The following is a 61578-nucleotide window of genomic DNA, read 5'->3' as shown; positions in this document are numbered from 1 at the left end:
TTCAAATTAAGAGCTGAACAAAGGGTATTTAACATTACAAAACACTTTAACAATGCAATTTAAATATCAAAACAGGCGTAAAGCAAGTGTCAGTCACTGCAGTGCAAAAAAAGTATAACATGCCCGATGCTCTTTCTTCCACATACGTGTTAGCAGCTTTTAAAATATAGCTTGTCAGTGAAGGAAGCAGATGGGATCTGAGATCTATATTATCACGTTAGCACAATTAAGATCCCTCAAAGCAGCACTTATTCCTAATTGATTACCAAAGCTGGGCGTTTGAACTGAATAAAGTGCATATTTCCCGTTAATCATGGAACATCTAGAGGGGCTGCAAGAATATATAGACTTCTGGTAATCCGAAACACAATGGTGAACAGCCTTCATTTGGTGTCATCGCAAGTCCATTGAGGTTCCCAGGACCAGCCGCTCTGTGTTTCGCTGTCCACTAATTGTCTTAAGAGGGATGATAGAGTCTTTTTAACTGAGGATCAACCACCTCGCAGGTCTCTGTAGCCTTTTAGATGGTGGAGATAGTTTGGATCTGCATCCACCAATCCAACTGAGAGGATCTTGGCCAGCAAATGCACGTCCTCTTCACTCAAATCCTTCTGTTACAGAGATGAACATCAGATATTTTACACAACTCAATTGTTATAAATAATAACAACATTTAATTCTGGATAATTACTTACCATCTTGTCATTCAGCTGTGATTTCTTTGCTTTATTTCCCTGTCAAAGATAAGAACAGTTTCAGGAAATCACACTTTTTCTGTTTCCTTCTTCATTCCCCTGCACTTCCTTGGGCAGATGGAGTGAAGACTTTGTTTTTGTCTTTCTGTATCTGATGTATACCCCATTCTTTATCAGAATTACATATTAACACTGAAAATCACCTCAAATGATTACTCACCTCTTGAAGTCCTTTTGAAAAGCACACTATGATTAAGAGAAGTCCACCAACGACCTGAGCATAAAAAACAACACAGTCAATAACAGTTCTAGGCAGAAACTTTGAATAGTTGACAATGATGTTTACTCTCAACTAAAAGACTGAATGAAGACATTTTACTTACCCCCAGCAAGTGCAGCATGTTTACTCCTCTTGGCTCTGTCCTGCTTGTGCACTGATTTGTAACCTAATGTGAACCACTGAGAGGTTCCTCCTGCTCTGAGACATCAGACCAGAGTGCGTAAGTCACGAGGAAAACAATGGAAAAACACCCATGAAGAACCTGCACTGCAGGATATACCGCATTTGTAAGAGCTCTTAACAGCTGAGTTAATCACTGGACAAATTCAATGTTGCGCAAATGGCTGCGTAAATGGGCGGTTGTTTTCTATATATTAGTCAGTCTAGACTGTATCTCTTTAGTGTTACCTGCAAATAAGAATGACACATTGCACCTGACCCATGGGTAGTGACGAAAGCACTGAGAGTTACTTGGAAAAATCAAAACAAACCACCACATTGTTCATTTTAATTCCATTTACACCCAAGACTGAATTGACGTTGTACGGAAAAACAAGGTTGTCGTACACCATTAGCCTATCTTATTTTAAGACTATGTTTTTGTTATAGCTACATGCAGCATAATGTAAAAATCTGTTTTATTTTTTAAAAATTTGACACCATTTTTTAAATGGAACATGTAAAGAAGAGACAGTAATAATGTAGAATGTTTTAGTACAGTTTTTGGTTACGGTAGCCTTTTAGAGGGAATGTGATGTGGTACTTCTTACTTCAAATTAACCTATTTTAACTAATATTTTTGTCTGCCACTCTCTGTTCATAGATTTTCAAAATTAACATGAAAATGCAAACAAAAATTTGACTGTTACAGATATGGTTATAAATTGTATAAGTAAAAATTGTTGTAGCTGTATATAATAATAATAGATGATAGTATAAAATTTCCTTATAGCATCAATAGTGCGATACTTATTATTGGTGGGCTTGTGTTGACTTGTTTTGGATTTATTTCCCAATGTGACCCTCCATTTACTGTACCAGGCACATGTGTGTGTGTGTGTGTGTGTGTGTGTGTGTGTGTGTGTGTGTGTGTGTGTGTGTGTGTGTGTGTGTGTGTGTGTGTGTGTGTGTGTGTGTGTGTGTGTGTGTGCGTGTGCGTGTGTGCGTGTGTAGTATCTGCACACAGTGGCTATCTGCAGAAAGACGCATGCGCGCGTGCGCTCCATCTAGAACATTTAGGACGCTTCGCGACATTTCTACACTTCACGTAAAGCGTAAAGTAAAGCAGAGAAACATCCGGTTCAGATGACGTGCCTTCACAATAAAAGCCATCACGTTTGTATTTACTACGCGTTACATTCCTAGTACATTTTTAAAAGGTGATATTTAGATAACTCCAACATGAACTTCAGTCATGGATGTATTATATTAACGACTTCAGTCTATAAAGAGAGTGGGACGTATAATTGCTCTGTCCTGGGAGCGCTGCGGTTCAGAGGAGTTTAATGCGAAGGGACAAACCGGAAGTCACGTGTAGAACAGGTACCTTTACGGATCTTCTCAGCACCGCCGTGCAGCAGTTGTTGACAGCACTGGAGTACAGGGACTGGATATGAATTGTGAGATGATAGCTGGCTTTTGGCACTAAATCCTGAAAATGCGCTGGTATGTGTGCTGTTAGCGGTCGGAGCAGCTAGTGAGAAAAACACTGGGAGCAGTGACGCTGTCAAATCTGGCGGGTTTGGTAAGATTTGTTATCTGGCTTTCCGTTATAACAGTATATGACTTAGTCATGGCTGTAACTTTTAACAGCTTACGCACAGCGTCGAGGAACACAGTCATCTAAATCTGCGTTACTTAGCTACGTTGTCACCTCACTAAATTAACTCTGAGCTAACATTGTCAAGACCTGACTAACGCTAGCCTGCTAACAGCAGCAGTGTTGGAGAAAAGCTATGCTGCATAAATAACACCACGTGCCACGCTTCTACCGAAAACCGTGTCCGCAAATCGTTCACTGACATATCTAGTTCAAACACTTGAATGTTAAAAAATGGCAAAATAAACTTGGTCAAATTGCATCAGTCATGTATGCTCTCATTCGTTTGAAATAATGGCGAAACAGCGTCAATACTCATCTGGCCAGTTTTATCCTCGCCCCCCCAGCGAGAGCAAGAGGAGTACTTCCGCTTTGGGTTTTTAAAAACAAATTCTTAGAAATATCAGAAGAAACACGATAAGTTCTTATTCTCTTCTTATTATGACTACCCCTTATTTTAGCTCCTATCGTGGGGTGAAAATGTGTATCGAAATGATGTGCGTCGCATGCGTTTAAAACGCGTTGAAATTTGTTTTAATTTGAAACTCCTGTGGCCCAAAGCGGAAGTAGTGCCGGGTGATTGCAGTGAACGTTACTGTTGTATCACCGCTATTCTTACTGTAGCTTACAAGGCTAATGTGTTGACATGTTACCTTGCCAGCTAGGAGCTTGTCGGACTGGTACTAGTATATATCATTACACCCTTAAGACGTTATTCAAGCTATCCATGATCGCGCATGTGTTGTGTTGTATCCCGGCGATGGCATAACGTTGACTTGGCTACCTTGCTAGGTGATCGCAGCTGAAGTGAACCCTGCAAGTTAAAACTGTGGATGTGTGAATGAACTCCGTCAGGATCCATTATCGAGGTGTCTCTCTCTGGTCTCCTCAGAGTTCACGGGGATCCTGCTGGCGTGTGTAGCCAAAGGGGAGTGCCACAATGCTGTGCTGGGGAAATGCTTCCTACGGACAGCTGGGCATGGGTGGGATTGATGAGGAGATTGTGGTTGAGCCACGAAAATGTGAATTCTTTCACGGGAAGCAAGTGTGTGATGTGGGGTGTGGCCGGAGACACACATCCTTCCTGCTGGAGGACGGGACAGTGTACACCTGTGGCTGCAATGACCTGGGGCAGCTGGGACATGAGAAGTCCAGAAAGAAACCAGGTTGGTCATCATTATAATCCTTTTGCAAATTTCTGTTATAATAACAAATAGTAAAAAAAAAAAAAAAAAATCATTCATTTCTCAAATGCTGTTTTTTGTCCTCTATTAGAACAGGTTGTGGCCCTGGATGCACAAAACATAGTGGCGGTGTCATGCGGAGAGTCCCACACCCTGGCCCTGAATGACAAAGGGCAGATCTTTTCATGGGGTCTTGGCTCAGATGGGCAGCTGGGCCTAAATAATTTTGAAGAATGTGTTCGTGTGCCTAGGTAAAATCAGGCATTAATGTCACATTTTCTGATATGTGTAACACATAGCCTAACTTGCTCATTTGGGGGGGGGAAACACAATTCAGAACATATTACCATCATTGTTTTCAAAATGACAAAGTGAGTTTCATGATTCTGTTTTGTTGCGAAGAAATGAATTTAAATAACGTTTATTTCTCTCCGCGTGTAAAATGCCAGAAACATCAAGAGTTTGTCAGATGTACAAATAACTCAGGTAGCCTGTGGATATTGGCACTCCCATGCACTTTCAAGAGGTGAGTTTGTTTCTACATGCGTAATGCATATTTATTTATTCATCTTGTGTTTGCCACGTGTTAAGACATTTACAGTTGTGTCTGTTTGTTTGCACAGGGGGTCACGTCTTCTCCTGGGGACAGAATCGCTATGGACAACTTGGGCTTGGAATAAATGGACAGAGCATTTCCACACCCCAAATCATACAGTCTCTGCAGGGCATTCCTTTTGCTCAGATATCAGCAGGCGGCGCTCACAGCTTTGCCCTCACTCTCTCAGGAGCGTTGTTTGGTTGGGGTCGCAACAAGTTTGGTCAGCTGGGTCTCAACGACTCCAATGGTAGGTGGTTGAAGCCTTCAGGAACTTGTACGCATGCAAGCCGTAAAGTCTGACTTAATGTCAACATGTATTTCACAGATCGACATTTCCCAGCCCTTCTGAAGTCCCTTAGATCACAGAGAGTGATTTACATCTCCTGTGGAGAAGATCACACAGCAGTACTGACCAAGTTAAGTTACTGAATTTTTGGACATTAAACAAGCATGCCGTTTGTGTGACCTGGATTTCAATCTGGGGTTACTTTGTGTCAAAGTGATGTTGTGTATTGTGGTAAACTGATTACAATCTGCATTTCTGTAAGTTTGACTATCAGCTCCAATAGTTCTTGTTACACATTATTGAGCATGTCAATTGCTGTGATACAAGGACCAAAGAATGGCTTAACCTAGATGTGCAATGGAGTCTTCAGGGCTGGCCAAATCCGACCTTTCATAGTCTTCTCAAAGGTTTTAAACAGTGTACAGTATGATTTGGAGGTGACGATAAAAATTAATAAATGGATGAAAATGAATGATTTCTCCCAAATAAACATACATACTTTCTTATTCCATGGTTGGAATTACCTTATAACTCAACAATTGAGCTAGAAAATAACACTACTATCATAATAAACCATGCATAATGGTTGGTTTAAGAGTGAGTTTTATTCAAACAAAACCTCAATGAGTCATTTATCATCACTAGAATTTGGCTTTCTTTCTCTGTCATCCTTCATACTGTATCTGCTAACATTTGACCTTGCAACACTCTTGACCTTCGAAGGGTCAGAATAACCGATGCTGCTGATCTTACAGGAAGGAGGCGTGTTTACATTTGGAGCAGGAGGATATGGGCAGCTTGGACATAACTCTACAAACCATGAAATCAACCCAAGGAAAGTGTTTGAGCTCATGGGAAATGTGGTCACACAGATTGCATGTGGAAGGTAAACCGGCATTTATTCACCCTGCCATCAATGTGCATTATGTTATTTAAAAGAAAACTGTATAAAACTGTCATAATTCAACTGAACCTTTTTGTTAATGTTATTGTGAAATCTTAAGGCAGCACACATTGGCTTTCACACCCTCCTGTGGGAAGATGGACTCCTTTGGGCTGGGTGGAAACGGGCAACTTGGTACACGCTCTACTTGCAACAGGAAAAGCCCCGCCCCCGTTAAAGGTCCCTGGGTAGCCTCCAATGCTCCAGCGGAAACAGGTGAGGCATTGATAAATAAAGCTGCTTACAGGGATTTCTCTGGAATAGAGAGACAAGAAGTGACAACACCCACAGGACATCACCTATATACATTTATTCATTGCTTTCATTCTACCATGTTGCAGACCCCGGGCAGAGCTGTTGTGTCAAGAGGATTTATGCTGGAGGAGATCAGAGTTTTGCTCACCATTTTAATGCCAATGTAAGTTTTCATTGTTAAAGGACTTCTCACTTTATAACCACGATTACTGAGTTTTCAAATGAACACACACAAATCAGGCAGACTGCTTCACATGATCAATAATCATTGGCCTTATTTTTTATAATCCTGTCTCTATTTTTGTAGAACCTTCAGACCATGGATGACGTGAGGATACGACACAGAAAAATCAGCACCTTGAATGAGGATATAATACAGAAGTGGTTGAATCATTCACCGGGAAGACTCCCCCTGGAAATCTCCAAGTAAAGTTTTCTCCTCGCAAGAACCATGGCAGACCACTGACACCTTACTGATGTTACTGCTAGTTTTAGTTCATCATAGGCTTTTTTTTTTTTTTTTTTTTTGGAAAGGTTGGCGTGAATCAGATGGTTCTTTTATGGAGATTTGCTTTTGAAAATTTGTCCCACTAATTACTTCACTTTTATGATTCCCTCAGTGAGATTGAACTCGTGTTCTCCTCAGCAAGCTGCCTCAATGGATCTTTTCTCTCAATGAGGTAATCACATTTTACTTTATATTACAATATTCTCATTTCATGCACACCTGCAGTAGTAGTATTTATATTATTTATACTTATATTTATGTCATTGTCACCTGCGTTGCAACATACACATACAACACCATAGTCACTTTACCTATCAATACTTTTATATCAGGCCACCTTATATCCTTATATCCTCAGTACTTGTTTTTGCACATTGCCTGGTTGAAGGTTGATTTGTTTTATTGTTTATTGTGTCTATATCTCCTGTCTGTTGAATTGTGTTGTTTGTGTTTTTTTTTTTTTTTTAGTCCTCTCTACTTTCTTCTTAATTTGGCTGATGTAACAACTAAATTTCCCCATTGTGGGATGAATAAAGTACATCTAATCTAATCTAATCTAATTATATGACCTCTATTTTCAACTGCGGACTGGTCCAAAAGTCCTATGTCATCGCGAGTAATAACATAGTAGTAGCATTGTTTTCATTACTATCTTATCCAAGGCATTTTCTTCACTGATTTCATCCTGTGTCTCAACTTACCGGTATTTATTGATTTGTTAAAGTAAGGGAGGTCAGGATGGTTTCTAGCTGAAGTTACTGATGTTGTTTTGAATAATAATGGGTTTTAATACTCCGATCCCCTCTTGTATGTATGCAGGGTTGTTGTATTTGGTGGCCTATATACAGTATTTGCAGCGCTCCATGTGTGGTCTCATGAGCTGTCTGTTTCTTGTACACAGTCATCCCGATCACTACAGTACCAGCAGCAAATGTTCAGGGGTGGATATGAACATGGCTCGCATCCTGTTTCACAGATTGATTGAGCACAATCACCCTGAGATAGCTCAGCAGGTCAGTAGTGAATAAAAATCCATATACATATATCCATATACATATGTTTAACATTGACTTTTCCCCCCACTTGTTCATTTCAGCACTTGAATACAATTACAAGAATATTATTTCCCTAACACTTTTTTCATGCTGCTTAGACAAATGTAGCACCCTAATGGACTGGTCACTGTGTTTGAGATTCCGAAAAGTATCAATGAATATTCCACGGCACACTTTATGCCACATCGGGCAGGATGCCAACCATCTTGAATTTCTGGCACTGTCTCAATGGCCTTCCCCCCAAAACCACACAGTACAATGATACTGATGATAATGATACATTTTCCTTTCATAGCATTGCATTAGCATTGTCACATCTGCACTTAAAATTAATTGGCAAGTTACCATATGTAATACATTGGTATCTTGATAATTAATTATTATTATTATTAATAACACTACTATGACTGTCTGCACAATCTAAATGCATATTTCAGTCTTCTTTTCTTGACTTTAACTGTAATTACTGCGCTGTGCTTTCACTCAGGGGCTTAACAGCATTTTCTAATCTTGTCAGTCTGCTGTTTCATGTTGGGGATGTTGTGCACAGTAGAGTTTTTTTTCTCTGAAAACATCTGCCTGCTCCCTTCTGGAAATGATGCTAATGAAATGCTTGACTGTGAACTAACAGTAAAGTTGTGTGGGTCATAAAACCAAAGCATTGCCTTGAAATATGCGTCACAGAAAAAATAGAAACAAATGGTAATTTGTTGTGGGTTTGTCACTATAAGTTATACCTTTCACATTTCACATTGTACGTTTTTTTCATGTGAATACAGAAAAAGTGATTGATCAAGTTTTGATTTCAACATGTTTGACAGTAAACTTATCCTCAAATTCTTTAATATAGTTATCTGAGGGGGCGGTGTTTGGCTCAGTTGGTAGAGCAGCCGCCCCATGTGTTGAGGCTATAGTCCCCAAAATATATATATATAGTAAACTGAGGTTATTACCTGAAAGATCCAGTAAATTACAATAACCTGTAAATTGTTGAGTGTTGTATAATGATTGCAATGCAGTCCAGTCTACTGCAAATTACTTCTAGGAGCCACTTTATGAGCTCATTTTGTCTGACATCATGACATCTTGTCTTGAGTTCAGCTCCAGCTCCATCGTGTGCCACCATTAACACCTTACACCACCTTACACCACCTTATTATGTTACTGTTGCAATCTACTCAGCACAGAGTGTATGAAACAAGCACCAGATCCAGATTTAAATCAGTTATTTAGGAGTTGTGAAGTTAATAATAACAAATCTGTATATGTTCCTCTGTCTCCCTCAGATCGCTGCCAGTCTGGAAAAGAACCTCATTCCCAGACTGAGCAGCTCCCCTCCAGACATTGAAGCTCTGAGACTCTACCTCACTCTCCCAGAATGCCCTCTCTTCAGTGACCGAAACAATTACGTGACCATTGTTATCCCATTTGCCAAATCACTCCTCAGCCTGAAAGATGCTGCACTCAAGGTGCTAGGTAGGAGGAAGGAGATATTTTTAGGCTTAATGCCACACATGATGCAACAGCCTGTCAATTTTATGTTTTCATCTCTTTTTTTTCATCTTGTGTTTACCTCAGGAAACTGGTGGTCCACGTTTGAGCCCCCAGTCTTTCAGTGGCTGGTCGAGGTGTATAAGGAGGTGGTTGTGTACCTGCTTCAGATGCACAAGGTGGGCATCCCTTCAGTGGAGCAGAGGATTTTCACCTGTTTCCTGGACACGTCCCTCCGGTTCCTGGAGATCCTGCACACGGTGAGAAACCTGGAAAAACATCCATGAATTTATTTTCCAGCAGCTTTCTGTGTCAGATTTGTACAGTGAATCACACAGTACCCCGACAAACAGTTGTTGACATCCACCTTGTTGATGCTTCAGGTGAATGAGAGAGCAGGACACATCATTCAGTATGATAAGTTCTACATCCATGAGTTAGACGACTTGATAGACATCAGAAATGACTACGTCACATGGATCCAGAGGCAGATGTACCCACCAGTGAGTCTGCTGTCAATGACAACTCCATGATTCACTTAATTAGATTCGCCCAATGTCGAGGCATCAGTATGATCCGTTTGTTTATGCCTCTGTATCCTCAGGGTCATGATGGCGTGGTGACTCTGTGCAGGTATCCCTTTGTGTTTGATGCACAAGCAAAGACCACTCTGCTTCAAACTGATGCTGTGATACAGATGCAGGTAATGTAGATTGAACCAGTCACTTTAAGGGATAGTTCAACATTTTGGCAAATTGGCCCATTGCCATAATCCCTATAGTTTTAGCAGTAGGTTTATGTGTCGGTGCAAGCTATTTTTTTTATTTACTCATCAAATACACAATCCAACAGCTCCAAAACGCTCTGGTGGACAAGTTGTGACCTGCACATTCACCACACTATGAGATAATAATAACTTTACGAGAAGAAGTTGTTTTAGAGGTAAATTCATCCAAAACCTCTGATGCGCGTTGCCTTCAGGGGCAGTTTTTCAGCAAGCAGTCTCTGTATTTACCTCTAAAACAACTCTGTCTCGTAACGTTCCGTTATTATCTCATAGTGTGGTGAATGTGCAGGTCACAACTTGTCCACCAGAGCGTTTTGGAGTTGTTGGATTGTGTATTTGATGAGTTTGATGAGGGAAACCAAGAAATCCCATTAGCCTCCGTAGCGTAGCTCTGAGCAGCTCACGGCTCTGCTCCGCCGTTCTAAAAATAGCTCGCACCGACAATTAAAGGTAACAAACCTAATGCTAAGACTATAAGGATTATTTTTTTGTTTTGCTTTCTCTACTCCTTTCGACTGGTCTCACTCTGTGTAGTAAGACCTGAATCAAACGCAGTCGAATCATTGCACCTTTGAAAACCTTTCACATTCTCAACGTTCATCATTTCTTCATCATGTTGATAGATGGCGGTGGATCAGGCGCAGATGCAAAACTTCAGCTCCATGTTCCTACCAGCAGTGGAATCTGTCAACCCGTGCCTCATCCTCATCGTCCGGAGGGAAAATATCGTTGGTGACACTATGGAAGTCCTCAGGAAGTCCAAGAATGTTGACTACAAGAAGCCACTTAAGGTTAAAGGCGCTGTTCTAATCAAAATTGGTACATGAGATGTTGTGCAAAAGTAACATTTACTCTCTGACTGCAGTTCCAGTTGCCACCTGAAAAAATGTAGTGATTACATACAACTCTAATTGACTCTGGTTGATTAATTTTTTGTGTTGTGTTAAAACATAGTCCTGTTAACAAATGTTTGTAACTTCTGTGACAGGTGATCTTTGTGGGAGAAGAGGCGGTGGATGCGGGAGGAGTGAGAAAGGAGTTCTTCCTCCTGATCATGAAAGAGCTGTTGGATCCCAAATACGGCATGTTTCGTTACCACGAGGAATCCAGGCTCATCTGGTTTTCAAACAAGGTACTTACTGTATAATTCACCTTTTGTGTGCTCACACTGCCAGAACATCAACAAGCATTATGTTTGAGTGGAGTTAGAGGCTACATCCTCACTGCTATGTTGTGATTTTACAACAGCGTTTCCAAACAAAAGCTTTCTCTGTCCAGATGACAGTTTTAAATCCATATCAGAGTCTGTTCTCTGCTGCTGATTAGATGCAAAAAATACAGACAGCAAAGAGAAGTGCAGAATTTAGTTGAACAGCAGCTGCAGCAACGACACCAAGGTCAAAAATGCTTGTATTTCATTATCCATGTTGTATTCACCACTGGTAGTTGAAGCTGAAGCCCAGGACAGGCCAAAACATAACAAATAAGATGCATTTTAAAACAAAAACATAATAGTGTGGATGAAGCCTAAGGTACCCTCAATAATGGAACACTAATATGAATTGACTCATGCAAATACCTCATCTTAGATTGAGGTACACTTGGTAATGTTAGAATTTAATTGTCCATTGAAACCATTCACACTCAGTGGCCGTGTGTTTCAGACATTTGAAGACATTGAGTTGTTCAACCTCATTGGCGTCATCTGTGGTCTGGCCATCTACAATCTCACCATAGTGGAGCTCAACTTCCCCGTGGCTCTGTACAAGAAGCTCCTGAAGAGGAAGCCAACACTGGACGACCTGAAAGAGCTCATGCCAGATGTGGGAAGGTCAGATCAAGGAACTGTCATCATCTGAGTTCCCATTAAACATGATCGTGAAAGTAATTTGGGCATCTTAAAGTTGAACCTTTCAGTGTTGCAACCACTGTACATTACCACAGAGAGTTGACACAAGTCAAGTGTTCCGCATTGTCTAGAATGAAGGTTATTCATACATTTGTTTCTCTTGTTAAAAAAAACAAAAAAACAGGAGTCTGCAGCAGCTACTGGACTACACAGAAGACGACCTTGAGGAAACTTTCTGTTTGAATTTCACAGTAAGATAATTGTCCAACAGTGGTCCACAGTCTCTGTGCTGCATAAAGCTTCAACTAAATTATGGTATCTGCAAATCACATTAAACGCTGTCTGTTTTTTCAGATCACAGAGGAAAACTATGGCGCCACAGAGGTTTTGGAACTAGTACCAAATGGTGACGACATCAATGTAAATACATCAAACAGGTAAGACTTTCTCTCCTCAGCCGACAACGTGTGTTGTTAAATGAATAGTTTAGCATTTTTGGTAAAAGAAATGTTTTTTTTTCAACAGTTATGAAGCTGGTAAGTTCAGCTTTAAAATAAAACATTCAATGTTGGTTCATTTGTTCAACTACTAACGATAAAATGTTTCTTGAAGACTCGGGCGTCGTTCTGCTCATGTGCTGCACACTTTTCATCCTGAAAACACCAATAGTACGTAGAATCTGTCATTCCGATGTATTACTTTATTTTAATGTTGGTTGCTTTTTTTTCTCTCAAGGCAGGAGTTCGTCAGTGCCTATGTCGACTATGTTTTCAACACATCAGTGGCCCCTCTGTTTGAGTGCTTCTATGCAGGCTTTCACAAGGTGTGCGGAGGAAAAGTCTTAGAGCTGTTCCAGCCAAACGAACTACAAGCCATGGTCATTGGCAACACCAACTATGACTGGACGGAGCTTGAAAAGGTCTTGTTTCAAATATTGATGAAGGAAAACACCTCACCTCAGCAACTCAGTTTTGTCAGAGTCAGTCTAAGAGAGAGTCAGTGTTAGTTGTCAGTGTACATTTAAAGGAGCAGTGTGTATTTAGTGAACTATATTAGCAGAAATGGAATGTAATACCATTAGAGAGCTCCTTTAGATTTGGAAATAGAGGGGTGTTTAGTTGGTTGCAATCTGCTATCCAAACACTAGATGCCACTAAATCCAAAACTCAACAGTATTTCAAATGGTAAAATTATTTTTGTCTCTGCTCTTTAGAGCACTGAATACAAAGGGGAGTACTGGGCAGACCATCCCACCATTCGGCTCTTCTGGGGCGTGTTCCACAGTCTTCCTTTGGAGAAGAAAAAACAGTTCCTCTGTAAGTGCTGCTGACCATAAGCAAAATGGGAGAAGCTTGTTCTTTTGACAGTGTGAATTTACGGACATCTTGTGTTGAGCTCTAAAAGTGAAACAGTGTCTCTTGTCTCTCCAGTGTTCCTCACAGGAAGTGACCGCATCCCCATCTTGGGTATGAAATGCCTGAAACTGGTGATCCAGCCCACCTGCGGAGGGGAGCATTATTTACCTGTCGCACACACCTGCTTCAACCTGCTGGATCTGCCCAAATACACAAGTCTGGAAACGCTCCGTGAGAAGCTCCTACAGGCTATAGATCACAATCAAGGCTTTAACCTGGCCTGAAAGTACACAGAAATGCCTAGAACTCCGCGTTGAGACTGTTGATGGCACCCACATTCCTGAAAATTTTGTTTTTGCAGACTTGGAACACTTGGTTGGAAGGAGGAGAACATTTGACACTAGGAATTATTAAGGGTTGGATGCCTAGACTTTGACATTAATCTTAAAATCTTGGTTTTCCAGTATTTTTTCATGCCATCACAGTATTTGATGCCCTACTACAAGTTGATTCACATTTGATATTGCTCTTGTAGATATGCTTTTATTCATGTTTGGATATGACAAGTATGATGGAGCAAACTACTGGTATTTACAGGGAATGGACACAGCAACATAAACACCTGTGAAGTATGATTAAATGGAGCAAAACTACCTTTCTGAAGCTTACAATGTAATATATTAGTGAAACTTTCCTGTTATGTTTATACTTTTGGATGTTTTTTCAGAAGCTCCTAAGAATATTATAAAATCCAAGCACTGTGGCCTCGAAAAGAGCAGATTTTAATCAATAGCTCACTGCTCTTAAAGGGTGTCAAGAAAAATACAACATTTTAAGCTCCACTGTGGTAGTAGTTGCTCACACTGTTTTACGGGAGTTGATAATGTTGTATCCACCCCCTGTGTATTAAATATTTGAACTCAGACATATAAACTAACTCTCTTTATGTTGAATTCTGTTGTGACATTTGATTGAGAGCAGTACAAAGCTTTGGGTTTTCTTGGCTTTGAGCCTTAAAACAATCCACAAATAAAAACAAAGTTAAGCTACTGAAATGAATGTGAGTTACTTTGGGGATGAAACACCATCCTGTTGTTTTAAGTCATTTTAATGTACTATCTAATATTTGATCGTTTAAAATAACCATTTCAACTGTGTTTTTAGCTGCAGTGTAATACCACAACTTTAAGGATGATTTGTCCTTTCTAGCTTATAGGCCAAGTCAGGATCTACAGAACTCACTCTGTTTGTTTCAATACTTTTTCTTGTCCTTTGTCCAAACATGATGGATATCGGTGTGCTCCTAAATTAAAAACCTGACAACAGTTTTATCCAGACGGTTCAGTTCAGGCTTACATTTTAATGACAAACTGTATAGGCTGATATCAATGATATACACACATTGCATTATATGGCCACAAGAGAGGCAAATACAGACGTCTGTCGTCCCATTTGTACAGAACTCAAATTCAGTTTTAATGTGGTAAATCGTGGTGGATCAACTTATAGTGGGTACCACATGAGGGGCAGCGCTGGGGTTTTCCTTCATGAATCCAGAACCACACAATAGCAGTGTTGTCTTCTTCACCTGCAGATGATTGCATTATGAGTAACCTGATTTAAAAAATGTACACATTCATAAAAAAAGAGACTTGTGTTAAATCTACATTACTTACACAGACAGCCCACCAGCCTCTTGTCCAAAGTGCATGGCACAAGCTGAGGGTCCTCTCTGGTGCCACTGAGGAATTTGGGCTGTTTTATACTGTAGGGATCCTGTAACATGGATTTAAAGAAAACAAGTTAATGTAAGATTTAGACACACAGCACATGTTTGTGAATATCTGTCTTGTACCTTCCCCTCCTTGAAGGACACCATGACTCGTCTCTCCAGTCCAGTGGCCTGTTCCTCATCTGTTGGTATTCCTGAAAAAATCACAGGATAAAAGTTTTCAACAAGACAAATATTAGAAAGCACATTCTGGGTAATCTGGCACGGTGCTGTCAGTGTACTTGAATGTCAATGAAACTGTATGTCTGCAGTGGACGCCTCCTCCAACAGCCTGCCCGTGTGCCCTATCACAGGACTGGCATCAAACTCACAGATGCGTGCCAAAGGAGGTGGGCCTGGCCTATGTGTGGCCTGTCCACGAGTTAAAGTCCAAATGACCTTCATTATTTGATACAAACACTCTAGAGGCATTTAGGTAAAACACATTTGCACGTCGGGGGTAAATATCAATCTCACAGCACAGTAAGTGACCACAAACAAGACATTATTTTTCGCTGCGGAAGGATATTACGCGTAATACGCATTATCATATTGTTACATTATATCTAGTATGTATTTAACACTATTAACTAAAACACATTTTGGTAACAAATCATAAAACATGACACGGCGTTTTAGAGACCAAACTGCGCATTAAACTAAAAATAATACTGATACAGTCCAGTCCCCTCAACGCAACACCGACACTTGTGACCACTGCCTGTTGCGCTTCTACAGAAGTCTACGGTGTAAGTTTACAGTGTAAACTCTTAATTTATTCAGTAATAAACACGACTCCTCTCCTACCTTTCTCTGAGGACATGGCGCGGTATGTGGGTCTGAGCGCCACATTGTTTCTCAGTCGCAAAGTTGTTGAACCAGCTCGGAGAAGCAGACGTCCCGCCATGACTCTGGTCTCACTTTCACGTACCTGGTCTGACCCGAGAACAGTGGACTGAAACGACCCCGACGAGTTGTATGAGTGACAGGCCGGCGGACCAATAGCAGCGGGAGGGTGGCTGTGCTGACCAATAAACACTGAACAAAACAGGGCACGAGGAGCAGGTGGGAAGAGTTGATAACGTGAGAGTTCAAAATCATATCCCCCTTGAAAATCAGTTTGGATGATTTCAAACAAATTTCTCAACAGTTTAGTTAGATTAGGCTATTTAACGAAATATAATTTCAGTATAGAGTAAAACACACACACAAAAACAAACAAAACGAAAGCAAGGAAGACAGCTGACCTGATAGAACTGGATATTATCACAGGTGCATTGCTGTAAACAGTGTTGATCTGGACGACTGAAGGTCATTTGAAATAAATATTTAGATTATTTTAACAATTTTATTTTCACAATAGATCCGATTTTTAAAACTAATCACATGCAGTGTAGCAGCTGTTGCTATAAATTCACCGTAGTGGTCTAAATTCTGAACCACTGACTGTGTGACTGCTGGTCACTGCTCTGCTTTGGCCAGGTGGAGGCGGTGTGACACATCTGGTTTTCTAAGGAGACAAGACAACAAGGAAACAATGACGGAGCTGTCAGATAATATATATAATATTTTTCGACGTGTGTGTTGTCTCAGTAGTTTGTTGATGAGTACCGAGACTTGAAAAAGACTGTGTCCCGCTGTATTACTCAGGCTGCACTACAGCGTCTATTCACGGGCGCGATCCCACTACTGAGCGGCACGGGGGCTTTGACCTGCTCCGTTTCCGACCTGGACCGGTGCACCCCTCCTTAGACGACCTGGTGGTCCCGGGCTCCCCCAGGAGCACCATATCGATACCGAACTTAGTGCGGACACCCGATCGGCATAGTCCGCTGCAGCTCAGAGCTCCTGAGCTCAAACGATCCGCCAGCCTCAGCCTCCCAGTGACTTGGATTACAGGCGCGCGCCACCGCACCCGGCGATTTCAGATGGGTCCTTATGAGCCTTTAACGTCTACAAAGGTGACGTAATCAAAAGGTAAATAGAGTATCTTTTGCGCCATCTGATGGCGAAGGGAAGCATTCACGGGAAGAGAATGTAGCTGCAGATATGTTCATGTTTACCTCCTGTCTCTGGTCTAATGAAAAGCTGATGTTCTGTTCTCCCATTTACGTTTGAGACACTTTTTGATTTTCCATTTTTGAATAGATATTGCAAAAAAAAAAAAACTATACACTGAAAATAAGTTATTTTTCATATGCTGTTTAATTTGTTTGTAGCCTATACTAAGTTATTATTGAAGAATATAATTTATTATTTGTTTATTTTTTCCACAATCAGGTCATAGACATGAGGTGCATTTTTACCATAGTCCCGTCTCAACCATAGCTACCCCATACGTGTACAGTTGAGACGGTACCATGGTACAGTTGAGACACCATTGAAACCATTGATGATGACTGAACATCAATTGTAAATGCAATAAACTTAAAAAAAAAAAAAGACAATTTGACAAGATATTTCAATATAAATGTAGGCTATTCATCTTCATAAAAAAACAATGGAATATTATTGTATTATTAATGTAAATATTATTATATAACATAACATTATAATATTAATATAACACTGTTCAGGTATCACAAATATTCGTTTTTTTTTTTCATTTTCTTTGTGTTTTTGGTCTTATTATGACTTATACATGTTATCGTAGCCTACACTGCACAATTTAACAGTGATGTGATAATAGAACTCTATCAGGGAACAGTTGAGACATTGTGTCTCAACTGTACCTCGCTGACCACTTTGTGTATTTCTCTATATAGCATGAAATATGGGAGTTTTTAGGGCACAAAATAACGTTTGCAATGATGTAAGTTATGTTTGATGGTCACAAAAGGATAATAAGCTATTCGTTGTGGAAGGGACATGGTAAAGTGAAATTCTTACCCTAGTAAAAAGACTTTTGCTGATATCTTTGGACTGGAGATGCTAAAACTCTTCAAATTTCCCACAACCAAAGAGGATGCTAATATGCATTTGCTGAATAAAAATGGTGGCTCAGCCTTGCAGCGCGGGCAAGATATTAAGGGTGTTTCAACTGTACACATGTCTCAACTATACTCGCTCCACCCTACCTGCTGCACTACATGAGGCTATATTGTTGTCAGAGTCAGAACAGCTGCTCTCTTCCTGTGAATTCTTTTTGCCATCAGATGTCGCTAAACCTTTTGATTACGTCACCTTTGTAGACGTTAAAGGCTCATAAGGACCCATCTGAAATCGCCGGGTGCGGTGGCGCGCGCCTGTAATCCAAGTCACTGGGAGGCTGAGGCTGGCGGATCGTTTGAGCTCAGGAGTTCTGAGCTGCAGCGGACTATGCCGATCGGGTGTCCGCACTAAGTTCGGTATCGATATGGTGCTCCTGGGGGAGCCCGGGACCACCAGGTCGTCTAAGGAGGGGTGCACCGGTCCAGGTCGGAAACGGAGCAGGTCAAAGCCCCCGTGCCGCTCAGTAGTGGGATCGCGCCCGTGAATAGACGCTGTAGTGCAGCCTGAGTAATACAGCGGGACACAGTCTTTTTCAAGCCTCTGTACTCATCAACAAACTACTGAGACAACACACACGTCGAAAAATATTATATATATTATCTGACAGCTCCGTCATTGTTTCCTTGTTGTCTTGTCTCCTTAGAAAACCAGATGTGTCACACCGCCTCCACCTGGCCAAAGGAGAGCAGTGACCAGCATTGGAGCAGCCTCTCATGGGGTATCTTGGTAAATAGAGTAGCCTATCTTTGGCATGAATCAATTTTTTTTATGAAGTAAAGATCGGATGTCTGAGCGTAAATCATTTTCTGTCAGACCTTTTCTGGTTCACCTTATGGCCTATAAGGTCCCTGGAGCCTAGTTTAGCTCAATCATAGAACAAAACTTAAAGGCCCCATGGCATGAAAAATGTGATTTTGGTTATTTCTTCGTGCTTGGGGAGGTCTCTGGGCCACGTATATACTGCCTCATGCATCAAACTGGTCATAAACGGAGAAACACACACCGCCCATTTGTAGGAACATTCTCTTTGAGACGAGCAGATAGCACTTCCTCCTTTCTGTGATGTCACACACAAGGTAACTCCGCCCACCGTGACCAGTTGTTTTTTTTCAATTTGTATGAATGCGCCTTAGGTTTCAGTTACTTGCCTGTGATTGGCCCGACCACATGCCACTTAAAAACAGTGAGCCAATCAGAGGAGAGGTTCTCATTCTCTCTTCTGATTGGCCAAATGACCTGTGTCTGCTAGAGCTCCAGAAAGAGGCAACAGAAAGGGGCAGTAGAAACGATATTAAGCAGATCACAAGTACTCAAAACCAATGATACATCTTGTTAGGGATATCAGCAGGTAAATAAACCCAGAGAAAAGTGCACAGCATGGGGCCTTTAAGGGCAAGTGTCATTGTTCTTCTTCACAACCTGTGAGGAAAAAACTGCATCTAACATCTGATCCATACTTGACACTGTTACATCCTCCTCCCACATTCATGCACCCAATCTCAACATGGAGTTTGGTTGAACGTCCTGTTTGTCCTGTTATGTTGTATCAAAGTAGCAACTGCACAAGTAGAGGAGGTAGTAGGGATGGTAAACTTGTTTCTCTCCAGAACTGCCATAAATACAAAGTTTAAGGGCAAAGTAGATTGTTTTAGGCTTTGACATACAGTAACTTTGTTAGGATTACACTGCAGCATTACAGAGGTAATTAATATTCCAACATTTAATTATTTTGCCCATTGGTGTTGCTGGCTATAAGTCATCAGGCATTGATGTGATGAAAAAAGAAAAACGATTATAGTATTTGTTGATATCACAAATTGTGTATGTTACAGCCTGCACTGACATGCCGACTGTCCAGGTGATGGACTGGCTGGAAAAAGAGAAAGGTGGAGAATACATGCAATACCTTGTGCACAAGGTAACTATCATCTTTGTGAGTAACAGCTACATAGCAATCCAAGTGAGAAAATTTTTAATTTAGTTTAAATTGTTTTGGGGATTTTTTCTCACAAATTAGAATCTCCAGAGGGAGAAGCAAAGCCTAGAGAGCCTGAAGAATGAGATTGAAGCTGAACATTGTGAGCTCTAGCAAGCATGTTCCATATTGTGTATTACTGTCTGTTGTGTTTTGGTGAAAAACACATTAAAAGCACCAAATATAAAGCAAATATTCTCATAAACATAGTGGAGAATGTAAGTAATTAATGGTCTTTAATTGAAAGTTCAACCAACTCATACTACAGTAGCCTTGTCTTTTGCTTATAGTGATATTTTCAAAGCTGGCAGACAATGGATCATACTGAACTGTACAAATTCAGTAAGGAACATTGTGTTTATACCCCAGTGTATTACATGACGATTACATTAGGGAGTCCATAAAGTACACAGTTGAAGGATGATGGTCTGAAAGTCATTTTGTGGAGAACACCATCTTCCTTTGAGTCAGTGAGGAGCCCCAGATCTGCAGAGGAAAGCCAGAGAAAACTGTAATTATTATGGGAGAGTCATACTGAAATTCAGCTCAGGTGGATTCATAATGAGTCATTCTACTTGATATTTTTTTCTCTTGGCAAAGAAATACAAACCTCATACACAGAGAAAAAGGGAGTTACGAATTTCTGTGATGCGCCGAAACAAGAATACATAGACTCAAATCTATTTACCGGTACACTACCTACAAATGCAATTGTGAAGCTAAATGAGATACAAGTAGAATACAGTACCATGTGATCCTGTAACCTTGTGGTGTGGTATCTCTGAGCCGCTCCCTGTCCTCAGGGCATGGATGGCCTGACCAGAGGTCTGTTTGACCCTCAGTAGATCTGCAAACACACGGTGTTGCAGAGTAACAGTGGGTGTAAGTTTAATGTAAAATAATGATAAATGTGTGTATATATAGCCAAAACCTACTGTCCAGAGCGGTGGCCATGTTTTGTGTGTTCTGCTGAAGGCTGCTGTGCCACTGATTGAGGACAACACAACCAACACCAGCCAAACTCAACAGCAGAGCAGTCTCCAGGGGTTTCTCCTGGGTAAGCTGCGCTGTGCTGGAGAAGAGAATTGTATCGTTGTTAGAAAAAGGAGGTGAAGCCCTGTCTCTGTAAACTACTATCAATCAAAGAGCCAAAATGCTTCCAGTGACAAAAACATCAGCTGTCACTACTGTAACGTTAATCCAGCAAAGCCTGTTAGAAGTGAGTGAGAGGAAAGGTACAGTAAGTAGAAATTTGATAAAGAGGTTTTGTTACCTCTTGTGCATGTCAAGGACTGACTGGCGGAGAAAGCTGGTATTGGTCTGGGCCTGCTCAAAGACCAGAGCTATGCGGCACTCTGGAAAGAGGAGACACCATTATTAAGATCTGGAAACAGAGGAAATAAAACGTATAATATATTAAACAAACAAACGAAATAAGTGTACACCTGCTGGCAACTGGACACACACACATTTAATTTCTCAGTGAGGTAGCTTTATTTTGCCCAGCTGTGTTGCAGAAAAACTATTTTGCTGTTCACAATGTGAAATAAGATTGCTATAGCTCAGAGCATGATGGGAAAACAATCAAATACTGACAGACCTCTTGTTTGGTTGCGACAGTCACGCTAGATGCTGAAATGGTATGGACTAACTTTAACCTTAGAATAAAACTCTTTTTTCATTTTTGAGCACTGTAAATCTTTGTGGATGAAATCTGTTTTTCAAGTGTTGAAACTTTAAAAAAAAAATCAAAATCAAAATACTGGTAAACTGAATTTTGTATGATGTGTATCAGAGTATGAGGTGAACCTACAGTATGACATGCAAGTATTTACTGACCAAACATGACATATTTGCCAGGAGCCTTTTATGAGCAGATTATACTTTACATAGATGCAGATGGTGCAGCATGCTCTGTATGACACCTTTTTTTAACCTGCCATCCTGCCATATCTCAACGGCCACTTAGGTAGAAACAGTCCAGTATAGTGAAGTAACAGCTGAAATTCAGACCATGGTGTCAGTCACATAGAGTTAGCAGCAATAATGCCAGGCTGCTGTTGGGTGGCACATAGGTCTGGCCTGGGGGCGATGTGTGAAGCCACCCTGATGCTATGTCAGGCACAAAAGTTCACCCACTCTCAGACTACCTTTGTTTGCTGGTGAAGGAGAGGACAGGTTGAGGACGAATACCTTCAAAGGTATTTCACAAAAGAGAAAAACCTTTGAAGGTGTAAAGAGCTGAAAGCGATTTGGGGCAGGTTATTATTTATTTAAACAGTCATGAAGAGGGGAAAAGGCCTCCTCTTATAATTGAGAAGTGGGAGGCAAGCTTTGACTACTCCTTTACCTTGAGTGTGAAAAAATGTTCAGGAGTTCTGTCAAGACTTCTCCAAGAAAAAAAAAATCAAAGGATTGGTTTAGGTTTTGTCACAGAAGTTACTTCAGTGAAAATATCCCTAGTAACTCTTGTGTTACTTTCATTTCTGCATTAAAAACAGAGGGAGACTCCCTTTACATTCAGAGTAACTAAGATAAGAATCCTTTCTAGCTTTTTAAAACATTACACTACATTTATCCTACAAGCAGTACTATCTGTTCTCACTGAAATGTGTAAATAACCCCCGTTACATTTATTTTATGAGTCAGAAAGCAAAGAACACAGTGTGATTTCATTAACTTTATGAAGTCAGATGCTTAAGACATTAAATGTTTTGAGGGACTAGTTCTCTATTTTATGGATAGTAACATCGGCATCAATTGTTTTTATTTTTAAGAGCACCTACATTCAGTGATAATGGTAAAGGGTTCTGAGCATCACACATTGTACAATTAAGAAAATGAACACAGCCTTTTTTTTCTTTTACAGACAACCCCAGCTGACATTTTATCTTCTGCCAGCTGATAACCACAGACTGTTTTCATTAATAGTAGATGCAGATAGATTAGCAGTAGATTAGACTTTCTTTGTGAGGTTTTCATTGGGGTTTTACAATAAGTACAGTTGTTTGTGTTGCTAGTGTCATCTCTGAACAAAACTTTCTACCTAAGTGTCATCTCTGAACATCTCATATTTTAGAAACAAATTCATATACAAAACAAATTCATATAAAAGTGCTCTCAGCTCCTTTTAAGAACCATGCAGGGAAAATGCAGTACATTGGTGTACAGTACCTGATAGACTGAGGGAAACAAGTTTGGCAGGTTGGATGTTTGCCAGGAAGCGCTCCATCCCCAGGTAAATAAAGGCACTACATCTGTTAAGCAGCTGCTCTATCTCAGGCAGACTTGACAGATAGAAAAGTGATGGCAGAGCAGAAGAGTTGAGAGGTTAAGTGTATGGGAATGGAATAAATTCAATGGATGTTCAAAATCCAGCAAAAGACATGCTGCATTGCATCAACTTACTCTACTTTAATGTTCTTACCTGGGTGTTTGTTTGCTGCCCATGAAACCCTCCCACAGATTTGTGAAATGTTTACTGTGGGTTTCTAAAATCTCATTCATCCTCGTGCTCAGACTGGTACCTTCTGTGTAACACACAGACAACACCGTACACATATCAATAATACAACTACGTGAAGGATATTTTGAAATCCCGAATGCAAAGAAGATCCTGTACAGAACCAGCTGCTGGCTGAAATACAGTACATTTGCCCCTGCAGAACCAGGCTGAGTCTCTGAGGGACTTCCTGTGGTAACACTCTGGTCCAGTGCACACCACCCATTCGGCCACAGAAGTAAAAGCAGCTTGAACTATACTGTATTGTAACTCATCATAAGTAATAGCCATTTGTATCAGCCACAGAGCAGCACATCTCCATCCCTCCATACATTTACTCACCAAAGATGCCTTCATTGTAAGGGTCAACAATATCTTTAGAGGTGTGTTAAGATCTACAAGAAACTCTATGCTAGGACCCAAATTAGATATAGTACTTGACACAAGTTATTTTAGAAAGACAACCTCAAAAAAAGATACATTTGAAGTTCCGTGTGTCAACTGGGATGGTGTCTAAAGTTGAGGCACGGTTGGCAGGTATCTGGAGAAATAAAGCATATTAAGTTGTTACAGTTCAAACCAAGCATCGTCTCAAACATAAACTATACTGTATACAGTCGAATAATAAATAAATACATTGTCTCTAAGACATATAAATAGCAGATGCAACAGAGATATGAGAGTGGATTTTAAGACAGAGCAAAAGAAACTGAAGCAGAGGAAAGGGTTAGTGGAATAGACAGTGATGTATGAAAGCTAGAAATAGGATTGTTATGAAAACACATTAGGTAATTTACTGAAACAACACAGTTAAAAGAAAGGCGTGAGGAACTGAAATAACTGCCGCTGCTGTCATCAGGTAAGTCATTTTGCTGTCTGTATCTAGCAGGCCCAGATTCATTTACTGAACTCACCACTTTGATGGCTTGGCTTTGATCTGCCTTCCCCTTAGTTCCTTTACCGCTTTTGGTCTCCTTTTTGTTGTCATTTTCAGCTGCCACAAACAGGAAACAGAGTTATTTTGTTTACAGCTGTTGGGGGGGTTGATTTCACGGCATTTGGACTGAGAACAAAAAAAAAAAATGTCAAAAACACAACAAAAAACACATATCTGCAAAATTATAGGTAACTGAGAGATCTAAAAGTTTCCCCATGGCCATAACATCTATTATCTCATGGAAATGAAAGCACTGACCATTAATTAAAAGAAAAATAAGCAAGTCAACAGTGATCTTCTTGTCTTATAGTAAGTACATAGCTTTGGAATAGTGATTTTCTTTTAGGTTGTACAGTTTATTTAGTTTATACGTTTTTGGATGCTGATGCTTGGATAAATCCTCTTATACACTTTTGTTCTCTTGAGTCTGTTGTTTTATTTCTCTGGCTGACAACAAATATGACCTTTGGCCACAACATACTTATGTTACCCCTGGACAATGAAAGCTGCAGTGTGTTATATATTAGACTCTCCACAGATGTCCACATAAGCCACTGCCTGCTACCAGGATGTGAATTGAACTTTCTGTCCTGAACAAATACCATTCCTATGGATGACTTCCTGCAGTCGTAATCCTGGCATCAAGATACTTTTGCAACCACAGGTTATTATTTAGCAAAATTAGATGGGGAATTATATGACACAAACATCCAGTTTATACACAAAAACCAGGCTGAGAAAGTTGCGTTCGATTTAAATTTCCTTGAGATGATAAATGATAAACGTTATCCACTGCTCAATGGATTGTTTTCTTGACAGCTTTGTTGAAAACAAATGCACATGGCTGGGAGGAGGGTTAGCAAGACAGTGGAAAAGCGACCATACTTGCATAGTTCCCCTTTAAGTTGCATGTTAATGGAGATGATTGTGGATTTCAGATATCTGTTTATATGTGTCATTATCACCTTTATCCAGTCCTTCTCTGTTCAGTCGACTGTGGAGAAGCTGGAGGGAAAAGTCTCGTGACACAGAGCTTAGACCTTCCTCCTGCAGAAGTGACAAAGACTCCAGTGGCAACTCCATTAATTTCTTGTCTGCCAGCAACACTAGGTACTCTCCTGGTTCTGGTAATTGATTGGTAGTAGCTGCTTAGACACACATACATAAAAGTACAATGATTTTCACATACTGTGTATTTGAAGACAACGTAAGATGTTCATGTACGAATGTACAATAACCTTTAAAGGAGACATATTATGTCCCTTTTCCACAAATTAAAATAGTTCCCAGGTGTCTTAAAGACATGTCTATGACATACTTCGGTCAAATTACCCCAAGGATCAAACGTCACATCACTTTTTTTCATCCACTCAAAACAGCCCTGTTCAGAACGGCTGGTTTCAGTATCTGTCCCTTTAAATGCAAATGAGCCACTGCTTGTGTGTGTAAGTCAAGATGTTTCACTTTAAATCATATGAATAGCAACAACATGTGCTTGAGGGGGATGAACAGTGGGTTGCGTGAATAGAAATCAATGGGTTGTCAGAAAGAAATAACAGCAGACAGTGATCCACTTGTTTGTAGAGATAACCAGAAGTCACGAAGAGTGTCACAGACAAGTAAGGGCCAACCCAACATACACTTACTGGAGCTCCCTTTTTCATCTTTATCTTTGGTTTTGCTCATCTCAAGAAATGGCACTGATGCAGCTTGGAGCCTGAAGCAGATGAGGAAAGGAAAGGATCAGTAGGGCGATACTTGATGTCTGACAACAACATAAGTGCCATGAAAATGTCCCTTTCAGTGGCAGATTTCTTAAACTTAAACCTCTTTACATCAAAATAGTGAAGATTAAAGTTTTCTTTGGGTGAGGGAAATGAATGAAATGAGATGTGCAGTGGATAATATGTGGAATCTAATGATATATACAATACTTTACCTTAAGCATGAGAAGTCAAACTGTGTGAGCAGTGGATTCAAATAGTGTTCCATATCTTGTACAATTTTGCTGAAGTGAAGTGTTAACTTTTCATCACCAGCTGTTTTCTGTGTAGGGGAACAGAAAAAACAACAACCCAAAAAACAAAACAGGAAGTTTAAGTAGCTGTTTGGTATTTATTGTGCCAGGTCATTCATTACATTCATAAACAGAAAAACAGCGGTCCCCCTGTGTCCTGAGTAAGTAAAAAGAAAAACATGAGATGATAATTGCAATGGAGTGAGGTAATTTATCAGACTCACAGTGGGTAATGTTAACAGAATGAAAGAAGGGCAGAGATGTCAATTGGACATACACAAGGAAAAACCTGATCAGAGGCCTCCATCCTGCCCTCAGCACCATGACAACAGGCGTCCTTGAGGAGGGCTTGTCTTGTCTGCTGCCCAAAGGCCCGGGTCTGCTCCCTCAGTGCCAGAAGAGCCTGCGGGCAAACTGAAACCTTGGCCACCCTCGAGCAGGTCAGGGTACCTGCATCAACGGAACAGACACACAATCAGACATACATATTCACAGACATATACAGGCCTTTTAATTGGTCCCTATGAGCTCCCTCCGCCTCCTCTTCCTTTTGTTAAATCTCCCTGTCTCTTCCACCACCACCTATTTTTTCAGCTTTATGAATTTGTATTCATTATCTGTAAATGAGTGCAGATAGGAGCCAACTGCCTTCAACTGTTACGTGAGAAGGTAATACATGTTTCTTAAACTCAGTGATGATTTATGACAGCTGGTGGTTCCTGTCAGACCAGCGGCAGAATGGTCAAAGTAAGATGCATTAATCTGAGCTGTGTTACATGGGGATACTTCATTCATTGTGCTCCGTTTACATGCTGACAACAATGCCTCATGCAGGCTGTTTGTGTGATTAAGACCATATTCACAAGAGTTGTGAACCAAATTAGATGCAGGATAAAAATACATAAATGCAGTAAATGTTATGTTTGGAATTGTCCACACCTTCAATAGCGATAGGGAGCCTGAATGATCATTGTGTTGTAAACATGCTCCAAGTACCAAACCTGAAACTTGTGTCTTTCCTTTCTGATTTTCTGTAGTTTTGGTTTCATAGAAGGCCCCAAAAAGCTCTGACCTAAAAATGACACACACCAACACAAGGACCTTTAGACTTGTATACTGCAAAAAGGGATAAGAAAGTGAAAGACATAAGGACAATATAGACATTACCCATCTTGAGAGTGCTGAAGCAGCAGGATTTTCAGATTGGATGGGAGCTCTGCAAGGATGTTCAAGTGGTTGGGATTGATAGTCAGCTGACTGAAGGCCTGGAAACCAAAAAGGTATTTCAAGATGACAACATTTCAGGAGAAAGTAAAATAATGGTCCTCGATGTTTGATTACAGAATGAAAAAAACTTGTTGAAATGATTTTGAAAAGGAAATTGTAATATATTAAACCATAACATGATTAAGTAACTCCATATTGTCAGATAAAATGTTAATAATCCATTCTTTAGAATATAGAGGATCTTTTCAATTAAATTGCTTCTTGAGATTCAGTTGTTTGTGTTGACATACTGAGACAAAAGTTCGACTGAAGGCTATAATCTTATGATCAGATACATCAGATACAGTTACTTCACCTAGATCAAAATCTGTAACATTAAAAGAGGTCTATATCAAATAAATGAAATATCAGATTGCTCTCATCCTCATAACAAAATATTACAAGTTACTCACCAGCATCAGTCTTGGAATAGAATGGACATAGTCTATGCAACCAACATGTCCTTGATACCATGACTCACACACACACACACACACACACACACACACACACACACACACACTGGTGATACCATACCTTGGAGAGGTTGCCGAGGGAATCCTTTGCTCCCTTCAGCATGCTGCTGGGCCTCTCTTCCCGAGAGAGGAGCAGGTTCCTGTGGAGGCTGAGCAGAGCCAAGAGCTGGGACACACCGGTGTCAGCACAGGCAGAACTTAGGACTTTATTTATCATCACTGCAGTGCAGCAGCTCTGTAAAGACCACAGGAGATGGATGAAGAAGCCAGCAAGAACATAATAACAGGAACTACAATTGGTGGATGATATCTTGAAGAACACATTTCTTCAAGCTTTACCAAGTGTTCTGCATACTGTAGATAAGCGGTAACATAGCTCATTATTTCATACTATGGCCAATATATTGAACTTTCTATATAGTGCATTAGCATAACAATAATGAGACCTATAGTAAGCAATGTTCTACATGGCACATTTAAGACTATGCATTTTGTTTAGTTAGAGATATGAACATGTGATCTTGATGCATCATACCTGATACAGGGCCAGATATTGACCTGCCGCTGCAGGTTCAGACTGGCCATGACATTCCAGCATGTTGACAGAAGCATCAGCCAGGATGGAAAATGGCAGATTATGTTGGAGACACAGGGTAATGGCTTCAGTAAGAGCTCTACTGGCCTGTGCCAACAGCTGCTGGGCTTTACACCTGCTCCACTGCACAATCATGAAACAGGACGAACACGAACACACACACACATACATTATGAAAGTGAATGCACAGAAGTCAACATGAACACAGACTCACATGCACACTTTACTGGGTGTTCAGGTGGGGCACTTAACACAAGAAGTAACTTTATAGTCAGGTCACAAGAAGCGGCATATTATCTTTAGAACACAATTTTATGCATAATAAGGACTGCGCGTCTCTTCAGCTGAAGTGATGTGAGGAATCTCTTTACAGCCTGAAATGTACTGTCCTGATTGCGACAGACTCATGTCATGGAAGTTAAAGAGATGGAATAATGTTTTTGCTATAATTAGCATTTGCATTACTAAATGCTGTAGTTTAAGTGGTTTAAAAGGCATATTCTATTTCATGTTTATCATATGGCTAGACAGCTCTAAGCTATTTAAAAGATGGCCATTTTATCTGGTTTCATCTTCTGATTTCTCCATTGACAAAAGCAGAAGAGTTTAACTGACTGAAGGTGTCTGTGAAAGCATTTGCCACATTTTTTTTGGCACCTGGGCACTAATCATAGATTTTGTTTACAGTTACAGTAATCTCAAAGCAGACACCCTGGTCAAAATTCAATCTTGTATCATCACCACAGAATCACACCATTGCCACCGTTTTATTCTGCACCGTGTTCGATGTGGACAGAGATGTCTTTGCTCTGACATTCAGTATGATAACAGTGCCTAGCACCATGCGACTTACCTCTGGGGGCTTTTGATTTATGAGCAGAACTTCAGTATAAAGACCTCAGATTAGAATCAGGAGGTCAGCCTTACCTTGTTTCTGCTTGATTCTCTGTCTCTCTCATTCTCTGAATTCCCCTCCTCCACAAGAATGGTTTTAGGGTCAGTCCAGGCCTCCTTCTACACAAAGAATTTTCCAGATTACAGAACACTGATTGTGATTGTGATTACAATGAAACACCCCAATAATCACAAAGTATGAAGATTTAAGTCTTAAATTATGCAAGCGACATCCATCTCTCACTATAAAAGCTAATCAGCTTTTCACTCTGTTCAGGAACATCATCCAGTTGATTTGCCTTTGTAGTGTATACATGTGCATTAGGGTGCATCAAATTTGAATGGGAAATTTTAATTTCAAAATATCAATTTGGCTGGCAATGCATTTTGTTCCAATTAACATAAAAATGACTTTTGCAAAGTTTTGAGGAAATCCATTGAGATTTAGGGGTGCCACCTAACACACAAAGTTTTGTGAAATTTTCGAAAAATGTGCAATTATTTGAAAATCTAATTGCCAAAAAATTGACAAGGAAATGTTGATTACATTGAACTCTTATACAGTAACATGTTCTATAGGGCTATCAAAGTAAAATTAGTTTGTCTGGCCTTTGGGCAACTTGGGCATTTCCCAGAATTCAACTTTCAAAATTCTCCATTCATTTTTCCTATAGACAAAATGAATGGCAGTCAATAGGACATGTTTACGTGGTCTTACCCTGAGTTTTGTGCAGCAGCGATGGATGTCGGACACACATACAGTATAAAGTTTTATTGACTTTACTGTTAAACACAAGGGGCAATACTGACACACTTAAAGGGATAGTTCAACATTTTGGCAAATTGTCCCATTGCCATAATCCCTACAGTCATAGCAGTAGGTTCGTTATCTTTATTTGTCGATGCAAGCTATTTTTAGAATGGCCAAGTCGAACCGTGAGCTGCTCAGAGCTACGCTACGGAGGCTAATGGGATTTCTTGGTTTCCCTCATCAAACTCATCAAATACACAATCCAACAACTCCACAACGCTCTGGTGGACAAGATGTGACCTGCACATTCACCACGCTATGAGATAATAACGGAACGTTACCAGACAGAGTTGTTTTCAAGGGAAATAGACTGCTTGCCGGAAAACTGCTCCTGCCGGGAATGCGCATCAGCTGCTTTGCATGAATTTACCTCTAAAACAACTCTGTCTCGTAATGTTCTGTTATTATCTCATAGCGTGGTGAATGTGCAGGTCACAACTTGTCCACCAGAGCGTTGTGGAGTTGTTGGATTGTGTATTTGATGAGTTTGATGAGGGGAAACCAAGAAATCCCATTAGCCTCCATAGCGTAGCTCTGAGCAGCTGGTGGCTCTGCTCCGCCGTTCTAAAAATAGCTTGCACGGACATATAAAGGTAACAAACCTACTGCTAAGACTAGGCTATAGGGATTATGGCAATGTGCCAATTTGCCAAAATGTTGAACTGTCCTTTTAAAAGAACAAACCCTCTCTAGTGGCTAACTCACTGACAACTCACAGGGCCTAATGATAAGAGCTGACATTAAAGCAGAAGTAAGTGATATATTTGTGTTAATATAAGTCTTAAATAGTTATATCTTCCGACAGCAATCACTTACATAGAGTGTTTGGTCTGAAACACGGGTCTGTCAGTCACTCTGCTCTGCTCTGAGTCGAGGAGAAAACATTTATCGTATCCTACAGTTTTTATCCAATGAGGAGAGAGAACGGCATGCAGGGCTGTGTGTGCAGCCAAGGGACGCCGTGAATGTGGCGACGTAGGGACGAGGACTGTTATGGTGTGTTCATGGAAACTCGTATTTTTCCGACCGTGAAGTCGTACCAGTTCGATCTGGTACGAGTTCACCGGTCGGAAGTTACGAGTGGCCGTTATAGTGACTTTCACCGGTAAAACAGGTCGGAAAAACACGAGTGGGTTGCCTGGAACGCTACAAAGTCGTAAGTTGTGACTTGAAGCTGTAATTTACGATTCCAAAAGCCTGCCTGGAACGCAGCATTAGCGAAAACGACCGGATCGCTTACTTCTGCTTTAACTAAACTTCAATCTTAAAGGAACTTGGTGCAGGATTTGTGGAGAAATACACATGCGTTTTACGTTTTTTAATGCTAATGGGTGATGAAGCGTTCAAAACCAGAAAGAATGAGCCCGTATCTCGCTGTTGCCTTGAACAGGCTGTGTGCTGCATAATGCGCTGCAATTCGGGGCTTTCATAAGTCTCAAATTTTAGCTGTAGGCTAGTCTAACTTCATCATTCGGCTACAATGATAACTTACCATTACATCACTAGCCTAACAGATGTGCTCGCAAATATACCTATATTTAAAATGTTAATTTAACAACTACAATGCTACTCTCAATAGACATGAGACATCAATACTCTATATATGACATTGTCTACTCTAGAATACTGTTGATGTTAAGCTTAATAGCTTAGCTAACATAGCTAGACTGTGGTTAGCAAACTGTTGCTATCTAACGTTAGCCAGATGTAATGGGCACCAAATACCCATATAAAATATAAATACAAATATACAAAGACACAACTACAGATATGGTAGTAATATGTAATAAGAGTATACCCAACACAAAAACATAAAGATCAACTCAATTTTCTTGAGCTGGAGTCTTTTTTTTACCTCAGAGCTCTATGGCGATCATTGAGCACGGATTACCCCTTTATCCAACAAAAACAGATGTGCGGTGGCACCCCTAAATCATCATGTATTGGAAAAATATTTTGCATGTGTTGTTTCTACATATATTGGAACACTTTTAGCACCCAGCCATATCAAAATTCAAAAATTGTGTTTTTTGATGCACCCTAATGTGCATGTGTATGCATGATATGCAAGTGTTGGGAGAGCTTTCATGACATTTGTGTTGCCTACATGCTTGTGTTTGTCCCAGAGAGCACACAGATAAATGGGGTCCTCCTGCACAGCCAGCAATCTCAGGTACTTTCCCATTAGATTCAGGCAGCAAGCTCGAGTTTCCATGTTTTCCGAGGAGTGAGAGTTGACTGCTGTCAGCTGGCCCAGAGCCATTTGCCCCAAAGTACTGCCCACACTCAACCATTCCTGGACAACACACAAGGAAGTTAGGTCAAATGAGAATTAGATCACAAGCAATGCATTTATTTGAAAACACAAGACTCTTTAAATTTGTTTGGACACATTGATTAATGTTCAGAAACTTGCTGAAAATGAATTCATTTGGGAGCAAATAGTACCTCAGGTTTAATCTATTTCACCAGGATTTTTTTTTTTTTTTTTTTACAAAAGTAAGAGGAGAGAAGAATCTTCAAGAATCACAAATTTCTAGTAAACTTGAGTTGGAAATCACATATCAACTATACAAAAAAGAAATTGTCAAAAATTATTGCTCTGCTACATAAGACAAAAGAGTTGTTAGATGAGAAAGGATTGTATATTTTATACTGTTCCATGATTGTTCCACATCTGACTTACTGTATTGAAATATGGGGAAATGCCTGCAAATCATTTATACATTCAGTTTTCATTTTACAAAAAAGAGCCATAAGGATAATTAGTAGGAAGCATTATAGAGAACACACAAATCCAATATTCCTTCAGTTACATTTGATGAAATTTCAGGATCTGGTTGACTATAGTATACTCCAAATAATGTTTAAAGCTCACAAAAAAATATTACCAACTAAAATCCAGAAAAAAGATTTGTAAACAATATACATGATATATACTGTATACATTAGGGTGACCATATTTTGATTTCCATTTAAAGTACGATCGTCCTCAGATGCCAGGTTTACACCATATAACAAAATACACCTTTCATAAATAACACGCGACACCAGGATGCACCAGGATCTACACAAATCCTACGCAAGTTTGTTAAGTGAGGGCCAGGTGAGACCAGCACAAAGGCAGAAAATGGCCCTCTTTCTCAACATTTCAGCCTGCCTCAGCCTGGGGGGCGTCTATCGTCATGGCAACCGCCTCAAATTGCTGTGGCAACCTCTGAGCCTCAGGCCAGAGCCACTGAGACCTGACTCCTCTGATATCGCTGCAGTTTATCAACTTCTGACCCTACATTTATATGAAGTCTCTGTGAAACACACACAAATGTGCACAAACAGGTTGACGGCTACTCAATGCCAGTGCTCGGAGAAAAATGATCATGTCTGTCGGATTAGCTCTGTCTTGACCTTGAGATCGTCGGTTTGATTCCCATATTGATAAAGATCACACCCCTGGCAGCGGCCCCTGTGCTAATCTCAAAATTTCTGCAAGGAAATTTTCTAGCTTTACCTGTTTGTATTTTTCTGTGGTTAGTGAGGGAAAATGTATCGTCCATATATGGTGAAGTAGCCAAGTAATCAAAGAGGCCACCCATGCGTGATGCTTACATAGTTACATGTTACCAATCAGTACATGGCCTCCAGGTGATCTCAAAGATGATGTAACATTTAGGAGAGGTTGCGTGTGCACTGTGTAACCTGTTCTATAGAGTTGGGCTCAGGTGTGCAGTGTGTAAACTCCTCCAGTGCTATTTCAGCAGAGGTCTTCCTCTCCTGGGACAGAGCGTGGCGTTTCTTCTCATCACAGTGTTCCTCCAGCATGGCCAGACAATATTCTGCTAGAGCCAGTCGCAGGCGCAGCAGCCTCCGCATGGCTGCCAGTGACACTCCATGACTCTGGCATAGACAGAAAGAGAAAATGCCATGGAACATCTAAATTGTAATTGAAAACAATTAATCCGTGACAGGTTAAATTGAATGAGTGGGTTGTACTGTATTGATGAGTTCACAGACAAATATCCAGATGTGACTGCAAGATATGAGAAATGGGAAACAGGGTCCATGATCTGAATGAGACTGAAGACCACTAATCTGATCATGATAGAACTGAAAATGGAGCTCAGTTAGATGTGAATACATGAGAGTGGCCTCGGTGGTTTACGCTGCTGTCTCTCTTGTTTACAATGCAGGCTGGATGTCAGAACTTACTAGTACAGCAGCACCATCTGCTGAAAGCATGCAGCTACAATCCAGCCTCCAATGGCAGAGTCAAACATCCAACTAAGATTTATTTAATCAAATAGAAAGAACAAGTATCTGCAGCAGGTGTGAGAGTTGCTCAATCAATCTTTATAAAATTGTTTCTTTGTAACTGAAGGCCACACTCCGTGTTATGCCAGTTTGTCTCTGGCTCTGAAGCCCTCAGATAACCTCATCTGTAGAAGAAATATGATTTTGACACCCATCTGCTGTTGACCAGTAGTTGAAGCTTTATCTGTTTGTGTCAGAACATTGTTAAACTGTGTTGTGAGATACACACATCAACACACACATATGTGCACACAAATGCATGTATATTTAGCTAACATGCAACAGCCAAGAACTCACAGGTTTTAATAACCTCATGCAACAGCTAAATTGAGATTTAGCCAATTAAACTCCTTAGGAAATGAAATTGCTGATGATACAAACAGAGCGACCACTCACTCTGGCATGAACAGCATTTCATGGGAAAACTTCTTTCTTCTCTCAACAGTGAAAAACCTGCTCAGATTCTAAATGTGATCAAAAGTTTTGCCATCTGCACAGGTCATTGTTGGGCCAATAATTTTAGCCAGAACTCAGCATCTGAGCTGGAGTAGCCAAACAAATGGACTTTCACTAGTACTTTCACAGTAAGTATTTCACAACGTAAAACTGTGTAAAACTTTCCGTGTCTGTGCACTCAGAGATTTCCTTCCTACTTTCTTCATGCACTTACCTCTTCCTTTGGTGGGAGCAGGCTCTGAGCATTCAGCACCATATATTCCTGGACTGTGACAGCTTGGTGCATTTGGGAAAGACCATTAAGCAGGAAGCGCTGTTTCTCCTCTATATCAGTTGAATGGTTGGCTAAAATTCTATATAGGAATCATGTGGTGTACAGATTCATCAAAACAGAGAACACAGATTGTGTGAGTGAGACAGGAAATTATCCTTTATAAAAATGTATTCAAATCGTATACTGTATGATTTGTAGAATATTCCAGTCAGGTCTTGAGTAACTCCTGACAGACTTACCTCATACCATGTGCATACTCTGCATGTGCTTCTACTGCCTGTTCTCTATAGCTGAGATTAATGAAACTACTGGCACACTCTCTGATTGTATCACAGGCTGCCATTAGCCTCTGGGCAGCCTCAGTGCAGAGTGTCTCTCCAGGTTCTCCATCACCAATGGCCCGAATATATTCCATGGCACCTCTGGAATGTAACACATCACATTTAAACATGATTATGTAAATGTGTGGGTATGTTAGGGAAATGCCCACACACAATTTCATTCAGTGTGTTTGGCTTAAGTGCTTAGATTGCATCCTGCAGTTTGAAGAATATGTTCCATTTACAAGCAAAGTGCTCTTTAATAATTCATACAGTTAGATTTCATTGGAGTAAATGATCAGTCTTTAGTCTTCATCACGCCCTGCAAATAGAGGTATACCTCTACAGTTTTCACTACAATAAACATAAGGAAAGACACGTGAAGAAACCTTGACCTTAAATCACTATAGTCTAATAAGACCAAGTGAAAGTTTGTGCCAAATGGGACACATTTGAAGAAGTTCCATAAAGGCATTATTGTCAATCTTGTCCATAAAACGTGGGCAGATGGATGGAAAACCAAAACATCCCTTTTGCATGGAGGTCGGTGACAGCCAGAGCTGAAGGTCAGTCAACAATAAACTAAGTTTTTTAATTTTACAAAAATCCAGAAGTTAGGCAACTTTGTGCCCAACAGCTGAATGTGTAAATACATTTAAAACTGTTTATGGTGCAGCTAGAAAATGTTAAAAATCTTAAAGAAAAACAAAAAAGCATCAACCAGGGAAAATTAGACATTCATCAGTCTTGATTTCATGGTGTTACCTCATCTCTAATGAGGTGATCAAGAATGTGATCTCTGGGACTCTGTTTATCCGCTGCTCCAGAACCAGCTTCAGAGCCTCACAGCCTTGCTTTATTATCTGATCAACCTGTGAAAGAAAATGAACACAGCGTAAAATGTATTCACTGAGTAAACAAACTGAGTGTATTTGTACTTTATATGATTGTTAAATAATAGTGAATCTATACCTTGGTTTGTGTACCATCAAGTTTCTGGCCTACTACAGCTCTAACCTTGGTGAGGGTGAGCTGATACCAGAACTCCTCATCTCCACCCAGGGCTTGGGCTTTGTCCAGCAGAATCAGAGCTTGGGCATGGTTCTGCTCTTCACAAGCCAAAGTGGCCATAAGGAGCAAACTTCTTGCCACTGACTTCTGATCTGCCACCTCCTGGACAGAGAGAATGTAGAGAGGATATGAGTTGAACCGAATGAAACTGAATGACTAAATAACTAAATATTTCAATGGCCAGGACAGACCATCAGCAAAATGTCACTGCATAACAGATTGTAGGATAACACTGTCTTTCAAATAACTTGAAAATATTTGTCACCATATCAGATATAATGGTGGTTCTGTGTGGTATGGCATGACAGTAAAACCAAAATCAAATCAGTGTTGCTCGCATTGATATGATTTAAAAACATGGTGACATTTGTCAGCAATGTTTTTCTTGTCTTTTAGGTTACCCTCACCACTAAGTGAGCCTTGGCCAGGAGCTCTCTGGCAGGTTGATAAAGCCCAACGCTGAGGCAAACCTCAGTCTTATCCAGCCAAATGTCCTGAGTACGTGCATCCATACTCTGTCGTCCCAATCCAATGTTTTCATCCACCTTGGCTTTCTGAAAAATGACAAAGACAGTATGGGACAATTCACTTTCTTTCTGCAACAGAAAAGAAATGCCAAGATCTTAGACCGATCTCAGCTTGAAGTTTATGAGATGAGCCTAGTAGTTAGATTAATCTACCATCAATCAGTGTTACATTAAAAGTATAGAGGTAATTAGAGCATACAGTATGGTACATTTCCTTTGCCGGTATTGACTATAGTTAGTTACTTATGGTCACTTGACAATCATTGTCTATGAAGTAATAAAATAGAGTTAATTAGAAGTTGTAGATCTTGTAAATGCCTTTGATTCAAAAAAAAAAAAATCATTTTCTGATTTTGTGAGCAGCTGGCCAACCTGGGTTTTGTGAACACCTCTGCTCTCCTGTGAAAAACCAATCACTTTATGGCACCTAAAAGCAAGAGTATGATTTGGTTATTAAAGAAAAAATGTACAGCCATTAAATCTGTATTGCAATGTCGACATACTCCATCTGTTCCTCTTCTTGAATTCTGCACAAGTTGTTGAGCTTCTCCCGATATGGTGAAAGTGTCTCTAAACCCAGTTGACAACAGGTCCTCACAATTCTAGTTTGGCCAGAAAAGAACAACAGAAAAAGTAACTACGGTAAAAAACAAAAATTGATTGATTCGGAATTAATTGAATTTCTGAATGTGAATGGCGTTGAGTTGATGCTCAATCTCTCCCTTTCCTGGATTTTAACTGTTTTAGCTGGTTTTAGTCAATTCACTCTGGTACACAATTTAAACATAGTGGATTGGAGCACACAGAACAAAAAAATACACTACGCCTATTTCAGCACTGTTCATATCCCTATAAATAATGAAGGAGTACCCACCCGATTTAGCACTGCACCTGATTAACATTTTCAGACTCACAACAGTTGAGCAGAAAGTTTGAGTATGTTATACTTCTAATGGCAAAGTCGCCTCAATTCTTGAGAGTTCTCCTACCTAAGTCTGTAGAGATCAGTGAGGCTCTGCCTTGCCAAAAGGTCATGGGCAATAACTTCAGCTAGATGCATTATGGGCAGGGTGAGGTGATCCAGTGACAGCGAGTGAAGCTCTTTTTCCAGCAGGTCAAGATAAAACAGGCTTTGAGTCTAAAACCAAACAACAACAAAAAATAATAACAAATTATTAGTTATTAAATGAGGTGATACAATGGTGTCTGAGTCTACGGCCAACTGCATTAGAGTTATATACTATACTCCTACTGCTGCAACATATACAGTACAAGATATTGAAAAAAAAAGAGCATTTTTGTTCAAATACAAAACAGAAAACTGAGTGATTGGACAAAGACAGTCCAATCAGAAGATAGACACAAGATGGGTAATGGGGTATAGGTTTGCATAGATACACAGATTATCACATACTATATATTTTCTAATTATACTGATAACCAGTCTTTGATCTGACGACCAGTGGATACAATTCATGCTATGTTGAAAGCAATGAAATCAGAGATAATACCAGAAATAGTAGATAGTCATTAAACTGGGAACTGTGACAAAGAGACTTGCCTGCTTGGTGATGCTGTGTTTATTGATACAGTGGGGGTTACTGTTGGTACTGAATATCTGCCTGGCCTGGTCAGGACAGATGTAACGAGCCCAGTCTTTTGGTGATGAAGGAAGTCCCTGATCCAGGACAACAGACCCAAGTCTTTCTTCTGCAGCGGTTTTCTGGCAAGAACGAGGTATAGAAACGCTATTATTCTTGTTATTACTGCTATATAATGCAGAAAAGCTTTTAAATAATATGTGAACTTACATCTTTCATTTTTACATCTTTATTGCCTTTTCCCTTGTCTTTGCCTTTCTTTGATCCAGCTGAGGGAGGAGGCTGGAGCTGCTGAGTTTTTGCCATTTCACTGGAAATCTCACAAGCAACTGCCATGGCAACCTGCAGCAAAATACGATGCACAAATGCATATTCAATTTTCAACTCGAATATGATCTGTGTTGAGAAAACAGCCTCATTAACACTGCCAAAGTTGAGTGACGTACAAGATTGCAGTAAAGATGCAGTACCTGCCAAATTTGAAGTACAAAGGTGTAGGCTCTGAGCAGGTTCAGCTGGTGCTCAGGTGAAGTCCTGTCTGCCATGACAGCGAGCAGAGTGTGTGCCCGGACTAAGTAGTCGAGGCATCGCACCTCCCTCAGACCAGACAGATTTTGGATGAATGACAATCCCTGGACTCCAACCAAAGACTCACATTCCAATGAACGGAAATCCCTCTTTTTGGACTCATATTCTAAATTCAAGATAGAGAGACACGCTTTACTGTGACCAGACAGACTGATAGACAGGGAGATAGAGGCACAAACAGCATCTCTGTAATTAGTTTCAACCTTTTGTTTGACTTATATTCAGTTAGTCTCTAATCTTCACATGCTTGTGGCAGGAGACTTAAGAGTCTCAGTGGGTGTCCACATGGGGCTGAAATCTGTGTCTTTGTCTGCTATTCCTCTGAACAATATTTGCTTGGTTTATTCTTTTTTTTCTTTCTTTACAAAACAAAAGCACAAACACTGTTCCATTGTTGATGCAACGCTGTGATGTGACCCTTTTCTAGATCAGGCAGAGGAGACATTTTTCCCCTTTGACTAATCAAGTTTAAAAAATCAGGAATTCCCTAAAATAAAAGTGTACAGGCAAATGTGCAACAGCACAACACAACAGCTGAGCCTTTACGGCCTCTGAGATATCCGTTTCATGCTCACATGGGTACCTCGATGCAGATATCTGACATTTTTCGTTTGAGTCTAGAATGCAACATGGGATAATTTAGAATAGTAACAGGTCATTTAAAGGCTCACCTGCTCCCTCTACCTGTTCAGGTTCCAGCTGTAGAATGGCGTCTATGGCCCACTGAACGTGGTGCTGGGCTCTGGCTTTGGGGAAGTTGTGACAATACAGCCACTCTCCAAATTCCAGCATAAGGTTGACCTTCTGCCATTTAGTCTTTGTGCTCTGCATCACAAACACAAAAGACAACCTCAGTATCCTATTCTAACATTTTGATTGTGCTTTGTTCAAAAACAAATTTCCATTATTCATGTTGGACAGGCAAGTTTTTTTAAATTTTTTTTTTAATATAATGGTAAGGCCCTTGGAGCTAGAGCTGACGCTGCATGGTGCTCTAAAACAATATGTGCAGTCTGCACCATCCAGACTACAGCTAAGACTTGGAAAGAAGATGAAATAACATTCTGGCCCCACTAGATGGTGCTTGAGCCTCATGTTCAATCGTCTTTGTTTCAAACCAAAGGTCTATAACTGAAATAGTAGATTTAATGAGCAGAATCACTCATATGACAGATTTCAAAAATGATCGATCTAAATTAATCTGTGGATGGATCCTCTTTTTGGTAATGATATAAAACGGTAGCAGAACAGAGGTATTACCGACAGAGATGTGATGGATTTCTGGTAGCAGGTCAGCTGCTGGGTTATATTGCCAGCATACAGTGCCACCTGATGCCACATAAATGAACAGCACTGTTCTCCTTCATCTTGAAACTTCTGCATGTCCATTAATATGCTTTCCCCCAGTCGTGCTTTCACTAGAATGCGATGCTTCAGCAAAGGTCTGGTTAAAACACAGAAGGTATTAGGATTTCCCTTTGTCTTTCTGTTTTCTATCTTTCTAGTATTTTTTTATTTCTTCCATTTTTACTTACAATCTCTGTTTGCTGCGAGGCATGTCTCTAGTAGCTGTGTCCAGTAGTTGGAGAGCACTTTTCCAATCTGTTCTATCAATGTGGATGTGGAGCAACAAGCTGTAAATGGCTGCTCTCAGGTTTAGGTCCTCTTCATCTATTATAGAGACAACAAATTATTTTCAGGAGATTCATCTGTGAACTTGTGAAAGCAAGCTGTTATCAATGTACAGCAGATGTTACAAATGTAATGTTCCAAAAAAGTAGAACTCCGAATGGAAATGTTGCAATTCATTGTCTATCCTGAACTTATTTTTGTGTTATCCTATATTTACAGCAGAGATACAGAGAATGATCAGAGCTGTAGCAGGGAGTAAAACCAAATATGAAGTCACCTGCGAGAGGGTAAAGTTCTTTCTGGTCCTTTTTCAACTCACCTGTTGCTTCATGTTTAGAACTCCCATGTGGCAGCGGTGACGTCAAGGTCAGCAAACCTCTCACTTTGCCCTGTTTCTGAAGTAGAAGACAGATTAGATTAATATGCTGGAAGAAGAGTGATAGAAGAGCATTGTTGATGGTTGTTGTGGGTCATTGGTGGCACTTTAAGATCACCGATGTACAGTATAAGATAAAATGTTGTTTGACCTTGTCCTGTGTACAACCCAGCCCCTGTATCTGTAAAGATCCCTCCACACAGTTGCATTACTGGCTGAAATTATGTTGGTCATCTCTGACATTCACTCTTTGAATCCCATACAGAAGAAAATAACACAAATATGTTAAAACAAGAGAGAATAAGACTTGTTGTGGTCACAGCAGTGGTGAAGAAGTGTCAAATTGGAAAGAATATCACAAGCGGAACTGTTTTCTCACATTTGAGCACACCTGTCCTTCCCCTCAAGAATTATTTTCAGCAATTCCATCATCAATTAAACATGACAGAGCATATTTAAGGCTGTTGCAGCATCTTTGTTTTTACTTTGATAGCAACTAAATAAACGTCATTTGAAAAATTAGGACAAACAAGGCATCATAGAAGGTCAATTCTGCTTGTCATTCAACTGTCACTTGCTGTTGTTGCTCATACTTGTTTGGCTTTGTGTGAAGCTATTTAAATGTTTGATGATATATCTAGTTTGTATCTCAGTTCTCTGCCCATATATACAATAAAATGTCTTTCACCATGGTGGTCATTTTCCCAATGAAGACTTGGAAAGACAGCTCACACATGACACCAACATGACAAATGCCAAAATTTACATGATGATGGTATAAGATGGTATATAGATTGATGGATGGATGGAAGGATGGATGGACTTTTTTTGTTTTTACATTTGTCTGTTTGGTGGTGGTATGGATCAAAGCATTCAGGATCCTCTCCAGGGGATCTTGGAGTTGCCATCTTCCCTCAGGAGTGTGTGTCAGGGGTAGACAAGTGTTCCAGTAATGTTTGGCAGCTGTGACACACAAAGCTGGATTCTTAGCCTTTTCTGCATAGCTGTGGAAAACAATAGAGAGCAAGCTGATAAGAAATAATAAATTAAGATAAAACAAACAAACAAACAACTAATTTGTTTGTAGTTCAACATAATAGTCAATACAAAAATTAACCGTGAACAGCACCTGACACTGGAGAGAAGCATCTTCATAGCCTCTTTGTATGTCTGTAGATCTCCATTGGACTCATGGACTAAGCCCAAACCCCTCAGACAGGCTGCACTGGCTAGCATTTCATTCACTGAAGTCAGATCATACCTGGGTGTAGGAGGACATTTAATACCGGTCAGTAAAAGCCAAACTGACATCCTCTAGAATATTTAAAACATTGCAACAAAATCCAAAAATTATAACTTGAAAAGTGAACATTTATGAAAATGATGCATTTAAATCACCTGCAATACACGTGAATGTGCACAAGATGTCACCTGCCCCTCAGACAGTATACATCTCAACCCTCCCTTACACTCACCTCTAATGATTTTTACACATTCACACAAGTACTGTCTCTTCTGTCTATTTTAACAATTAGAAAAAATGAAAGATCTGCCTTGGTATTTCTAAAAGTCTCTTAATGTTTAAATAAAGTGTAATCATCAAGTACACTTACAAAATACAGGACATAGTGTTGAGGCTCTTTGCTGCTGCATCTTCCAGCTGCAGAGCACTCTTGGTGCAACACAACATCAAGTTGTGTTCCTTTTCATAGTGGCAGAAGGTAGCCAGCTGGCACCACACCTGCATCTCCACCACAGCGTCTGTCCAGCTGCATTCTGACGCCATGCTCACCAGCTTTAGGAAAGGAGTGAGGAGAAAGAGGGGGAGGGGGGCGGGAGTGCAGGTGGTGAGGGAAAAGGATGGAGGAGGAGACGAAGTGCAGACACATGAGAAGTGGGAGTGTGGGAAAAGAGGGGAGGAGAAGGTAAGAGAAAAGATGAAAGAAGAGGGTGGGCAGACAAAACAGGGGAGGCAAGCAGAGAGGGAATGAAAAGAAAGGAGAGAAAATGGGGAAATTAAATAATATAAGCAAGGAATGGGAGAAAATAGGAAGTGTAGAGTGAAAAGGGGACAAAGGTAATAGAACAGAAAGGAGAATAAAAGGAAGGGACAGAAATGAAGCGAGGATTAATGAAGGCAAAAAGAGCAAGTAAATAAAAAAAGACAGTGCTAGAGTTAGACAAATAGCAAAGGCAAGCATGGGAAAAGAAACCAGAGAGTAAAGGAGTAAAGGAGGCAGAAGAAGAAGGTATTAGAGTGAAGAAAATATATGGTGATGGTGACATGCAGATAAGGGAAGGTTGGTAGTGTAACAGAAAAGAAAAAATCAGGGGTAGGGAATGGCAAGAGGGATGGAGAGAGTGATGGAGAACGGGAAGCGTGTATAACTTAAAAGACGAGGAAGAAAAAGGAAAACAGAGCCACGGGGCGATGGATGGATGACAGGCATGGTGAAAGAGGATAAAGGTGTGGAAAAAGACCAAAGGGTCTGAAGTGCAGAGCGAGCAATTCTCCACAGAGAAAATGCACATCACATATCATGTCAGAGAAATGTCTGATGACTTTATCCCAACCAAAGAACGACGAGGAAGAGAGCTACAGTATCTTGAAGGTGTTGACACATTATGAGACGTGAGACAGGCTCTGAGGCTCAGGGTCATATCGGCGTCTGTTTGTTTGGCAGCAGCCAAAGCAGCAAAAATGTGAATAGTAAAGTACATACTGAGGAGAGACTGGGAACTGAGAACTCCATGTGCCTCGGGTTTCTGTTGCACTGGAGCATCTCCACTCCAACCAGCACGCTTGTCATCGCCGACACTCCCTCATTCTCACACTGAAAACAGCAGGGAGAACAACGCATACTAAGCATTTCAGTGCCAACCTCTGCTGAATATACACTAATCCCTTAAGTTCAATTATACAAAAGACGTATACACGTATTACTACTTGCTTATAAATTATGCATGAGCTTGCAGCATGATTATCATATTATATGTGTCCAAAATATTGCAGAGATGGCCTCGTTGATGTATAACTTCCTGCTGTGTGGAAAATTAGTTGATGAATGATTTATCGATAGTAATAAGAAATAATCCCCATTTATATTACTGGTAACCCTGTATTCTTTTACTTGCATGGTAAGAAACAAACCTCATTTGTGACTCAAGTCAGATCAGGCTGAGAGGACAAATGTAGGACAGGAAATTATTGGCTAACAAATGGTGATATGATTTGGGTGACGAACCAAACAGTCCATTTAACTGACCTCAAGATACTATATCTATATGTAATATAGATAAGGTAGCGATAACAGCTACAACACCAACAAGATGAATAAAAAGGCCAGGCACAATGACTGTGTGCAATATCATTATCACATCTTAGATTAATTGCGAGGAGACCATAATGCAGGATACATTATGAATGTGACATGATTATATTGTGACACAGCTTTACAGTAGTCTCAAACATAATTCATCCTCAGAGCCATTTTTTTTTTTTTTTACATCTTACACACAGAGGATGTGTTGAAACATATGAAAGAGCTTGCTGTAGGACAATCATTTTATTGTTTAATAAACCTATTCTCTAATGGACCTTTTGTTTTCAGGCAATGCATCAAAGCAATAAAGAAAATTTTCCAAGTCACTGACTACATGGAAAATAAATTCTAAGTGGCCAAGACACTAAGGTACTAAGATCATACTGAAATTAAGAAATTATTTTCATGTCAGATCCGAAACTTCAACTGCCAACCAAGACTATAATCATATAGTAGTTGCGTACTTAAAGACAACCAGAGTTAGACTGACATGGACAATGGTACCTCGTCTTTAGTGTCAATCTTTGAGCCAATCTGCTGTTGCAGCAGTCTCTTGATCTGCACCCAAGTGGCCACCACTTGTTTCCTTGCTGCAATGGGGACTGTGTCCTCTGGGATTTTGCAGTTGGACATGTGGAGGGCGTAGTCACACAGCTGGAAGGAAGGAAAGAAAAAGGTTTAAAATATATATACACCACTTATGATGTAATCTATCTATCTATCTATCTATCTATCTATCTATCTATCTATCTATCTATCTATCTATCTATCTATCTATCTATCTATCTACAGTATCTATCTATCTATCTATCTATCTATCTATCTATCTATCTATATATATATATATATATATATATATATATATTAGAAATGTTTACATCAAACCAAGTGCTTGTCAGAAAATCTGCCTTTTTCATAACCCCATGCCTTCCTAGCCTGTAAGCTGCAGATGTGAGACACATACACAAAACATTCAAATTCAGTGAGACTTTGTTCAAGTCAGACACTGTATCTGACCCTGCTGTGGACTACTTATGAAAAATGTACTGGAAAGGCTCATTTTTTTAATCTTCTCTTCAAAAAGGGGACAGATATGATGAAATTTTGTTAATAATTCACTGATAAAGTGACTTTCATCTGGAGTTAGAACTGATATTCATGGTGGATCCTTTGAATAGAAAAGGAGAAAGGAAACAGGGCTTAATTGGCAACTGCAGCAAAGAGAACAGAGATATCAGACTCCAGTGGTCGACAAAGAAACTCCGTTATGAAAGTTATATGTGAGTGTGTGTGTGCATGGTCAGATGGATTATAGGGGATGAATGGGAAACAAAATATGCCCTAAGACTCTTAAACTTTTCACCTGTGATGTTTCAACATGTCACGATATCAGCTCAAAGAGGAATTACTGCAAATGTTCCTGAAAAGGCCAGTGGTTCTTAGATACAAATGCAATGCCATACAGAACTCAGTGATGTCTGTGATGTCTAGGTCTATGACCCTTGCTTTGAGTGTGAAAGTCTCAGCATATATAAAGTGACTCTTTTCTTTGAAATACATTTCAGGGCATGGCTGTACTTAAAGCTCACTTCCCAACCACATCAAATGGAGGATAAAAGCACAGTATCTGTATGGTATTGGCCTTTTTCATAATTTCTGATTTTATAATTCCAAAATTTAGAGAGCATTTGGAAGGTTATAGAGGCAACATTTATGGTTTAAACTGTGGTTTCAAAGGTGACAAAATGGGACTGGAAAGCTGAAAACTTTCAAAGAGTGTGTGTAAACTGTTCCATGCATAATGTTGGCAGTGTGGTATCCCTACAAAAGATTAAAATTTCAGTTTGTGACTGATTATCATATCTCTCCAAAGATTCAGCAAACTCCATTTAAAGATTATACACACACTCTTCAGCACACTCCTTTCAACTCCTTTCAGAGATTCCAATCTGTTCTTAAGCTTTGAATGCTGGGATTTCAGAAATTGTTTTCACAGTGTAAAGATCAGACAGTGAAAAAAAGAGGAGCTGAAAACACCACAATCAGTCTGCGAGGGAGTTGGCACAAGGTCATCCATTTTCGCCTCAAGAAAATAAAACCAATCAACAGATATCCAGCTTCACGTGTTTATATTAATGTACAGGTAGGTTCCTGAAAAGGTGGCTACTGAGTGGTCATGATTTCACATTGCATGATACTTGGAGGTTCCTAAACCCTGAGGAAAGTATTATAACTTTTTTCACTCACTCTCATTCAACACAGATTACGTCTTATCTTCTTAGGAGGTTTTGGACAAAGTCAGTTAGCAGGCAATTGTCTAAGATTTTGCAATGTAGGGACTTTTAATACAACAATGGTAAAAAAAAGGATATTTTAAGGAAATTTCATTGTGACATTGAAGGTTTTATGTCCACGTGGTTATCAATGGATCAGCAATAATATAATAAAAATGACTGTATGTTACAGAGAATTTTATGTAGATAACAGACAAGTTTTATGAACATGATTATTGATATATTATTGTGTATTGTTTGGTTGTTCTTGTTCTTGTTGATTGTTGTGTTATTTGTTTTGTTCTTATTGTGTCTGTTGTATTTGAATATGTTATTTGGTCTGGTTTGAAATAAATTATGAAAACAAAAACAAAACATGTTGGTGTACCTGAATCTATGTAGTAGTCCACTGCAAAAGCCTAAATGCTTCAATAATGTAAATAAATGATGCTGAAGAATTAAATATATTATAGTAGAGACATTTAGTCACGCACGTGGCAGGTGCAAATCCTGCTGCCACACAAAAACTGACATACCTCTAATGCCTTGTGGACATCTTGCTGGGCAGCAGGGTCTAAAAATACAGTAGCGGTGGCAGCCTTCTCCGTCCCCTTCTCAGCTCTGCCTTTACCCTTGTCTTCTTGCACTGCTTCCTTGGCATTGTCAGGTTCACACAGAGGCTGGATCAAACCGCGGGCCACAGTGTCACACAGCAGCACAACAAGGGCACGATTCCTGATAAAAGCAATGCAAAGGACAATCACAACTGACATAATCTGGAAAAACGAGGACAGCAAGTTGCACTGATGGCCACACATCTTTGTTTTGATCTTTAAAGGTAGGAATGTTTGGTCTCCTATCATGAACAATAACTGCTTCCTTCACAGCCAAAAATAACAACAAAGCTTAAACTGCTTTATATTGCATGAATTAGTTGCAGTGCTGCAGAGAATACATTTACAAACATTTTTCTGAGGTCAACTTTGACCGTGCCTAAAGTGATTTTCGGAGGACAAGTGTACATATTGCTGTTATTAGCTGAAAAGGTAATAATTTTCAAAGTTCACCTGAAATTGAATGACTTAATATCCACAGTAGTCCACTGAGGGTTGAGAGAGTGACTGCTGGGCTGATGAAATTCTTTGAAAACCCACCAAGTAATCTTAAAATATGTACACTCATCAGACTGAGAACTGCTCTGTTTAATATTTTCATGAATGCTGACATTTTAAGAATGAGTTTTCATCAAACGCATGTCGTATTCCGGTTCTGACCTGTTTACAATGTTCACATCAACATCAATTCATTCATCAGGGGAGCAGCTTGGCTCATTTTTTTCACATTTACAAAAAACTAGAGGCCAAACACTTCGACAATTCTGTCCAACAGAATGATACTTATTTAGAAACCCAGCCTACCCAGTGTAATCTATCTTTCGTAGCATCTCCACCAGACTCTGGAAGGAGGGAAGCAGGTGTTGGTACTCGCCAGCTGCTAGTGAGCGGCTGCTGTAGTTCCACAGGTAAATGGCTGCATTTGCAACCACCCACGGCTCCCTGATCTCTGATCCCAGCTCTGCTGCCCGCAAGAAGTTGGAGGTGGCGTAGGCAGAAAGAGCCTGAATCCAGTCCCTGGGTGAGAGAGGTAAAGAAGAACAGTAGAGAGCGCAAGTGAGAATGGGAAGGTCTCTGAAAGTGATTGTTATTGAGAGAGAAAGGTAGAGCAGTATAGTAGCCACACGGTGTCATCTTGAATGAACTAAAGGTGAAAAAGACAAGAAAGTAGAAAAAAAAAATCTAGTTTAAACTTGTAATGCATAAGGTTTTTACATGAATAGCTCCATTTGCTGGATAAAAGTGGCACACTTTTCTGCATGATGCAAAGGGAAGAGTGAAAGTCTACTCTGACAATGTCAGATAGGTTATACCTGATGAGGCATGCAACAGCAATTTGTTTGAGCACCTGGATGCACAGTCATAGCTCTCAGCCCCTACATTGTAATGTGTTGTTCAGGCAAAATGTCAAGCAAAGCAGAGTAGTGCAGTAGTTCCACGGCTGAATGTGAATATGTCAGTTCTTGTGCATTCAACAAAGGCACCTTCTTTGTAGAATACAATGATGACTGTGATCCAGGGAGAGAAAAAAATGCACATAGAAAGCATTTCATGAGACACACACGTTTGATTTTTGGTACAGATTTTTTATCTTTGTTCTCTGATCCGGAAGTGCATAAGGTGATGGAGCAACAGCACAATACGGGTAGTGACTGATCCTGGAGCTTTGTAGTGTGCTCCTACAATGTTTTGGTCTTCATCTTTTAGAGATAATCACATTATTGATGTTCATATCACAGGATTCAGGAGGTTCTGGTTTTAGATGGTGTGGAGTGTGCAATTTTATTTTAAGAGATAAAACAAAGTGCAAGAGATTATGTCATAATTTCTGACCAGTTATGCAAACTGTGAATAGTTTAAAAGACTGCATGGTTAAAAGAGCCACTTCTAATGTAGCATGAAATAATCTCACTTGGATATTTTTCAATGATTCTGTTAGTTTGCTGCTTATCATTCATTCATCATCAAACTAAAATGTGATCAAATTAGGACCTTATGATAAATCATGATGTATTTATTCTATAATATTCATATAATGAAGCAGAAACATGTAGAGCACCAAATGGACAGATGTGTGTGGGAGCACATTGTGTCTTCACCTGTAAATAATCCATTGTGGGTCTTCTTCAGACACAACTTCCTGTGGAGGGACAGCAGAGCTGTTCAGCTGCACCCCCTCTGTTAGCAGCTTTTGGACGGTGGCCTGAGCAAAACAGAGCACATTCATTTGACTACCTCAAAGGATAATATAAAAGGTGACTTCCTGTTTTGACAATTTCATAACAAAAGGAGATGAGAAGACCTTCCACTTTGGGGATGACAGCTTCTCTAGAGCCGTTCAAGCTCATCTATAGCAGATCAAAGAAAAAGAAACTACCGGTGAGTATTTCACTCCTGCAGCGGATAACTTGGGTAAGACATGAGGAAGTTGTCTTCATCATCAGAGTGAGAGGTATGTATCTTTTAATTCAATGAATTACGACCCTATTCTTAAAAAAGAAAATATCAAACGTCACAGAACAAAGGGAACAATACAAGAGAGGCAACAGCACGAGTCAGTTTTGGCAAGGTCATGTGGTTGCTGTGGATGGTTGTCTCCATTTTCTTCAAAGTGCTGTCAAGTTAACATCTCTAAGGACTTAATAAAGACCTGAAGCTGCAGGCTTGATAGGAAGTGTGATTACATAATAAAGATGAGCTCATATCACAAGCACAGCGATTTCTGCCTCCGACCAATACAACATGAACATCCCAGGCTCGTTAGAAATTCGTATAATGCTCGTCTACCTCTGAAAAGAGTCTGTGGTAATCGCCTCATCTTTCAAAAGAGGAGTTGATGATAAAACATTAATATTCCCATTATGTATTTGTGAAAATCAACACGTCAAAACAATAAACATCTACAGCTAAATAAGCTTGAGATAAAACTTTATAGAGCAGCTCTCTGCAAATAATAATGTCTATTAACATAATAAAGGTTTGTGTCTGATTTGTGAAACAAAACTGATGAATTGTCAAAGAGTGATTACTTTTTAGGAGGTAGGAGCACACACCTCAGCACTGATGAAGTGGATTTCAGCTAAGAGGCGCAGAAAGTCCCTCACACCGGTTTGGTTTTCATTGCTGCGAAGACATTCTGCACAGCTCTCCTCCTCCGAACATGTACATTCTGCAGAGAATTGACAAAAACTGTGTTGGAAATTCTCCCAAGGCCTCTGCTTCCTGAGTCTAACACTGTTACAGCCACTACTGCACTGTTTCATGTATGTCTGTCTTTTCTCATTAGTAATACCAAATTATATCTTATATAAACTAGATCTATATGGATCTAATTTACATGTGAACTGTGGGCTGGAGATAAAGATAAAGGCTTAATCCTGCTAATGATAACACAGCAATTAATCTACTGTACATTCATAATTTTTGTTTAAACCATTGTAATACCATATCCCTCAGCTTTAGAAATATTCCTGGTATGTAAGTAGTCAGTCCAAGGATTCATTCATTATCTTACTGTCAGCCTTAGAAATCTTCCATCTCCCATCATCGTAAAGCAAACAGAATCTACAAGCAGCTCGGCACACATCCCAAACTTCCTGTTTCCTAGCTGTCTTCACAAGTGTTGCCCACAACTTCATCCTTGAACAACCAAGAAACAAAAAAGCTTATTATTTATAATTGTGGAAGCCACAGTCATGCTGCATAATGATATACGGTTGCTTGTTTACAGGACCATGAGCATTAAACTTCTGCTTTGGGGAAGCTTCAAGTCTTGAAGGCTCTGCCCTCCTCTAACCATTAAGCCTGACATTTTTTGATGTACCAACTTTTTAACTGCAATGATAGGGGCAGATGTGGGGAACTCAGCTTTGCGTGCTGAATAAGGAGATGTAATAGAACATTGCAGATTCTTATAACAACAATTCTAACTGCAAATACGAGCAACTGATCAAACAGTCAGCAGTACTGTAGCTAATGTTCAGTAAAAGTAAGGAGTAATAAATTCAACAAGGCATAAAACAGCTGATTATAAAGGCAATTTTCCAACTGGGTTTGTGGGAGGCCTGACAGCAAAGAATAATTACAGAGAAAGTTTTACATTGTCAAGAAGACAAAAAAAGGCTCCAACATGTATGATACGTTTGAATGGATATATTTGAATGCACGTGCACCTCTCTGTGTTGTCATTATCTCCGGTTTGTCTGGCCAAGTGTCCATTCACCCTCTGTAAAGATGTGGAGTGATGCTGAGCCTTCGCAGAAAGCTGAGCCAGTGGTCCAGATCCAAGACTGCCTACAGGAACTAGACAGATTTGTTGAAGTACTGTTTGCACAAGTCAATTCAGTTGAATTATTATTACAGTGGAAAAAACATATTTATTTATCTAAAGAACAAATTAGTAAAAGTTTCTTGCTATTGTGCATAACAAAAGGTCTAGTCATTGTGTTCCTTAACTTAGACCTAAATGATCCTTCATAATTTATAGAACACAGGATAAATCTGCACTCATGCATCCAGAGAATGTTTTCCTTTTGAGGAAGTTACATAATTATCCTTATTATGCCATGTCCGTGTACGCAAATGGAAATCCATCTCAGGGGATACAGGAGTAAATGGCCCATTTCCAACTCTTCCAAATCTTTCTAACAGGGCTGTTATTGACTGCAGTGTAATCATATTAGACATGTAGGACGAAACCAAAAACAAAGAAACATGTTTTTAGTTTTTCATTCAAATCCACCTAGAGCAACAGGGGTAATCAAGCATTTGTTTAATGAATCGAATTATGACTACACGTCCGTAACTTAAGGGTTTTAAAGAAGCAAAAAGGCTCAAACGCCTGTGTGCTCACAACAAACACACTCTCATGCACACACCTCTCATTGATGAATGTCTAAGGAACAATACAAAATGTGGAAGCATTATATGCTACAAATCATTAAGTCCTCTGGTCTCAAGGGTTCCTTGGTGTGCTGGCTTTGAAGTTAAGAGCTAAGAACGATTAAATGTTATCATCTAGGGGATGGTTAAGATTTATAGATAAAAACAGGTGGTGTCTCTAGGGACTAAAGCTTTTTACCCATGCCTGCAGAAACCGTTACAGGCCTGTTCTTCCCTCGGTCATTAGGACTGCTGAGTGTTCATTTGATGCTGCAGACCAAGGAGCCTGGTTTGAATCTGAGATCAAAGGCCCTCACTGGGCTCAAGCCCTTCTGCTCCATGATCCACTGCACACAGCTGACACTGTAAGCTACACTGGAACACACAGTGATTTTCTGAGAGATTGCATACAACCCTGAAACAAAGTTTAACGCTGCCACTGAGAGACTTTCTGTACAGACTTGGAGATCAAGGAGCAAATTTTCGTACAAGACAGTCCTCTGTCATTCATTCAGTTTTCACTCAAAATCTGTGAGTAATCGAAAGCTGCTTTACTGAGAAAGCAGTTAATTACACAATCAGTGCAGAGGACTGCCATTTTATGGTTGAATGAATTATAATGTTACGAAACCACCAGTCCTTGGCTCTACATTGTTTGATGATATGAAATAGTCAGATACTTTTACACTTCATCCTTCCTCCCTTAAACGTGTGTGCATAGGGGAGAAAAGGCCACTTACCTTCAGGCAAAAAATACCTGGGATCAGAATTATATGACTATATATTATTCTGTTTGTTTAATGAAATGTTTGATCCATGGTGTAGATTAAAGAGGCAAACTGCCCCTACAAGACAATATCTTTCAACTCAAAGATGATTTAAAGAAAGCCAACTGTGTTTTAGTGAAAGTGACAATAACGACAAGAAATCCTTACTTGGATTGTCTCCATCCAAGACTGTCTGGAAATCATCAGGGCCCAGAAGGAGTCCCACAGAAACCAGGATGGGACGGGTGTCTGTCTTATCTTTGGTTTGAATATCCCTGACCTGAGGAAGAGAGAAAGGGGCTGTATGTCAGACTTAACTTGTTGTGTAGTTAATTTACAGTCTAGACAGTTTGATGCAGAGGGAATTAAAACCTGCTGCATAAGCAGAGCAGCTTTGTCCTCCATCCGGGCGGGTGTTTGGTAGATGGTCCCTCTGAGCTGCAGGAGGCGCAAAGCTGACGACAGGCGTTCTTGTTGTCTCCCGTTATCCAGCAGCATGGCTTTCTGAAGGTGGGTCAAAGAAGCCTCCAGGCGCCCCTCCACCTCTTCAATCATGGCCAGCTCTAAGTGGACTTGACAGCGCATCTCCAGCAACATACTGTAAAAATAAAACACAAAGGCTTCAAGCATACACTAATGTGATCAAAGTAGAGAGTCGGGCGATACTGATGATATCTACTTGCATCATCTTCAGTCAAGTACCATAATAAAGGTTTTATTATATTTTATTATAACAAAAGCCAAGAGTGAAAGAAAAAAGGCTTGTCTTTCTTACTATAAATCATGTCATAGAGCATAAATTATGTTCGTATTCATCTTGTTTCAAATGTCAAAAAAAAAGTGCTGTGTTTCCTAAAGCCCTAAGACATGTACACATATCCTTGTTACATCCATGTCTGTGTGCTCCTAGTGTCTCCCATAGACACCGGCCCTCCACTCACTCATCACCAGATCTTTACAGTTCACCACTTGGTAACTTTGTCAGGCTCCTTTCCCATGATCTCAAGAATTTGGTGCTCTCTAGTCTCCTGTGTTTTTGTCCCCAGCATTTGTTACTCCTTCGTGTTTTTGCTCCCGTGTCTCTTGCCTCGTTTTGAGCCTGTCTCCCTGTGCTCCCAGATTCCCTTCCCTGCCAGCAAGCAGCTGCTCTGGACCCGCTTCCCCTCCCCAGACCTTCTCCTCCTCCACGCCTCACCGTCCTTGCCTGCCTGTCTACTTGTGTCCTCCAGCTCCCTCTCTCTCCCTCTCCTGCTCTCCAGCCCCTAGCCTCCCCTGTGGGTTCAATAAAGTGTATTGAGGGTGAACTCAGTGTCTGCCTCCTTGGTCCGCCAGCCACCTGTTGTCACAAACCTTGTATCGTGATGAATTAGAAGAAGGTGCTAACCTCTCTATGTCTTCCAGTGCTTGCACTACTCTGAGCATAGATGTCTTTATGTGTTTCCTGAGGTTGTGCTGCAAAAGGGGCAAGCAGAATCTCCACTGAGTAGCACACACTGCCTGCACAGCCTCGGGGTCGCCCTCTGACACTGCAGTCTGCAGCCACTGATCCAGCTTGCCTATCTCCTTCAGCCGTGCCTGTGGAATAAAAGCCACAGAATCTCTAAATCTCAATACTCCTATGTTCTTGGCAAGTGTACTTGTTTTGAATATAAAGACACAATTTTTAGACTAAAGTTTTCACACCAAAATACTATGTGGTATGAAATGAAATTGCATGATCCCACTTCCACAAAACTTTTTTCTTGTCAGAGGAAAAAACTCTAAAAATCTACTCATCTATTAAGATGATTGCCTTTTACAAATTATGGGATTACAGAAATATTATCGAACAGTGATCTAAGCTTCTCCCATTGGGTCCACTACCTGCATTATAACATGCAATAAAATTCCATGGCTGATAATTCATGTCTATGATTGAATACCTCCACACTGGCTTTGGAATAGATATTCATCTTCGCCTCGTTCTTCAGTAAGTTGATTTCACTGTTGACACATTCCATTATAATGCGTTGGTCAGTACTCTAAAAAGACAAACACACGTGTGCTTTCAGAAGACAACATTCAACAGTGCATGGAAAAGAGAATGACACTGCAAACTATTAAGTCCTGTTTCGTGGCAACATGCAATGTCGAATGAATATATAATTGGTTCACCTAATTTTCCAAGGAGCAAAAGGGGAAAATGACTGAAAAACCTACGTACCTCTCTGTGAAATACATTCCTACATGGTTGAAAGAAATCAAAAAAACTGCAGCAACCTCTTGGGCATGAGCTCTGCTAATTAATCCTATCTATTGTCAGGAGCCTACTTAAGAGGGGATGTCAAATTCCATGCATAAATTTGCATGTTTTCATAGTATGTACAGTTACGGCATGGAACCACACTCCGCCTGAGGTTTTAAAAGAATATCGGACACTCACAGCCTCTCTTGCCGACTTTAGCTCTTTCAAACAGTCGGCAGCTACTTTCTGATGCTTCACTTGCAAGGCCAGCAGAGCCAACTCCAGGAGGAAGGCAACTCTGCAAATCCCAGATAAAACATAATTTATACAACTCACAACACTGCAGTACAGTAATCTGAGTCTTGTACTGCCCTTGGGATATCCATATGTGGGTTTACGTTGTTGGAAGGTTTAGGAAGAGGACAGGGAGCAAGAAAGGTAAGCTCGCTTGGTAGGAGATTTGATCGGGCATTTTGGGTCACAGACCTGTCAGCTGGTTGGATGGGGATTGGGCTGTGGAGAGGGTTAAGGTTCACGGGAACACCTGATGTTGTCGAACAATCCACCAGGAGATGGAAAATCTCTTCAAGCTTGGCAGAATACTCCTTCGTCAGCTCATCCTCATTTATTTCTAGCAACCTGGTGCAGACAACAGGAAAAGGTGTTTGTGTACATAAACATTCACTCACATACAAGAGAATGCATGCATATTTTCATTTGCCCTCTAATATACTCCCACCAAACTGTGTATAAAGCTTAGGCAAAATAACCTATATGATGCTGACGAACGCTGGGTCGGCTGAGTCACACTGTCAACGTTCATAGCTGAGCTGAGAAGCCTTAAGGAGCACTGACATGTTGAGTACATGCCCGCAGAAAAGTGGGGGCTGGGTTCATTCTATACTATGCCACACCAGAAATCATGAGCCGTATGTACACAGGCACACAGATAAACCTTTAAACCTCCACTACGGGACGCCACAGACTAAGCTGACAGCCAGTAGATGACTGGACTATTGTCTCAGGTTTAATTTTCATAGAGCTTCCATGTTAGCTGAAAGATGTAAAGCTTTAGGAACACAAACACATCGATATCCCTCTGTAAGTTCTACAGCTTTAGAAAACATAGCATATAAAAAAAAATACATTTTCTAGGTTAAGAAAATAGAATGGTAGAGATCAAAAAACATATCCTATAATTTGAATATAGATACATTCATAAATAATAATAGTTATGAGCCAGCTTGTCTGTATTATTAGCTGAAAGCGTCTTAAAGAACTAAACAAACAATAAATCACTAAAACACATGCTTTCAACCACAGGTTTGTCTCCGATTGTAAAAAAATAAATAAATAAATAAAATAAAAGCAAACACTATTAAAGAAGATCAAGGGCTTCTTTTCTTGGACAACTCCAGCACAACTTGTTTATCTGAGCTGCAGATAAAGGGAATTGGTTTTTATCACAACATGAAAAGCAATGTTTTTTGGGATCCTGCAGCAAAGTTACAGACAAAAAAACACAACTTAAACGTAACAGAACCGTTGCTTACTTTTTAAATTCCTGTAATTTGTAAATGACTGCTAAGATGGTATTCTGCCCACTCATTTCAATGAGGACATCACCTTCCTTCAGACTGTGTTGGACCTAAGAAGAGAGGAGTAAAGGTAGACATCATTCTAAATTGTGTCACTATCAAGTCTCCTTTATTCTATGAGAGATTATATAAATAAAAGTCAATTTATTGCATTAAAAGAAGCAAATTAAACATAGCTAGTAGCTAGACCAGTAGATAATTACAAATAGTGGATGCAATGAATTAATTTCCATATTTGATGATGTTTAGATACATTCATGTGTAAGGTCACACATTATTTCCATTATTTGACAAAGAAAAATGCTTTTTACCGATAATGTAAAGAGTTTGGGATAAAGATGTGGTGTATGTGACTGGATGAATTCTTCTGTGACTTTGGTAAAACTTGCAGCATCCTCCATTTTCCCAGAGTCAATGAGACATTTGATCAGGTGCCTGAGTAGAAAGCAAAAAAAAAAAAAAAAAAGGATTCATGACATTTTTGCAACAGTGTCTTGCAAACATGAAGGTGGTTTCCTGGACAATTTCCACAAAATATAGAGATGCTGCCATGTGGTGCAACTGAACTTGACCCCAAGTTCGCAGTTTTGTATTGTGGTATGTACACCTCACTATTGTACATGCAGCACACATACTGAGACAAATAAACATAATAGTTGATGAAGCTTGTAATGTTCTTTCTTTTTTTTTTACAGAAATTCCACTCTTTAGTAGGCAGCTAATTATAACTGGTGAGCGAGGAAACCAGGTCATAAATGAATTGTATAAGACTGGACAGAATCAGGACTGGACTATTTCATGAAAGGAAAGTAAGAGAGCACTGTGGGGTCACTTGCATCATGAGTTCAGCCCTCCAGCTGTGGTCTTGGTCTGCCACCTCCTCCAGACTTTGGACCACCTGCCGGAGGGAGGGCACCAGGTAGAGGCACCGCCCTTGTCGCAGGAGGGGACGTGCTGTCTGGAAATATAGCACTGATGCATTGAACACCATGTAATGGTATCTGAAAGACACAAACCCCATGCAGAGGAAGTAAGCACACAACACTGAATTATTTATATGATGCACATGCAAGCCATTTCATCTCTTAATAAAACTCAATTCAGCCAAAGTGTCAACTCTTTATGGCGTAGTCCTGTGAATTGCAAATGTGTGTGGATTAGCCATGGTCCAATGAGCCACAGGAGAGCACCCTGTATAAGCCTTTCTGTATGAAATAAGGGAAATTTATGAATTCAAGGCGCTGTTTAAGAGAAAATTGTGTGAACAGACTGTTTCAGTGCTGCTAATTTATTCACTAGAGAATGTGTTGTACAGTAGTCTGGACTGGATGCATTGGATATGTATTCTCTTTGGTGTTAATTGGGATTGCTCATTCAGCTCATTTATTGACAGGTTATGAGTTCATTAGCAAAGGGATTTGGAGCTGATTATTAGCAAAGGCTACTGGAGTATCTCCAAAGACATATTTCTGTGCAAGGAAACTTTTTGTTCATAGTGTCAACTATTAAATCTGCAGTTATCACAGCTTTCATCATGCTCAGTTTCTTCAAAATAGCTGTTAGAATGTAGAGGATGGGCTAAATTTCATACGCTTATAAATAAGAGGTTGGGGCAGCACACTGAACTCTCATAACATGAATAATGTTCACTTTGGTGATTCACTGTATGTTTTTTCACAGGCATGACTAGCAAACGTTACATATCAGAGATGATCAACTGTACATGACATACATTGGTCTTCGGCTTTCTTGACAAGCTGAGCTCACATCTGAGAGGTTACATACCTTGGTTCATGCTTTGAAACTTCTATTGCTTTAAGAAAACACACCACAGCCTCTTCAAAGTCCTCCTAAGACAGAAAATAACGGGGGAAGTGAGAAGTGTCACATCAGACAAACAAAGATCACACAATAAAGTAATTCAATGGGGGCCATAGCTTGATAAAAGACCAAGAATAACCTTAAACTGTACAAACTGTTCATACTGTGGAAAGACAAAAGGGCAATATGCATTAAAGACTGAATCACAGTGTGGGAAAAAAAAAAAAGATGAAAGCTTGCTAATGACGCTGGGATATTCGCTCCATTGTAACTGCAAACAGGAGCAGAGCAGCACATACAACAATTGTATTCCTCATTGGCACACACACACAAACACACACAACCTCCTTGAGGAGATGTGTCCAATTTACTGTCCTCACCACACTCCCAGTGGCCAACGGAGACTTCAGCTGGCCCTGGCAGAGGTACGCTCGACACAGAAATTGATTAGCTGGCGGATTCCCTTCAAAGTACATCTTTAGACACGCTGCGCTTATCTCCAAACAACCCAGCTGAAAACACAGAGAAAGAGATACACGAAGGCCAACAAAATAAATATTTCAACCTTATCCGCCGTTATATCGTGTCACAAGCACTTCTCTACATTTGATGCATTATTAAAACTATTCAGAAATGGCTTAATGTACAGTATGTGAGATGCCCATTTATTTTATGCCGCATAAAAAATGTCTTAATTGCAGACTGTTATCCTTGAGGATGTCAGTGCTGTTATATACTGTCTCCAGCTAAATCGATAGATAAATAAATTCACACATAGGGTAGGGTAGCTTTCATTGAAGGGATTGCAGCACTGTCAGGGGAGATGATATCCAAACAGAAATTAAACAGTATAAGGCTTTAATTGTGTCATGATTAGTTTCAAGTAAAATAAATAAATAAATAAAACAAGTTAAACAGAAAATTGTAATGAACTTTGGCTCGGTGTGTTGGAAAACATCTTAATGCAACAGGAATATTCATGGTTCTTGAGAAAACTAAAGAATATGATGCAGAGGATGAGGACTAGGCCTAATTCAGTATTCACTTAAGCCTGAGACTTCAAGGCAAACTTGCTGTATGATATAAAGAAGAGAGAACAAATCACATTATGGAATAGCATTGTGTTTCATTATTCAAATATGTTTCCTTTGCCCCAGGACACTTCAGTCTACAATAGTGAATATTCATTACTATTCCCTAATGGGAGAATCGCTAGATTTAGCAAACGAAAGTACATATACAAAAACAGTGACATACTGAGATTAATGATAGCCTAAGTCTCTTGTGTGAGAGGGTTCAGCAGAGGTTTCTTTTTTTCCTCTTTCCATCAAAATCTGTAAATACTAGCGAAGCATTGACATTGATTAACCATCAGCCACAAAATGATCCAGATCCTACTTTATTTACTCAATCCCAATAAATCCTCTCTGCATGTTCAAAATGTCACTAATAATTCAAGAATCTCCACAGAAGAAGAGATGCCTACACATCCTCAGTACGGTAACCTAAATACATCAGTAAACATATTTCACTGTAAGATGTTAGATGTAAATCTTTCATTCTTGAAGGTTGCTTGAAGTCTTCTTATGTTGACTTATAGCTCCACAATATGGCAACAATTGAGTCAAACTTTGTAAATTTGGTCATCAGCACCTAGTACAGTATGCACTGGCCTGTTAGTTTTTCATAGTAAATGAGACAAAGCCAGTCCCTGTCCTTAGAAAGACAAAGCCCATTGTGCTGTCCGGAACAGTGAAATGTGTTATCTTTACAAATGGATTTGATAAGACTGATATGGTGTTTTTCTGACATTTTTCCTTGGAAACGACTGTCTCATCAAATCAATTTGACTCATTGACTGATTCAGAGCCTGTTATCCTTTCAAATTAAGGTTAGAGCCCTGCTTTCACTACTCTAACGAAGTCTGTGTATAAAAGACGTACGCTGAACCAGTGAGCCTGCCTCAAGCCTCACCTGAAGAGCTACTTCCGCGCAAATGACGTACAACTCCAGGGCACCGCGTGGACATCCTCCTACGCTGCCTCCAGCTGCTGTCATGTCCTTGATTAAGTGGTAGGCCGACTGCAGAGCTCCAGAGTCTGCATGAAATACCCCACATTGAACACAGCTTACTGTCACAACTCCTTTCAGCTGGCATGTCACTGAATTATAATATAACACAAACCTTGTTGCTCTTTTGCCTGGTTTAGGTACTGACGAATGTCCAGGTCCATGTCTTGCTTCACCGTTCACCAGTTCATTCGCGTATGTACCGGTACTTTACCTTGTTACTCAGTGGTCAAAAAAGTCGAACAGTTGGATAACCTACATGGCAATTCGTCAAACTTGTTGGTAATGCGAATATGCCACTCATTCGCTGTATTACTGGAATGAACAACTTAACTTAGCCTGTGTTGACCGCAAAACTATTCCGCCATCCGTGTTTATAGTTGGGGAGCGTTACTTAGCAACCGGAGACCTGAACTACGGTAAGCGAAAGGGACAAAAAGGGCCGACACCCGTTGTCTTATCTTGCAAAATTATTATGATGGCATTGGCCTGACTACCATCTAGAATTTAAATG

The 61578-nt window shown here is 40.1% G+C and overlaps 3 protein-coding genes across 4 annotated transcripts; 1 reads left to right on the top strand and 2 right to left on the bottom strand.

Annotated features, from left to right (window-relative positions):
- Window positions 1-2532: 2532 nt before the first annotated feature.
- herc4 (HECT and RLD domain containing E3 ubiquitin protein ligase 4) lies at window positions 2533-14161 on the top strand. Of its 2 annotated transcripts, none has more exons than XM_083988531.1 (24): window positions 2533-2719; window positions 3687-3960; window positions 4070-4229; window positions 4428-4504; window positions 4602-4823; window positions 4902-4993; window positions 5618-5748; window positions 5867-6021; window positions 6147-6223; window positions 6368-6486; window positions 6681-6740; window positions 7470-7581; window positions 8910-9099; window positions 9202-9374; window positions 9498-9617; window positions 9719-9817; window positions 10525-10692; window positions 10890-11033; window positions 11566-11732; window positions 11935-12001; window positions 12105-12187; window positions 12486-12669; window positions 12964-13066; window positions 13181-14161. In XM_083988531.1, exons 2-24 carry the CDS (start codon window positions 3735-3737, stop codon window positions 13387-13389), a joined length of 3138 nt encoding a protein of 1045 aa, XP_083844657.1. In that variant the 5' UTR covers window positions 2533-2719; window positions 3687-3734; the 3' UTR covers window positions 13390-14161. The 2 variants fall into 2 exon arrangements, with proteins under 2 accessions (XP_083844657.1, XP_083844658.1); XM_083988532.1 differs by having other exon boundaries at window positions 4902-4997; window positions 5622-5748.
- Window positions 14162-14445: 284 nt separating this feature from the next.
- cox5b2 (cytochrome c oxidase subunit 5B2) lies at window positions 14446-15932 on the bottom strand. Its single transcript, XM_083988533.1, has 4 exons — window positions 15684-15932; window positions 14961-15031; window positions 14782-14881; window positions 14446-14693 (listed from the first exon to the last, which is right to left on the bottom strand). The coding sequence occupies exons 1-4, from the start codon at window positions 15781-15783 to the stop codon at window positions 14581-14583; spliced, it is 384 nt and encodes a 127-aa protein (XP_083844659.1). The 5' UTR covers window positions 15784-15932; the 3' UTR covers window positions 14446-14580.
- A 2118-nt stretch (window positions 15933-18050) lies between these two features.
- Window positions 18051-61228, bottom strand: cfap46 (cilia and flagella associated protein 46; the record flags this gene model as incomplete). Its single annotated transcript, XM_083987578.1, has 59 exons — window positions 18051-18370; window positions 20591-20689; window positions 20778-20914; window positions 21116-21197; window positions 23017-23129; window positions 23270-23372; window positions 23687-23719; window positions 23825-23885; window positions 24259-24338; window positions 25247-25405; window positions 25928-25998; window positions 26221-26327; window positions 26588-26748; window positions 27300-27370; window positions 27466-27563; window positions 28102-28275; window positions 28576-28758; window positions 29563-29649; window positions 32448-32636; window positions 34037-34234; window positions 35319-35457; window positions 35618-35800; window positions 36464-36570; window positions 36671-36871; window positions 37171-37323; window positions 37669-37723; window positions 37800-37898; window positions 38286-38434; window positions 38858-39019; window positions 39108-39239; window positions 39368-39591; window positions 40157-40310; window positions 40746-40929; window positions 41021-41156; window positions 41437-41512; window positions 42332-42497; window positions 42623-42754; window positions 43107-43288; window positions 44217-44327; window positions 45321-45470; window positions 47626-47824; window positions 48508-48720; window positions 49803-49906; window positions 50757-50872; window positions 51218-51342; window positions 51876-52005; window positions 53520-53631; window positions 53724-53949; window positions 54736-54926; window positions 55274-55372; window positions 55774-55873; window positions 56062-56214; window positions 57129-57223; window positions 57485-57608; window positions 57995-58174; window positions 58959-59023; window positions 59375-59506; window positions 60969-61093; window positions 61180-61228. The coding sequence occupies 59 exons, from the start codon at window positions 61226-61228 to the stop codon at window positions 18051-18053; spliced, it is 7959 nt and encodes a 2652-aa protein (XP_083843704.1).
- Between the last annotated feature and the right edge of the window lie 350 nt (window positions 61229-61578).

The sequence above is a fragment of the Trachurus trachurus genome (assembly GCF_905171665.1).
Source record: "Trachurus trachurus genome assembly, chromosome: 15".
Lineage (NCBI taxonomy): Eukaryota > Metazoa > Chordata > Actinopteri > Carangiformes > Carangidae > Trachurus > Trachurus trachurus.
This window is presented reverse-complemented; position numbering and strand designations above follow the sequence as displayed.

What these genes read in the sequence shown, in the direction of transcription:
- herc4 (XM_083988531.1), top strand. Translation starts at nt 3,735, where the DNA reads ATGCTGTGCTGGGGAAATGCTTCCTACGGACAGCTGGGCATGGGTGGG. An exon ending in ACACAGATTGCATGTGGAAG is followed by an intron (nt 5,749 to 5,866) that starts GTAAACCGGCAT and finishes TGAAATCTTAAG; the next exon opens with GCAGCACACATTGGCTTTCA. An exon ending in AGAGGCAGATGTACCCACCA is followed by an intron (nt 9,618 to 9,718) that starts GTGAGTCTGCTG and finishes CTGTATCCTCAG; the next exon opens with GGTCATGATGGCGTGGTGAC.
- cox5b2 (XM_083988533.1), bottom strand. Translation starts at nt 15,783, where the DNA reads ATGGCGGGACGTCTGCTTCTCCGAGCTGGTTCAACAACTTTGCGACTG. An exon ending in TGTCCTTCAAGGAGGGGAAG is followed by an intron (nt 14,882 to 14,960) that starts GTACAAGACAGA and finishes TCCATGTTACAG; the next exon opens with GATCCCTACAGTATAAAACA. An exon ending in GAGGCTGGTGGGCTGTCTGT is followed by an intron (nt 14,694 to 14,781) that starts GTAAGTAATGTA and finishes AATCATCTGCAG; the next exon opens with GTGAAGAAGACAACACTGCT.